The sequence below is a fragment of the Lupinus angustifolius genome, chromosome LG06 (genome assembly GCF_001865875.1).
Source record: "Lupinus angustifolius cultivar Tanjil chromosome LG06, LupAngTanjil_v1.0, whole genome shotgun sequence".
In the NCBI taxonomy this organism is placed as follows: Eukaryota; Viridiplantae; Streptophyta; class Magnoliopsida; order Fabales; family Fabaceae; genus Lupinus; species Lupinus angustifolius.
This window is the reverse complement of record NC_032014.1, coordinates 22,584,523-22,653,682: the sequence shown is the minus strand read 5'-3', so window position 1 is coordinate 22,653,682 and position 69,160 is coordinate 22,584,523. Positions and strand designations below refer to the sequence as shown.

The 69,160-nt window shown below is 31.0% G+C and overlaps 6 protein-coding genes across 9 annotated transcripts; 3 read left to right on the top strand and 3 right to left on the bottom strand.

Annotated features, from left to right (window-relative positions):
* On the top strand, positions 3,619-11,994 carry LOC109350237 (actin-related protein 2/3 complex subunit 2A-like). Of its 3 annotated transcripts, XR_002108093.1 has the most exons (11): positions 3,619-3,738; positions 3,810-3,876; positions 4,244-4,451; positions 6,384-6,553; positions 8,524-8,601; positions 8,775-8,907; positions 8,991-9,082; positions 10,510-10,569; positions 11,343-11,417; positions 11,523-11,792; positions 11,910-11,994. XR_002108093.1 is itself a non-coding variant. In XM_019591419.1 (10 exons), exons 1-10 carry the CDS (start codon positions 3,677-3,679, stop codon positions 11,556-11,558), a joined length of 978 nt encoding a protein of 325 aa, XP_019446964.1. In that variant the 5' UTR covers positions 3,619-3,676; the 3' UTR covers positions 11,559-11,994. The 3 variants fall into 3 exon arrangements, 2 of the variants coding, with proteins under 2 accessions (XP_019446964.1, XP_019446962.1); XM_019591419.1 differs by having other exon boundaries at positions 10,513-10,569; positions 11,523-11,994; XM_019591417.1 differs by having other exon boundaries at positions 11,523-11,994.
* LOC109350236 (transcription factor GTE1-like) lies at positions 14,382-25,503 on the bottom strand. 2 transcript variants are annotated; one of them, XR_002108092.1, is made up of 9 exons: positions 25,298-25,503; positions 22,053-22,268; positions 18,443-18,520; positions 17,431-17,658; positions 17,196-17,294; positions 17,018-17,076; positions 15,204-15,354; positions 14,692-15,059; positions 14,382-14,622 (listed from the first exon to the last, which is right to left on the bottom strand). XR_002108092.1 is itself a non-coding variant. In XM_019591416.1 (8 exons), the coding sequence occupies exons 1-8, from the start codon at positions 25,370-25,372 to the stop codon at positions 14,874-14,876; spliced, it is 1,092 nt and encodes a 363-aa protein (XP_019446961.1). In that variant the 5' UTR covers positions 25,373-25,503; the 3' UTR covers positions 14,382-14,873. The 2 variants fall into 2 exon arrangements, 1 of the variants encoding a protein (XP_019446961.1); XM_019591416.1 differs by having other exon boundaries at positions 14,382-15,059.
* On the top strand, positions 31,510-32,385 carry LOC109350918. Its single transcript, XM_019592226.1, has one exon. It carries the CDS (start codon positions 31,532-31,534, stop codon positions 32,363-32,365), a length of 834 nt encoding a protein of 277 aa, XP_019447771.1. The 5' UTR covers positions 31,510-31,531; the 3' UTR covers positions 32,366-32,385.
* Positions 36,401-37,487, bottom strand: LOC109350899 (defensin Ec-AMP-D2-like). Its single transcript, XM_019592210.1, has 3 exons — positions 37,362-37,487; positions 36,915-36,920; positions 36,401-36,644 (listed from the first exon to the last, which is right to left on the bottom strand). The coding sequence occupies exons 1-3, from the start codon at positions 37,423-37,425 to the stop codon at positions 36,478-36,480; spliced, it is 237 nt and encodes a 78-aa protein (XP_019447755.1). The 5' UTR covers positions 37,426-37,487; the 3' UTR covers positions 36,401-36,477.
* LOC109350234 (defensin Ec-AMP-D2-like) lies at positions 42,392-43,667 on the bottom strand. Its single transcript, XM_019591415.1, has 2 exons — positions 43,527-43,667; positions 42,392-42,790 (listed from the first exon to the last, which is right to left on the bottom strand). Exons 1-2 carry the CDS (start codon positions 43,588-43,590, stop codon positions 42,618-42,620), a joined length of 237 nt encoding a protein of 78 aa, XP_019446960.1. The 5' UTR covers positions 43,591-43,667; the 3' UTR covers positions 42,392-42,617.
* Positions 55,192-62,516, top strand: LOC109350233 (plant UBX domain-containing protein 7). Its single transcript, XM_019591414.1, has 10 exons — positions 55,192-55,418; positions 56,134-56,261; positions 56,352-56,465; positions 57,222-57,417; positions 59,042-59,119; positions 59,205-59,273; positions 61,122-61,265; positions 61,420-61,516; positions 61,744-62,015; positions 62,180-62,516. Exons 1-10 carry the CDS (start codon positions 55,326-55,328, stop codon positions 62,342-62,344), a joined length of 1,356 nt encoding a protein of 451 aa, XP_019446959.1. The 5' UTR covers positions 55,192-55,325; the 3' UTR covers positions 62,345-62,516.

The following is a 69,160-nucleotide window of genomic DNA, read 5'->3' as shown; positions in this document are numbered from 1 at the left end:
TATATATATATATATATATATATATATTATCGTAATCCCAAGGTAGATTCTTTTCTTATATTTTTATGTCCTTCTATTCTGATTGTTGATTTATTTAATTATTGAATAACTCACATACAAGCCTCATTACTTCCTTAAAAAAAGAAGTAAAAAACAATGTTGTCAATCTCATCACTCTAATCATCAATAATCTACCAATGGATGTTGGTTCAAGTGGTACAGGTTTAATTCCCCTTAAATAAGATCTCAAGTTCGAGTCTTGTGGATGGAAAAAATATTCGCTGGGAGAGTTAGCCCTACATACATGTGAATGTTTCCAGCTCGGACATGATTACCTCTAATGCGATGATACATTTTGGGAAACAAAAAAAAAGAAATCTTCAATAATCTAAAAAGTCATTAAGTTAATCTCAAATTAGGACTCTTATGCCCTCATCTCTATAAATCACAAAGAAGGACCAACTTAATGTCACTTCATTGTTTAACAACTAAATAATATTTTTTAACTAATAAAACATTGGTATAGTGATGTAAAGTCCTACTGGATTCACAGATAGATAAAAAAGTTAAAAACTCAATTCCTGATAATGACACTTATTGGGAGGGGTAACCACACACTTCGAAAAAAAAATTATTTCTTTATACTTAGAATAAAGATATACAATTACACCATAAAAATAAATAACATTTTTTTGAGATGATTATAATGAAGATTGTATTTTTTTTTAAACAAACAATGTTTGTTTTGTATCCTTGTAAAACAAAAATAACAACTCTTATATTTATCTCCACTCTTAAACTAAATGTTCAAGATAGAAGAAGCCCATTTACTTAGTTCAAATCAACTTGTAAGTTGTTGATCTAGTGGTGTAAGGTCTTATTAGATCCTCAAGGTCGATGATTCAATTCCTATGAGCGATATTTGTTGGAAGAGATAATCACAAACCCCGAAAAATATTTGTAAGCCACACTTGGAACCTTGATTATTAACATGTAGAGAATGTTACTCACGTCGTCCAAAAAATTTGGGATTTAAAACTATTATTTTATAGTTTATATCTAAATTCCTTCTGTTTAACAAATGTTAAGCCCACTAAAAATGAGTATTAGAGAGATATATTCAAAGATCTTGAACTACTCTAAGAGTCTATTTATGAGTTGATTATTGAAGAACAGTAAAAGGAAAGAAAATGTTTCGAAGTTATAAAATATATTTGTGAGATAACTCTTAAGTTTTTCTTTACATTTTATCTCATCTTAAAACTAACTCGTAAGCAAATTTCAAAGGAATGAATATAATAGTTACTATTATGATTAATAAATATATTAACTATCATAAATGATTTAGTTTTTAAATCATATAGTGAATTAGGATATGTCTATGTACTTTACCAAATCAATGATAATGAATATATCCACATTCTTTCATAATCAGTTTTGTAAAAACCAGTTCATGCTAGCTGGTTTAATCGTTGAACTTGTCAAACACTAGTACGATATAATAATTATATCAGTTGTGTAATCATATCGGTTAAAACTGATCATATCGACTAGTTTTCAATTGAACCGACCAACCAATTTTTATTTAAAATAATTTTTTTAATGAAAATAATTTTTTATTGATTTTCAACACTGATATATTATATATATCTAACTTCGCCAATATGCGATTTAATTAACGGACCATTGATTCAACCGCTATTCCAATATCAAATCCAGTATGATGATCAATACGGTATTAATAACACTTCTCTTATTTTAGAAACACCCACTTTAGAAGTCCTCTATATTCTTCATTTGGAGAGAATAGTAGATGACACAAATTCCACAATGGTTTTGTAAATTGACAAGTCAAAGCCCAATACCACTACAAAATAAACAAAGCTATGGTTTAAAACTAACCATTTCAAAACAAATAAAGGTGAAGAAAAATGTGGATCTACCGATAATGCAGGAGATTTTTATACTATCATTGTATTATTTATTATTAAATTTTACATATAAGTATCACAAATGAATGATGAATAATGTAATAACTGTATATAAATCTTTATATTAATAATACATGAATATCACAATCATAAGCTGTCTTAGTTTACTTATTAATCAAAATTTGTTAACCTCAAAGTCCCTCTCTTCAATATCTAAAGTGTAGAGATAAATCTTTCAACCATCAAGATAACAAATACTTTATAGTCAGGATTTAATAGTATACATCGAGAATGTAACTGTTTTTATACTGTTACTCATCATCTTTATATGTTAAGTATTATTGACTCTCACACAAAAATAATATAAATTAATGATAGATAATGTATTCGTAAAAATCTTTATATGGAATGTACATATATCAAACTCTTATAGATAACCATATCCTTCTATTATTGCCACAAACATCTCTTTTTAAGCCTGAAATTTAACATGACTAAGGAGTTATATTCTTATTATATTTAGAGTGGAATATATATCTACGTGTAAAAAATTATATGTAATTATTTTACCATATACAATTTATTTATATTAATTTTTTGAAAATAGGCTAGAGATGATGCAGTATATATAAAAATCTTATATTGTTAGTGTGTACATTTTTCTCTCTTATATTTAACCTACAACAATATTTAGAATAATCTCTCAAATTTTTGCGAGTACCAAATTGTTTCATACAAATTTGAAAAACTCAAAATGATATAAACAATATCAAATGTGAATCGAAATAGTTATTTTAGCATTTTTTATTCTCCCTAATGGAGAATATTTTAACTCAAATTTGCAATTAACAATTTAGATTTTTTAAGAGTGCAATATGGTTAGTGTAAAAATTTATACATAGTCATTGTATCATCCTCCATTGATTTGTGTTGTTTTTTCGATGAGAATCGATAATTATTAAACATAGTGGTAGAAGATGTACTTAAATTGTATGCTTACATTTTTCCCTCTATTTTGTATAAATGTAATATCCATGGATCGAAAATATAAATATTTATATACAATTAATGTATTATTCATCATTCATTTACTATGTGATATAATGATAATATTGATGTAAAGAACTCTTAGATATTTTTTTCTTTTTTATATGGAAAATGATGAATCATTCAAAATTTCAAATAATTATAAGAAAAAGATATATACCATAAGGTGGAAGACTTTTTTACTATCCTCCATCATTTGTTTTCAATCACCATTGTCTCTTAAAGTCAATAATATTATTAATACCGTACTGGTCATCAATTTGGTTAGAGTATTTATATAATCATATAGTGGTTCTACCGGTGGTTGACTAATTAAACCACATACTGGCGAAATTAGATATACATATATATAATATATATATATATATATTAACATTAATGTTGAAAAATTAATAAAAAACCAATATTTTTTATTTGTATTAAAAAATTAATTTTAAATAAAAACCGGTCGATTGGTACGGTTCAATTGAAAACCAACTAATTGACTCATTTTGACCGATATGATTACATGAGCAGTATAATAATTGTACCATATTGGTATTAGGATCGATTCACCGGTTTACCGTTGAATTGTCTTAATAATAATACTGCTTGAAGTAGTAATCCAAATAATCAGAAAATAAGAGAGAATAAAGTAATATTAGAGTTGATCCAATGTTATTGGATTCGATTTGATTCAAATTGATCAATTTGGATCTATGATACTGTTGGAGTCTCATTCAAGGTTTCTCCTTCAGACCTTGTTCAATCGCCTTCAAAAGTACGCACTTTCTACTCTCTCACTCTCTTAATTACTTTGATTATTTTAACTATAAATATTTTCTATTTCAGTCTTCAAAAATGTGTTGAATTGGATCATAACTGGGTTGAGTTTGATGATGTTCGATATCATCTTCAGGTAACTACATAAACACATTAATTCTTCAACTATTTTTCAATTTCTTTGGTGTCTCACTTGTTAAGGCTTGGTTGTTATTGTTGTTACTCGTTAAATTTAGCACCTGATATATGAGACTAAATGTTGGACGATAAAATCTTAATAAAAGAATAAACTTTATGTAGCAGAGATGAGAATGTTATGTTAGATGAGTGGACATACTCGATAAAACCATAGAGTATTGTGACGTCGTTCTATCCATGTAGCCGACCCCACCTAGTGAGATTAAGGTTTAGTTATTATTGTTGTATAGTTTTTGCTAGATATTATAAGTCGGATTTTAACAATTTCCCGTTCCTGATTTTTGACCAAGCAAAAATAATTGTAGGTTTCAATGAAGAATCCTCATATTTTGTTGCTATCAGTCTCATTGCCTACACCCTCTTCAGAAACTATTTTCGTCCGAGGACTTCCCTTTGGAGCTATAGAAGCAATAAAAGCGGCGTATGGTGTTCTTGTACAAATTCTTGATCCTCCTAGGGATGGCTTTAACCTTACATTGAAAATTAATCTGGCAAAGCTTCCTGCAAATCAAGGTAGGGTGAGGTTATGCATAGGTTTTCATCATAAACTTTTCATATGATGATTGATACTTTTAGGATTTTATTATAGTTAACATTGTTTCAAAATTTTAATTGCTATTCCCTTATCTGTTTAATTCTTTCCTCTTAAGCAGATTTTTGTTAGTTGCTGTGTTTTCTATGCATTAAAAGAAATAAATTTTCATTAGTACAGTAAACTCTTTCATTTTTTTAGGTTTTGAGGAACTCGGATTTATTATTGATATTATGTTATATAAAAGGGTGGTTCAGTACACGAGACTCTCACTTAGTGGGGGGTCTGGGGAGGGTAGACGTACACAGCCTTACCCCAACAAGCAGAGTTGTTATTTCTAGGATTTGAACCCCTTGGTCACTAAGCACCAATCTAACCCTTGCGTTCTGGCTCGCCCTCTATTATCTGAGTCTTTAATGTGCTGTTTCATTTCATCTTAATGTTATTGATGCAAGTTTGTGTTTCAAAGGAAGACAATGGTTATAAACTCTATAAAATTGTCTTTTTGATCAATGCCAAAGCTATCTTAGCTCAATCCTCACAACAATATGTTAGCTTTGCTCCATTTCTGATTTGTCTGTTTTTTTATTACCCACATTCCCCTATGGAAGATACCTTATCCTTCCTTATCCCTTCTACTTTTCTTCATTTTAATGAGTTTATTCCTTTATCAACTCCCCCTTTCAATCCTATACTTACCGTATAGCTTTCCAAGAGAAGTAGTTTTGATTTCTAATAAGTTATTATAAATTTATAATTGATAATCCTGAAAGTTCTGCAGTGCCTCATTTCTTTGTACCTTGATCTAATGATCCATAAAAATGTAATTACATTATAACAATGGTATCTTCCTTGTTGGCAAAACATTTTTTGGTTTGGAGGAGTATTACCCACCTACCCCAGATTATACCTGCTTTGGCTGATAATTATAATGATATGTTAAGTGGGTTTGGGTTTGATTAATTTTTACTCTAGATTTTCAGCTAAAAACTCTGAACCTTTTTTATTATAACCTTTTGTGAATACAAAAGATAATCCAAATACACAAATACCCTGTATAAAAAAGTAATTGAATCTCTTGCATTGATACGGGTATATCTTGTACAAATAATGAATTTTCAAAAATATTAGTCAATATATTGGATTGCTTATAGTTTAGGGTGGCCTTTGTCATGTGGAGGTTGGTTCACTAACTCTAGCAGCTGTTCCTATTTTTCTCATTTTCTCTGTTATCTTTTCTCTGTGATTGGTTCCTGCACATTTTCTGGGTGGTAGTTATGTCATTCTTTTCTGGTTTAAAGAAGAATTTCCTTTGTTGTAAGGAGTTGATCTCCAATTTTCAAGTTCCACAGTATCCCATCTTTTTAGTTCCCATCATTAACCTTTTGGGAAAGGTGGTCATTGACATGGTTTCAGAGTCTCCATGAACAATTGGTTGGGAGTTTGTTCGTTGTTGGGTTCATTCATCTAAATAAAAGTTGAATTTCAGCACAAGGTTGGGTGGTTTTTTGCATTTTCAACCCTTAAGCCCAAACTAGGTCAGTGTTATAAGGGATTAATTCTTCCACAAGCTCCCAAAGTTTCCTTTTATACAGCATACAGATGCAGTTTAGTTTTAAGTTTGTCATGTACCTCATGCTTAAATAAATTGCGTAGATATATTTTGTTATATTTTAGTGTGGCTGAGTAAAAGAGTAATGCATATTTTTAATCCTTTTGCTTTAGTTTTTATAATAATCTTTCTAAATGTAATTTCTTTTCCCAATGTCAGTCAAAATAACTTTTAATCACTATGCTTATTTCTAGTCCACCTTGAAATTATTGTTGTATGAAAAAATATTAGGAATTTGTAGATTCAATTATTTGGCTGTTGATGTTGTTCTTTAACAGTTGGTGACATTCATCTTGTGCAGAGCAAAAACATGCTTTTTTGGTTAAAGTTGCATCTGTAAGAGAGGTTGTCCTTGGTGCACCATTAAGAGTAGTTTTAAAGAATCTTGCTTCAAGAACTGTAGCTAGGGACATGGATCCACTTGTTGCCCTTGTTCATCGGCCGAAGGAGTCTTTCTTTCTTGTTCCTCAGGTGTGATAGTAGATGGAACTGTTACTTGAGCCTTTTATCGTTGCTTAGATTATTTCATTTACTTTTTTTCCTACATTAAGCAGAAGTTTTGAGAACAATATAATACTATATGCAGAATTAAGTTTTAGCTTAAATTTTATTCCCTGTCAGTTTTTTCGAATACAATATAATGGAGTTTTGTAGAAATGAGAAGATATCATGCATAAACATTGGTCTTCCGTGTTGCATGATAAAATGTCTGAGCTCATAAGCATTTCTTTGTTTTCATAGGAGGTTATACAGAGAATGGGTTCCATGCAGCTTTTTTTCTTGGATTTTGTTTTTGTTTTTGTTTTTTGTGTTGCATATATCTATGTTTTATGGAGGATATCTGTGGAGACCTTTGCAAGGGAGATAGTCAGGCTACATGGATTTCCCAAAACAGTTGTAAGTGTAAGGGATCTGGTATTTGTTAGCAATTTTTGGAAGAAGCTCTTCAAGCTTCGAGGTACTCAGTTTAAAATGACGCAAATGAGCACACAACCTATCATCCACAAACTGATGGTCAAACAAAAGTGGTAAATAGTTGTTTGGAGACGGTGTCTGAAATGCTTCATTGTGAATCAACCGCAAACTTGGTTACCATGGTTGTATTGGGCAGAGTATTGTTATAATACCAATTTCCACCAATCCACTAGTACCGCCCCTTTTGAAGTGGTTTATGGAAGGAAGCCCCCTCTTTTGTTAAGGTTTTTAAAAGGGGACACCCAAGTAGAGGCATTGGAGAGAGAATTACTTGACAAAGATGAAGCCGTTCGACAGTTGAAATAAAAGTTGCTTAGTGTTAAGGGTCCATTTCAAAACAATTGGCAATAGGAGGAGTAGTCTAACAAATACTTAAACCTGCCTAGAAGAATGAGGTAGGTGATGTGAGACTTACTTCCAACACCCCCTCCACAAAAGCTTGTTGAACACTTGGACTAGGCAATGTATTATCTTTGACCCATGACAAAAGGAGAGAAGTTGGGCTTTGTCTCTGATACTATGTTACATTTCCATCTCAAAACCAATTGGCAATAAGAGGAGTAGCCCAATGAGTATTTAAACCATACCTAGAAGAATGAGATAAGCGATATGAGACTTACTTCCCAACATTAGAGCCCAAGGAAGAATGAAACTTCAGTTGGGTTTAAAGAGACAAGAGAAGAGTTCTGAAATATGAGTGGGTTTTTCTAAAGAGCAAACCCCCTCGGCAGAGTTCTGTGGTTAATAGGATAAATCCCAAGCTGTCAGCAAGGTTCTGTGGACTTTTCTAGGTGATTGCTCGAGTTGGAGCACTAGCTTACAAACTCAAATTGCCTGAATCATCCAGGATTCATCAGTTATTTCATGTGTCACTCCTTAAAAAGGCTGTAGGAGAGTATGAGGTGGATGAGATGCTACCTGAAGGGCTGGAACTAGATCAAGGTGAAGCGTTTGAACCTGACACATTGTTGGTTGCCAGACAAATTACCAAAAATGGTGAATCCATTGACGAAGTACTCATTCAGTGGAAGGGACAAACTGCTGATGATGCCAATTAGGTGAATCCATTGACGAAGTACTCGTTTCAACTCATATACCAGCTGAGTCATGGGCCTAAGCGATGAGGTGGAGGGTGAATTTTGTTATATAGGCAATGAGTGTGTGCGTGAGGGGCATCTTTTGGAATAGGGTCGTTTTGTATGATGGCTTGGAAGTAATAGCTTTCTAGAAGGAGTTCAATTCTGTGGACAGTAGAATCTCATTGTACCTTGTTGTTTGTTTTGCTTGTTAACTCATATAAATGCAGTGTTCTTTTTTCTTTATCTAATTGCTATAATCTGGACTGTTTAATACTAGTCTGCATCACTCAACTCATATGATGTTTGCATTGTTTAAATTGGTCCATATTAGTTATTTAATTGGGAAGCATCTCTTCGGATTTGATGTTAAACAGTTTCTTGTGACAGGCTAATAAAGTCACTGTGGTGTATCCTATGAGATTCAACGACTCAATAGACATTGTCCTTGCAACTTCATTCTTGCAGGTATAGTTTCTTAGGTAATGCTTATCTCATAAGGGTCACTGGGATGTAAGAGATTAGGGAGAGAGAGATAGAGGAACATTTACTTTTCATCTTGAGAACCATTCTTATGTGGTGTTTTGCACCTTTATTGGGTGGTTTGATGGTTTCAATTTTCAAGGTTTATTATGATTTAGGAATTTGTCGAAGCCAGACGTACAACTGGACTTAATAATAGCCCTCCTTGTTCATGGTCTTATACTCCTCCACCGGAACTCAAAGGAGTTTCTGCTGATGCATTATCCGCAAATGCAGGATTTGTAACATTTGGTTAGTGTCTGGAGAAGTGTCTCAAAATTTTTGTCATTTCCTTTTGCTAGTATTACTTCAATGTAATATGTTCAACTCTGCAGTTATCTTCCCTCGTCATGTCGAAGGACAGAAACTGGACCGAACGGTGTGGAATCTATCAACTTTTCATGCATATGTTAGCTATCATGTTAAGGTGGGGGTCTTTGAACCATATTCTTTTTAGTTGCATAACATGACATTACTTTCACGTGTTTGGTATTATTGATGACACATGCATATGCAGAGCTCAATGGCATGATAAAACTAAATCTATCTCTGAATTTTGGGTTTCGTCTTAATCTCCATATGATTAATTTCATTGTGTAGCTTATGAGCTTAATTCCTTTAGTTAGTGTAATTTTATATATCTTTGCTCTAGAAGTTCTTAATATGTTTCAAAATTTGTAGCTCTACTAAGTTTATTTTATGATTTCTTAACAAAGAATATGTCTAGACTTTTAATGGCTATCCAAGAAGGACTTGATTAATGTTTTTCGACCTTACCAGTTTGGTTTCTTAAAAATTGAAAAACCCAAAATGGTCCCCAAAAATTTCAAATGTGGATCAAATTATTCATTTTTAGCGTGTTTTACAAACCTGGTAATGACTAATATGACCCACGTTTAAAATTTTTGGAGACCATTTTGGGTATTTCAATTTTTTAGGGACCAAACTGGTAAATGCTTGAAATGCGGTAGGGTTTGGCATGAATTTGGAAATTGAAGTGACTTTTGAGGTCATTATTTTCTAAATCAAATTATAGGAAAATATGGATAGCATATTAAGTTAAAAGTAGCTTTAGCCATAAACTATGATAGGGGTTCTTACATTTATTTATTTATATTTGCTATAACACCATGCTTTGTCTAGTTTTAGATCAGATTCTCTTGTATATAACGATAACTTCCAAAAAATGAAATATTACTCAATCTCTCCTATATAACGGTAACTTCCAAACAGTGAAATCTTACTCCATTTCACTTTATCCCCTCTATCCAAACATAGCATTGATGGCTTTCCCTACAATTTTTCTTGGTGAGCCTTGACACTTCAGTAAGGTTGCTTTCTTTTGACGTAGTCACTTGTGGGCATACATCTACCTTTTCCAGATTCCACCAGGTAGGAGCCGTAGTGCCCCAAAATTTTCTTAGTCTTCCTCTAACTTAACGATTATAGTCCATTTAATCTAATCTTTTATCCGAAGCTTATAATGATCTTCTCTACACATGGTCAAACCACCTAAAAGTGTAAAGAATTAAATCTCCAGACAAGTTTAGAACTTTTTTATTTTATGGTCTGTGTCAAATGCGCATAAATTTGTAGGTATGTATAGCCAGTTTTAAATATCTTTGTACAAATAAATCTATAGATGCTAGCCATGGACCAAACTGTTGTTGCCTGCTTTGGGAATTTTGAATTTGAGTACATATTTGGGGTTGAGTTAGGTGAGTGGAGTTAATTAATATATATTGTAATAATTTATAATGAAGTTGTGTTAGAGCACTTTCAAAAAAATGTTGTGTTAGAACAGATGGAAGGAGGAGTAATGTTTAACCCAATTTAGATTATGCATATTTGTAACAGTGCTCAGAAGGATTTATGCATACACGAATGCGGCGTCGAGTGGAGTCATTGATTCAGGTAATGAACAATTTTTGCTTGCTTGTTCAAATAAATCTTCATGGTAGCTCATGCTGATGAATTTTTTGGGTACTTTACCTTCTTTTGACTTTTCAGTTCAATATGCTTGATTATAAAATGTAAAATAGCAGATATGCTAATGATATGGTTACTTGGGTATGCTGTATTGAAAATATTTTATCAGTAGATGTTCACTTTCTTCCTTTTATATGCTGTCCTAATACTGGTTTGAGTAAATACCCATATCAGCTCCTCATGTTTTTCGACCTTACCAGTTTGGTCTCTCAAAAATTGAAAAACCCAAAATGGTCCCCAAAAATTTCAAATGTGGGTCAAATTATTTATTTTTAGCATATTTTACAATACCCGGTAATGACTAATTTGACCCACATTTAGAATTTTTGGAGACCATTTTGGGTATTTCAATTTTTGAGGGACCAAACTGGTAAGATCGAAAAACACGAGGGATTGAAATGCGTATTTACTCTATTGGTTTTTTGTTGTAGCAAAATAATGCACATGCTTAGGAAGACTGAATTGGTTGCCTAGACCCCACCTAAATCCCAAACAAGTTAAACAATAAACATAACCCATTGAAGAATTTGTATTGTAGATGTGAACATGTTTTGGGCATTGGCTTATGATGAATGAAGTGCTCATTTTTTATCAGTTGCTTTTATTTGTCTGACTCAAGTGCATGAGTGGCCATTTTCCCTTTCCATTTTTTTACTTGCAAAGTTTAATTTTGTAAGAGAAATCCATACATTTTGTAGGCGCTGGATCGTGCCAAACCAGATGTTGAGAATGCAAAGAAAACAACATCACAGAACAGATCCTTCAAACGACTGGTATGTTATGTGCATGCTTAATGAGTGTTGTGAGGTATTTTAACAAGTATTGTTTTTATTGCTGTTTTATAAAAATACTTCTGAAATGTTTGTACTGGATTATAGAGCCTCAAGGATTCAAGAGTGGATTCATTTTCTTAAAAGGAAGCTTGGTGAGGAAGTAAAGTTTTTCTGCTTCTTTTGGACAATACAATAGCCAACCAAGGAATTGCTGGTGCAGATTGTTCCAGTTGCTTGTAACTTGAAGATATGATTCTCTTTTGAACTCTACTGACTGAGTATTGAAGAAACCGTTGGCCTATTTTCGCACACCGCTCCAAGTTCTGTAATTTATTCATGGAAACTAGGATACAAGATAAGCGACTATTTATTAGGGTACTTCGCCTTCATTCTCTCTTTCTTTCCTTTTTCTGGATACAATAAGTAGTTTTCCTTTTATTGTGTAGTACATTTATGCAAGCTTAAACTTACTAATGAGTTGACATGGTTTAGCCTTTGACTTTAAGGGTTTTAAACCAGCAAGATCATGTAGCATGCTTTTGTGGGTTGCAGTTCAAATTCATTGTGTTTACTCGTAGACACGGATGAGTCTTTTTTTTTTATCGGCAATTGTTAATATGTTAGTATTATATTGTGGGTCCATCTTCAACCTCTTTTATCCTAACCACCAAACTACCTTATGACTCCCACGGACGAGTCTTTTAATGACATAATTCTTGCTCTAGTTGATTCTGTTTTCAGAACTAAACTTAGTTTTGACTAGATCTGAAAAGATATGCAATACTTGTATTGCCTTGGTAAAACTAGAATATTTTTGAATGCTAACAATTACTTGGTTGGAGCTACAAGATCTCAAAAATTGAGGAACTTACACCATATATATCTGTATTAATAGTCCAACTGAAAACTAGCTTGTGCTCCTAGAATTCAATGAAATGATTATACCCTTGCCCAGTGTTTTAAATTGTGGTCGTGATTGCGGTAACGATTGTGGTTATTGCGATTGCGGTTAATGCGGCCGTTGCGGTGTGAATTATTTTATGATCAAAACAATATTTTTGAATTTGATGTGGTTGCTATGCGGCCCTATGCGGCTACATCATTGTGATTCGGAGTCACACTGCAATTGTGGTATGATGCGGTTGTGGCTACCATTTAAATCACTGCCTTGCCTCTTCATGTGTGAAGTAGAAATGATGTTAGGTAGGGTTGGTTGTAGCTCCAAGATAAACATAGCTCCATAGTGTAAACATTGTATATCCTTGGGCCACATGATTCCATTAGGAGGTGCAGTCCAGCCACCTTATGTTCAGATTGCACTGAGGCAGAATTCCTATGACTGTTATTCACTTTTTCACAGGCTTGTGTTGTTGAAGAAGGCATCCTTCTGTTACTTTTTCGATAGTTACATGGTACACGATACTAGTACATATAGTGATTCACTTGAGTACGTGGAGTGTGGTATGCGATACAGTGAATTCGGTATGCGATACGGTGAACTCGGTATGCGATGCGTAGGGTAAATGAGAGAATTATATGAATTTGGTGCTGCAGATTTAGCAACAACTAGGTTGCTGCTGCCCTGGGTATTTTTTGAAGATCACTTCCAGCTAGAGGGATCCTCCAAAATCCTAGTTAATGTATTGCAGGATTGTTTTGTTTTCAGTCTTAAGAAATAAGAATTTTCAATGATTAAATATGTTGTTTTAGATGTGTTTTATTTTTAATTGAATAAAATAAAAAAATAATGAATTGATTGTAAAAAAATTGAATTCAGTAAATTTGAACTTTCTAATTAAGCTTTTTCGTATTAAAATTGATTAATTGGTTTATCTTTTACACGTTTTCATTTAAAATTTTAAAAATTCAAGAAGCAAATATAATCTAATTCAATAATATGTTTATCTTTTTTTAAGGATGAGTAATTTAGGTGAGTTGGGTCCAATGACTTACTAGGTTTAAGATAGGTCACATTTGCTGTCCGATAAAATTGTATTACTCAATATGGCATTGTTAAAATTTTAATTTAAATATTTTTTTTAACCAATTACATATAGTGATATATAGATTGACACACTTTATGTGACAGCAGATATGCTCCCATGAGATACTTGCAAATTACTCGGTAATGATGTCTTTTTGTTGATATGATTTCACAACCTTACATACTATGACCCAATTTCCTATCAATTAGACCACTTTTCATATATTTATCCTTCTTACTTATTTAAATTTTCAAACATATAATTTATATGTTTATTTTGATCATACATAAAAATTACAAAGTCTTACCAAAATATTATTTTTTTCATCAAAAAATTATTTTATTTTCCTTTGATCAATCAAAAAGTTTTGATCATACTCACATACAAAGTCTTACCTATCTTTTGTTAATTCATCCCCAATCTCCATTATCCCACACTATTACCCAATCTTTAAGATAAGTATCACCATTTATACAACTATTACTTGTTTCTTAAGAACAAAAACTCAACTTCTACACTATACTCACAAAGGTGTAAAAGTGTAGAAATGTTCCAAGGAGATTCTTGATTCATTTCTACATTATACTATAAAAGTTGGGAAAAAACTCAATTTCACAAGTATAGTCTAAAAGTGCATACCTTCTGAAGTGTTAAGTGTAGTGTAGAAGTGCTCCCAAGAAATTCCTGACTCTATTCTACATTATATTATAAAAGTTGGCAAAATCTTAAAACAAAAAAAACATATAATCATATAAAAAGCATGCTTTCATAATCATATCCAACATGATAAACATATAATTTTAGCAGAGCCCTATTTCCATGGATGAAAAATGATGGCAATGTTATCATCATAATGTTGTGTCAATTATATGACTCATCATGAAAAATGGTAATTTCTTAAGCTTATGTTCATTATCACTATCCAAATGGCAATCTTTAAATAAAGAAGAAAAAAATGACAATTCCACAAGACACACACAAATGAACAATCAAGCATACAAGATAAGTTCATATTCCATTTCAACTCTCATAGAGACAAATATAGAAATCATCCTCCAGTTGGTAATGTATGATATGTTCTTTTCCTATGTTTTTGCACATTTAAGCAATGGGTTTCTCAAGATGTGCATTTTCTTTACCAGAATTTTCTTATTTACAGCTATAGATGCCTCAATTCTTCTGAGAATTCAGAGAATTGCAAGACAAAACAGAAGTTGAGGCTGTTTAAAAGCATTACTTAGCAATAACAGAAGTTGCTTTTCATGCTTCCAAAAGCTGACTTCCTACACAGAAAGTTTAAGGCACCAAAGCCTAATTTATGGACCCTAAGGACTTGTTTGGCTTCATATTAACAATATATAGCAACTTAAGAAGGTACAGAATATTACTACTGCTTTGTCCAACTCTGAATGTCTTGAGCAACTTTGGCTCATTCAGACTAAATTAGTGCCTTATATGCTGTACTGGTGTCTCACAGAGTAGACAGTTTCCGAGTCCGTTTTGCATTTGTCTTGGCAATAGAATCACAAATTTGTCTCCTCCGTTTGGAATTATTTGTCTTGTCATCGGTGTTATCGTTACGGTCCCCAGCACTAGTTCCTTGAACTTCGAGAGCATCTTTTACAAAGACCCTTAACTTCCATAGTGTATAGTCGCTCTGTATATATTAGATGAAAACGGTGTGTGTGGCGACAAACATGTTAAAACGAATAAACTGCTTAAATAGAATAGGATTGAGAAACACTGACAATAATAGATGATAGTGATAATTAGTTAGCAATATATCAAAAACATAACAGACCTGAGCATCAATATCCAGGTCCACTTCTTCCGAAGCAAATTTGAAACTTGGGTTATTTTCGGCTACTATCTCCAATGCCTTGGTGAGGTTTTCAGGAGACAATTTGGTGAGAGCTGCCCCAAGTATTTTCTTATCTAGAGTAGACATTTTCCTACGGTATAAATACTTGTCAGCTTAGCCAATGCAAAATATGAATAATGAACAAAAATATCAGCATGACCAAATAAATAACAGAATCAGCGTAAAACAAGTCATGCATATGGAGGCAGCCGACTGTTGAAGTACGAAGCAGATAATTTTCAGATCAAATAATGCAATCTGTACATTTCCTTGTGCTTCTAGGTTCTAAACAGTAGCATTCCACCAATTTCAAATCCCCACCCAAGAAAAGAGATCACTGGGTCGGGGGGATATAACACTCCAACCAACAAATACAGGGCTCGAGTCAATTATAATGAAATATTAGATTGCTGTTTGGGCTATATCTGTTACTATTCATAGTACAGTACTCAATTTCTGTTCAAAACAACCAATGACTGCTAGGAGTAGTTGAGGCAGAATTTTATGCTCTGGCCCTTTGATCATGTTAAGGAATATGGATTTGAGGTCCACAAATAATTGAACTTTAGTATTGATTTACCAAAGAAAGTGTTCTATGACAATATGGCAATCATAGGGATAGTAAAGAATCCCATTCATCATGGTTGCAAAGTTGCTATTTTGTTAACCACGGCCTTATCCAGAATTAATTTTGAAGAATTGAACAACAATTTCGAAACGATCGACATATGCTCCCCCACTTGAGGGGGTGCTGTTAGTCACGTGGGAATCTCCATTTGATTAACATGTTCCAATTTTGCATGTGTTTTAATATGCATCTTTGTTTTAAGTTTGATTAGAAATGATAACTAATCAAACCTAAATAGTTTCCTTCTTTGTTCTGTTTGTCAGTTTCTAAATTGTTTTTTGTAAGAGAACCGTTGGTGATTGGGGAGGAGTCTAGATGGGTTTCAACCCAGAAATAGAGGTTTGAGAGAAGAAAGAGTTAACCACAGCCAATGGCTGGTTCTTCAGACTTAACAAACCAGGCACAAATAGAACTTTTCTTGATAATTCTGAATTTTATATTCAAATAAAACTTTTCCTAATTCTCTCTAGTCTTTCAAGTTTTTTCCCTCCCTACTTTTAGCAAGCAAGCCTGTAAGTACTTCTTTCTCCATTTTGGAGCCTAAGGATTGGCATTGGTATAACCCATCAAATGCTCTAGCTCTCACCTTGATTCTCATCTTGCAAAAAATTGGACTTCCAATTCAGCAATGGATTCTTTATCAAAACATTGGTTTCTCTTCTTTCCTATAAATATAAACCGTTCACTTTTCCCAGTGATAACTTGGGCACATTCAATCTTACTACTAATAAACCAAGCACGTTCGGCAGCAAGACCATAAAATGCTATAATGGGCGACATGACAGGGGTTTTCATTCCCTATATTTCTAATTGAATAAACTTCCAACAGATGTTAAATATATATCATATAAATAAATACAGCCAACTAGCGGAAAAGTAAGTTAATGCTGAGAAAGGGGGACCTTTTCATCAAATCTTACATGGGGGGCTAGTGAATTATCACAAAATTAAGCACCTTCAGAATTTAATATCAATCCTAACATGACAAGTGTCAAGAATACAATGAACTTAAACCTCATAGCCATGGGGATAAGAAATGAAAGACATGGACAGGTATAATGAAAATTTTCCACTGTAATTTGACCTCAGTGACAAGGACCAAGAGATGAATGATTTTTTCACGAACCTGAATTTCTGAATGACCGTTTCTTTGAGATTCTTTAAATGTATATCAACCTCAGAAAGCTGAAATGACAGGTAGTTGACAGCATGAACAATCTGATATACTCATAAGTTCTATGTCACACACCAAATAAATAATTTTAATTGCATTGAAAAGCACAATCTAGCAAACAATAACCAACCTCGGAGCTTAAATCTCTAGCCATATTCTCATAAGTGGTTGCCTGAGCAAGCAGTGTGTCTAGTTGTGCCTGTGACTCTTCCTCTAGTTGTCTCTTTTCCTAACATAATCAAATATATAAATAATATATCACATAGGGTGACCAAACTCACAGCTACCACTAAAAGTACAACCTCAGAAATAACATAAAGTTTCATATTCCAAAATAAAGGAAACTATTTTTAAGAGCAATTTACCTCATCAACAACTTTAGGTAAAAGTTGCAACCATTTCTCCTCAAATTTTTCCAGCAAGGTCTTTGCCATAACATGAACATCATGTTTTTCATCATCATTGTATTTCATTGCATTCTTAAATATCAACCTTACATCAGCATATATCTCTCGGACATTCTTATATCCAGTGCCATCCTTAGCATCCATTTTACTTTTTATCGTATTGAAATCCATGGGCTTATCAATAACCTAGTGGCAGAAACCAAAAGCTCAATAGAATCAACAACAAAACAGTAAAACAATAGCTCAAGTAAAAAGGAACAAGTGACACCAGTTGCAGACTAAACAACCAATATATAAACCTCTCCGTGACAGAGCGGGTTCAAGCATATACGGTTAGGTGTGAAAAGAATAGTAGTGACAGTGTTGGTTTTGTAACTTGTTCTGAAGAATGAATAAATCCTGGTGGTGTTTGTCAAGGATTGGAAGTAACTCACCGTCGCTGCGAGAGAACAAGGATAAACTCCTTGTGCAATTTCTCTTCACTTGGTTTTTTACATTCGATTTTATTATAGTATCCTATTCAGTCTAAGGTAGGTGAGCCTCGACACAATGGTAATGTTGTTTGCCTTGTGACCTAGAGGTCATAGGTTCAAATTCTGGAAACAGCCTCTCCACTTACGAGGGAAAGGCTGCGTATATCTGCCCTCTCCATACCCCACTAGGTGAGAGCCTTGTGTGCTGGGACACCCTTTTTTATCCTGTTCAGTCTAATCGGGTTAAAAACTGAATCTTAAATGAGTTTTTCCTTTGATATTGTGCCTAAAACTTTCTAACAATTAAAGCTTTAATTGATTTTTTATAACCTGCCAAAAAAGTCTTAACAAACACAATTTAACCCCCTTCTTGAGTTTCACCTGTTTATTTCATAAATGGTTTTACATAAAACAAAAGATTTAGAATGTCAATTACACATAACAGATAACTGTGATCAAAACCATGAGAAACACTTTAAAATGAAAAATGGCATTACCTCATAATAGTCATGAAGCCCAAGACCTTTTACATCTACAGGGTCCATAAAGGGGCAAGCCCATTTGTGCCGAGTAATCTGAGAAGCAACAAACATGGGACTATTGATTTTTCACAAGAAACTTGGTATAGTCAATTCAAAATGTTCAACAGAATATGGGGAAAATGTCTTTTATTTAAACAACATAAGAGAAAACTAGCTCTCAACAATTTATGGTTGACAGCTAAAAACAACAACAACCAAGCCTCATCCCACCAAATGAGGTTAGCTACATGGATCACGAAATGAAAAATTAGACACTGTAGACACATGGAAAGTAACTTAAAAAAAAAACTACAATACACCAAAACGTTGAATAACTTATTTATACAAATAAAAATAAAATGAAAAGCAAATTATAAAGATAAGTAATTAAAAATAACTACCACACAAGATGCTAGTACCCACTCAGACTTGTGGTATTAACCATCGAAGATGAGCATTGTGAGGGTGTTAATCTCTAGCTCAATTTGGTTGGGAGTTGCACCAGAGTCAGTAACCCATGAATCATCAGAAACAATACTGAAAGCATTTAAGAGTTGAATCATCTAATTCATTAAAGATTCCGTCTTCTTTCAGGACAAGAGCTTAGGATGGATGACTGGTGTTGGATGGGTCCATTCGCCTCTATCAACTTTATGCATCTTCTCATATTTGTTCAGTCCTTGATTCTCATCTCACCATCAATGCTCAATAGGGTCATCAGTCATGCCAAGTTGCAGAAGTACCAAGCCTCTTACTTATATAGCTTACCTTGTAAGATGTGTCAACTTGGAAGACTGAGTCGTAGTTCATTTCCTGATAGTGTGTTGTTGAGCTACATCTCTTTTGCTCTAGTTCATTTTGATGTTTGGGGTCCGAGTCATACTATGCCAGCTTTAGGATCTAAATATCGTTTACCTTTATTGATGACTATCCATACTGTAGTTGGTTAGTTTTAATGCAGAACCTATCTGAGTTGTTTTCAAAAATTATATAATCAAAATTAAAATCCAATACGCTGTCCCAAATTCGAATTTTCCATAGTGACAATGCCCCTGAATACTTGTCTCAGCCTTTAAAATTTTACGGCTTCTGATGGTGCTCTTCACCAAACTGGGCCACTCCCCCATTTTCTACTAGTAATTTTTTTTTCAAAAAGGGGTCGAAATAAAATGTTGTCAATTTACTCTCTTTTTTTACTTAATGGGCCAAGCCGAAGTCTACTGGGAATCCTGGGTTGAATTCTAGAATTTAGCCATGCAGCTGGCAGTGGAAGCTAAGGAACCTCTGGAAACTCTTCTGAACTGTTTCCAAAATGAAATAAAATGTTTTCAATTTACTCTTTTTTTACTTAATGGGCCAAGTTGAAGTCTACAAGGAATCATGGGGTGATTTCAACAATTTAGCCATGCAGCTGGCTGTGGAAGGTAAGGAACCTGAACCTCTGGCAACTCTTCTGAAATATTTCCAAGACGAGTTTTAAAGTTGGGCTTTGGAGGCTGTTTCATATTCTAACATTGAGGACAGAGTTGAATTTCAGGGGGTGGTATTGTTAGAATACCGTGGGGAAAGGGGAAAAGAGTTTTAAAGTTTAATACAGTTGAGACAATTAAGAAGATTATGGTTTGTCTGAAAGGGAACCCTTTTAGAAGGTGAAACCCTTGGAGGGGAGGGAGTTTTCCTTGTTCTGTTAAGCTTCTATTCAATAAAGTTTGTTCTTCTCTTTCTCAATCTCTCAGATCTGTTCTTCAGTTCGTAACAGCCGGAGAACAAGTGCCAAAAGTAATATTGAGAAAATCAAGGGAGTCCATGCAAGGAAACTACCTATTACTAAGGTCTATATAAGGAAAGGGCACAGAGAATCTGGGCCTTTTAATGAAACAGATTGGTAGTAAGACAATCAAGGGAACTGAAATATTAGTAACAGATTGGTAGTAAGACAATCAAGGGAACTGAAATATTAGTAACAGATTGGTAGTAAGACAATCAAGGGAACTGAAATATTAGTAACAGATTGGTAGTAAGACAATCAAGGGAACTGAAATATTAGTAACAGATTGGTAGTAAGACAATCAAGGGAACTGAAATATTAGTAACAGATTGGTAGTAAGACAATCAAGGGAACTGAAATATTAGTAACAGATTGGTAGTAAGACAATCAAGGGAACTGAAATATTAGTAACAGATTGGTAGTAAGACAATCAAGGGAACTGAAATATTAGTAACAGATTGGCAGGAGCCAATAGAGGGAAATCAGGAGGAGGAGTTGACCTGTATGGATGTTAAAAGGAGGAGGAGTAAAAACAGAGGGGGGAATAAGTAGAGAACGGTTAAGGGGGAGTGCAGCCCCTTCAGGGTCTCTTGGACACCCATTGTTATTTATTTTTAATTTTCATCTTGTTCATTGTAAATCTACTACATTGATACTTGTAGCTTGCTGGTATTAGTGCTATAAGAGGAATAATACAGTAGATTTACCCAAACTAAGTATATAGATTCAGTTTCTGTCAAACCGGTATCAAGCTCCCAATCATGGGATAGGAGCCATCAATGCATATGAGGATGGAAGCACAGACTGAGATGATTGAACGGGGACTTGAATGATTGATGGAAGAACAGGAAACAATATTGAAGAAGAGAGAGGAAGCACAACGAGTTTTTGCATTTGGCCACTACAATCTGAGAATTGAAGTTTTTTTAAATAGTTGACTTAGAGGGTTTTAGGTAAATTAGAAAGAAAAGAGACAATAGATACTCAGAGTAATGTGATAGCGATATTACTAATATGATGAAAAAGTGATACAACAGACAAATCCACTGGCCCTATTTACACTAACGGTAAACCCCTAGTCATAATTAAATAAGGAAACAAATTATGAAATGTAAATAGGACACAAATCCCAACAGATTGTCTACGGTAGTATGATTCTCTATTATAAGATGCAATAAAAGATGAGAATAAAGTATCTCCTCATAACAGAAAATAAGTTATCTCTTACAACTACTACAATCATGACATGTGTCCTATTTTTTTAGTGTTTTGAAATATTTTTTGGTAAAAAATGGTTAAATAGAACACATGTCATGATTGTAGTGGTTGGAGGAGATAACTTATCTCCTCTTATGAGGAGATACTTTATTCTCATAAAAGATATTATAATATAACTTTCTGATACTCTAGCATAAAAAATGAAGCAGTCATAGTTTTTATAAGAGAAAGCAAGTGACCTTAAACTGGAAGGAAAGAAGAAGAAACCACCAAATGACAAGTAAAGGTAGTATTAATAACCAAAAATAACTTTGTTATCTCATATCTGTAAAAATAACTACATAAACCCTAGAGAATAAAACACTATCAAATTACTGTTTGGCAGTTAATGAACATGAATGAAGAAACATTTTCTAAGAGACTACTATCGAATGCTCAGTTCAATTCAGAAGTTTAGCTAAAATGAAATCCAAAAATATTAAGACCCGGGAAAAAGGCAAATTTGTAAAGAAGGTGCATGGTCATGTAATTCCATCTTAATCCGACAACAGACAAATCATATTATGTCATAAAAAACATTTACTAAGTATTTGCACTTGCCTGACGTAATATTGTGGAAAACTGGCGTATGAGCTCTTGCATTCTCTTTGCAGCAGCAGTTTCTGTACATGATGCATCTTGCAGGGGCTTCTTAGTGCCAATAAGATTCTTCTCCCGACCCTTCTCTTTTACAGCTGAGCCACCTTTGGAATTATTAACTTGAACATTACCGGTGGATCGGTAGAACTGTTCAACTTCAATCACTTGCTTCTCAAGCTGCACATGGCAATATGGCACTAGTAGATTATTTTTCAACTCAGAAGTTCACAGTTCAAAACATATAAACACCAACAAGCCCACACAAATAAGGAATGGCAGCAAATTTGCACTTCACACCAAATATTTAAAAACGTAACATGCTCGTTGTCGCTCACCAGCTAATTAGTAACATAAAAAGTACAATGGCACCAACTTCTTCACAAACTACAGTAGGAACGAGGGAATTAGGGTTCTAGGGCTAGAAAGCACTTCAGATGTGAAAAATATATTATGACAGATGAATGCAAAGTCTTGCGGGTTATTAATACAAGGCTGACTGATTGTTACTAAGCCAAGTTAAAATAATACAAACCCCATCTACTAACCCACTATAGAAGGTCACATACTACTATACTAGTCATTGGATACTAAATTTGATAAAAACAGTAACCACATTAACATATAACAGAAAGGGAAACAAGAAAAAACTCATAAAAAGAAAACAACTATTAGAATAATTATGCCTAGCCCCATCCCATAAGGTAGTTCCTAAGGGAGGGCTGTTCAAGTTTATTATAAATGGCTCATCCCTCATGTATGTAATCAATGGTAGGGACTTCAATACTTAACACACATCATTACAGCCAAGACTGGACATTAGTGTGAAGTTTGTAGGACAAGACATCTTTAGGTGCCCCCACAATTTGGCAGACTCTGATATCAACTTGAATGAAAAGGAATGGATAATATTGTTTCCAAACAATTATCCCTTTACAAGGATTAATATCATACATCCTAATGAAAAACAATTGTTAACTTAAAAATAAGGTAAGAAATAGTCAATCCTAATAAAAGTACAATCTAAAATAATAACAACAGTCAAGCCTTAGCCCCAATAGGTGGTGTTGGCTAACGGTACAATCTGCAATAATTACATGATATTAAAATTTTAATTAACACATTCCAACATGAACAGTGCTCCTGCCTCAAAGGTTGGGTGTACAACAGGTAGGTTATTGGGATTCAGAGGTGTGGTAATTCAGTAATCAGAGGAATGTGTAGAGGTTGAGGTATAGATAATTTTGGTGTCAAACATTGTGACTGAAGTGTGGTTGAAGGTGCTGTTTGGAATGTTCTAGTATCGGCAAGAGGTTAGAGCAGGGTGAGGAGCACTGGAATGGAATGGAGGAGCAGCACGATGGCTGGAATAGGATGGAACAACAGTGACGATGGCGCAGGATAAAGAGGCAGCTTCATGAAGGCAGGCTGGATGGCAGAGGAAAGAACAGCCACAATGAACGTGGGCTGCTTCTGTGAAAACACCTAGGGTTGATTACAGTAGCTTAGTCTCCGAGGTCTAGAGTTCTTATACCAGCTTGAACAAAATAGTGTACAAGGTTTCATTATAATATAGACCTAGCATAATAACTATTAATCTAAAATAGAGCAAAATCTACAGCAAGTCAGCAACTAAGGGTCCGCTTGGGAGTTGACTTTTGGGGGACAAGGGAAGGCTTCACAGTCATCTCACAAGTGTATTTCATGGCTCTAAAGCCTTCCCTTTCCCTTCCTCCCCCTCCAAAACCCAACTCGAAATGGCCATTTTTCTGGAAAACACCACAGATACGGTAACACCTCCATTTCTGGACAAATCTAGACTGCATTCCAATGTAGTTAATTGTGGAACATTGCACAAAAAGGCAACCCTAAAAAACACTAGCAGCATTATGGATCACAACGCAGTTACTACAGAAAAGATAGCAACCACAATCCATAAATTTCAAACATAATTAATAGTCATACGAGTTTAAGTACTTCATGTCATTATCAGATAAACAAGGAAAATTTCAATACTCAACATTTATGACATATATTGATAAATCAATTATATTTGTTAAACTCAGTGTGTTATAAGAAAAAAACTTAAACTTACCAATACCAAAAGTCTAACATGCATGACTAAAGAAAGAAGAAAGACTGTTATTACCAAAAAAGACAGTGAAAGACATTGATGTCAATTACCAAATTACTAAACGGAAAACAACAGTGATCTCGTTTCTTTTTTGGACAAGTTGTATATTTAGAAGATTAACACAGAAAAGAAAAGGGTTCACATAGAGGCTATGAAAACAGATAAAGAAACTGCTGTATGATGAACCACTTTTCCTCAAAGTTAGATACTCGATCACAGAATATTGTACTAGATAATCCTACATAGTCACGTGGTTCCCTTGTTTACCCTAAATTTCACATACCGCGTAAAAAAGTATCAGATTCGTCATAAAGAGAGTCTTTTAATAATAATATAAGAACTAACGAATCGCATAGAACCAGGTACCATGTACCATTTAACTATGTAATCATGCATACCAGACAAAGTTAGTCGATTTCCTAAAAATGTTACTTTTTAAAAATAAAATAAAAATTGTAACGGTCATGAGGTAGCTTATAAGCTAGTCAAATAGCTTATTTGACAAAAAATAATCTATTTGGTTGTGTTTGGCAAGGGAGCTTATTTAATAAGTTACTAGCTTATAAGCCTATATTTGATAATCTATTTCAAACAACTTATAAGCTATCAGCTTATTTCATTTAACACCTGTCAACTAGCTTATCCACTAATCTTACCACATAGTTTCGATTCAATCAACTAACTTATCGGTTCATCTTACCACATAGTTGTCATTCAATCAACTAACTTATCGACTAATCTTACCATGTAGTTGTGATTCAATCAACTAACTTATCGGTTCATCTTACCACATAGTTGTGATTCAATCAGCTAGCTTATAAGCACTCAATTTTCTAGCTTATAAGCACTCAATTTTCAGCTTGTAGCTTATAAGCTTTCAACTAGCTCCAAACCTAATTAATTTCTGCACTTTTCCCTCATAATGATGGAATAATCAGAGTAATTATTTCTAATTAATGAAGGTTTTTTAACCCTAAAATAAACCTGATGAACATTGTAATGAATGAAAAGTGAAATTAATCATGAAGCATGAAAGAAACAAGAGAAAATTCCATAAAAAAATGAAAAAAGTGACCTTATCAACGGTGGAGAGAACTTGATGAAGAGAATTCCTAAAACCTTCTAAATCATCAACGTTTTGATCGTCCATAAGAGAAAATCGAAAACGAAATTAAGCAAAGGATCTTCACCAAAATTCGGAGTTGTGTTTCAATTTTCGTCTCTATTCATCTCTCTGCTATGTTTCACCTATCAACAACTTTTTCATCTAACACACCCCAGTCACTACTCACTGTTTTTATAAACAATGTATCTTTCGTAACTGATCCAACAAATGTCGATTACAGGAATTGAAACAATATTTAAATATGTTTATTAGAGCACCAACAACACAATTGTAATAAAAAAACTGTTTTTAGCGAACGAAATAATCACTCACCACTGGAAGTGAGTCATTCTTGTTCGGTAAATTAAGTAAGCAAAAGTTGTTAAAGTTACGAGTGAATGAAAAAAATAAATTATTATGAGATAGAAATGTAAATGTAAGTATGATTATGGGGTACAGATAAAAACAAAACAGAGTTGCATCGTTTGAAGTGATTTTGATTTGAGTTGCTTAAGTTGTTGGAAAATGTAAACAAATATAAAATAATCAGTGAGAATCATTTAAGAACAAAAAAGGGTTGCACCATTGTGGATGCTTTTAATAGGCACTACTATACTGGAGTACATCTGTTGTCTCACAATGTGTCACTCAATATGTGTCAATGACTATGATCGGTTGAAAAAATGTGTTTAAATTAGAATTTTAATAATTAATTATTATTTTTGACTAATGATAAGCAGCGGCACATGGAGTGATACATTGTTTGTAGACAGTAGATATCTACCCCTACTATACTATTAGATTTTCATTTTAAGTTTTTAGTTCACCCAACAATTTCATCTTAATTATACTTATCATTTATTTAAAATATTGTATTTTATATAAATTAAGGATGATTTTTTTGTAAGGGTAAGGAATAATGGTAATTTGTATACTTTGACTTAATCTCATTAAGTGTAATTATATTTTACTCAAATATAAATTGACATTGTAATTATTATTTTATAAAATTCATGTATATGATTAAATATGTGTTCAAATGTTAGTTGAGCATTCTATATAATTAAAATATACCTTAAGGCACATTTAAAAAGTGAAATCAAGATATTATATTATCTACTTTCTAGAGAGGTTGTCATGAAATATATTAGTTTTTTATTAATATGATGAGAAATATTCTTCTTTAACACAAAAGAAGAGTTAAAATTATTTTAGTATATTTTAACACAAACAATTTTTTTATGAAATAATTTAATTTGTTGTTTTCAAATTTAGGGTAACATTGACTCAAATCACTCGAGTTTTTATTTCAAAGTTATAATATGTCAATCCTTCACCTACATTAGTGCAAGTGGAAAATAAGCACATAAATGCATTTGAAGATGGAAGGTTGAAAAACATAAGTACATAAATGCCTTCATTGTCAACCCCACTTGCACTAATGCAAGGTTGAAAATTTATTGGGACCATTTTGACTATTCAAAATTTGAGGGACTAAATTGGTAAGGCTAAAAAACACAAGGGACGAAAATGAGTATTTATTCTTAAAAATATTTATGGAAAAACAAATTGGATGTAAGAATGAAGCAATAAGAACAAGTTGAGACCAATAAGATCTTGTTTATCAAAAAGTTAAAGGACTTAAATTGTCTAGCCTGAACAAAAAGTCGAGGGGCAACAATATCTAAGTCCTCCAACTTTTGTCTCTCGACTTTTTGAGCCATAATATTATCTTAAGATTCATCTCAAAAGTATTTAAATAAGTTCTCAACATATTAACCAAAAGTTATCAAAAAAATTTAAATAAGTTAAAAGAAGTATTTGAGCCATATCTAATTGATAATAAATTGTTTGGCATAGTTAAGTATCATACGTGTATCACTATAGGATATGGGTAGGACATTGAAAATTTTCAACTTTTTGGAATTTATGTGCTTCATTTACCTACTTAATTTGATTGTTTGCTCTTCAAAATATGAGTTTAGCTTTGATCCACTATGGTAGATAAAATGTTCACACTATCATAAAACCTTATGGTGACAAGTGAATCAAGAGTTTGTCATTTAAATAGTTGATTTCATAATCAAACAATTTTATTAATGTGATGGGATCTGAATATTGGAAGAAACATATATTATCTAAAATGAGTTTTGTCACATTTGAATTCAAAACTTTGTTCTTTGATGTTAGGTATTAGGGCCTAGGAACACATAGAAGGGGTTGAATAGGTGTAGCGGTTATCAATCGCTGCTTTTTGAACTAAAACCCAATTGCTGGAAACAGCTCAGTTAAACGATTAACAGCAAGGTTTAATCGATTAACTATTGCACATAACAGAATGATTAGACAGACAATTTACTCAGTAATTAAAACAGTATTGAACATATATAATACAGATATTTTTACACACAATTATTAAGCATATGACAGTAAACAAATATCCAGAATTTCAATTACATATTCAAATTATAACAGCACGAAACTTAAAGAAGATAAAGAGAGAAAGAACATTGCATAAAGAATTTTTATCCTGGTTCGTTTGCGGTCCACTGCAAACTACATCCAGGCCTCCCCTTCTGGTTCAGGGAGATTTTCTTTCTTCACAATATTGAAATATGGATACAAATACCAATTCAATTACAAGGACTTAGGACGCTCCTTTCTTGAAGTCTAGGACCTCTAAATCCTTGGTTTGACTCTACCTTTTGCTTGAGAAAACCTTTCTCGCAAAACAGCCTCAGCCAAGATTCTTGTCCTCAAATCAAGACCTCATAGCCTTGGTGAAGAACCTCAATCTTTATGGTGATCTCACACCAAGAGACAAATCCAGAATACACAAAAAAACACGTTAAACAACAAGGTATACTTAAGCACAATAATGCTTGGAATATGATAGGAAAAGGACTCGAAGATTAACCTTTTACTAACCACTTAAGCCATCAAGATTCAAATGAGTTAATCAAATATAGTATACAGATAATTTCTCTCTAACAATATCTAATGCATGAGCATGTGAGCAGGATAAGAATGAATACACAATTATGCAAAAATAGTAAGCATATGATAACAATCAAAACAACATAATTTCTCCCTTCTCACGTCTGCAATCTCTCTTGCAAAAATACAGTAAAACAAGTATGCAAAATGCTCTCTAAACAACCCTATACAATAGAATGCAATGTTATGGTTCTCTGAACGTTGCCTATTATTTATAGCATAGAGAATAGGCGGTTACATTCGTTGCAAAACAATTTAAACATTTAAATAGTTGAAATAGATTTCAGTTATAACAAATAACAGACTAGTTAATCGATTAAGACTATTCGTTAATTGATTAACGAGGCAACAGAATGACACAGAATACAGTTCAAACAGAAAACACACATTTAATAGAAATGCAGCTGAGTTAATCGATTAAGTTACCACATTAATCGATTAACTGGAACATTTATGCATATGTTTCAAAAGGTAAACTTCTCATATGTTATGCACAATATATATACATGTTCTACTAAGTATATTATGTCTAATATGCACATATAATATGTATGATAGATGTATGAACATACAATTAACTAGATGATATGTCTCATGAATATGATATGACAATTAAGATGGCTTAAGAGACTAGAACCTAGGTTCACCTAACCTATACTCACTTACTACGGCACACATCCCAGACTACTTAGATTAAAAACTCAAATTACGTCCTAGTCTAGATATGAACAAATGAGCATAATGCATGTTGGTTGTTGAGCCATCTTCAAGCTTTGATAGAACTTTGTCTTCATCAAAACATAGGCAAAGACATGCTAGTGCTATTTTTGACACTTTACACTTTTATTTGAGTTGTTTTTTCTTTCATAAAAATTTATGTTGAAACATATATCATACTTAGAGATAAATGTATTTATGCTTTTTGTACTATCATTTATGACTAAATTTTTAATGTGTTGTCAAAATTTTATTAGTTAATATCAATGATTTAAATCCTGAAAACAAGCTTGTGAGATAAATGGGTAAGGTTGTGTATATGTACACTCTCATAACTCAGTAGGTGGGAGACTCGTACATTGGACCATAATTTTTGTGATTAGCAGTGAATTAAGTGAGCGAGTCTCGACTCAATGGTAAGGTTGTTGCTTATTATTGGTCAATAAGTCATTGATTCAAATCCTGAAAACAAGCTTGTGAGGTAATCTAGTAAGGTTGTATATATTTACACTCTCCGGATTTCATTAGGTGTGAGCCTTGTAAATCGAAATGCCTTTTTTGTTTTATAAATGGGTCTTATAAAGTTATATGAGGTGATTCCAAGTTAAAACTTCTAATTCTGTCCCAAAATAAATGTCTATGCAAAAGCCACTGACACAATGGTGGGCTCGTCTTCTGTGGAGAGTCCAATAGTGGAAAATAAGGAGAAGGAAAAAATCTAGATTTTAGAATTTTTTATTAAAAAAACATAAAAATAAGTTCATTAAAAATAAGTTTTCGACACGTGTCATAATCTCATCAAGTAATGATCTTTTTAGGAGATAATTTAAAGAAAAAACTTGTATGAAGACATATGTAATACGTCATATCTGGAAACAAATACATTTTATGGTTTTTAATGCTATTATTTAAGATTAAATTTAATTAAAATATTAATATGTTGTTGAGATCTTATTGGTTATCTCTATATAGTTTCGTATCCATACAGTTCTTCCTCGAATTTAAATTCCTATTCCTCTTGTGGTTGCAAGTTCCTAAACTGCCTAAGATAATTTGATATTTTAATTCTCTTTTGTTTAGGTAGCTACCATGACTATTGCCATTTGAACTATTATGATAGGAACTGTCAATGTTTTTTTATTGAGTTTAAAATTTATGCAATTACAGTACAAAGTATTTTATACTGTTAGCACATCATCCACCATTAATTTATAATACTTTTGTTTGAAAGTCAATTATAACTAACATATAATTGGTGATGATTTGCTGATAGTATAAAAAATACTTACACTATCAATATATACATATTAAATTATTTTTTATATGTGTATTTGTCTCTCCAAATCTATATCCTCTCTGAGACCAGAAGGTCAGGTACTTGATGAAAATAATGACATATGTCTTTAAAAAAATTAATTGTCTAAATTTTAAACTATTTTTAAATAATAAAAAATTATAAATTATAAACCCAATACTTTATCTCACATTCCACTACAGATCAGTATTGGAGAGCATTTCATCACCTTCAAACAAATGATACTATTATAAATCAAATATTTGATTTTTTGGTATATGGGGATCTAATAATGTTTTACATCAATAGACATAGACATAATTTATTTTAGTCGAACTGACTCTCATATTTTTTTTTAACATCTTAATTTTAATAAATTGTATTTTTGATAAACCAAACATATTTCCAAAAATATTGTATATGAAACAAATAAGGCAATAAAATATCAAAATAAAACTAACACGGATATTACATTGATAAGCATAAACTCCACCCACAGAGTAAAGGTACTCATGAAATTAAGAATAAAGATTTAGCTAATTTATATAATGATTTTTTTAACACCACCATATTTTATTCTTTAAAACACTTGTTAATTGTTAATTTTCTCTCTCTCATCCTTACACATCACAGGCAAAAAAAGGGGGCACCGAGTAATATAATATCAATATATTATTTATTATTTATTTTTAATTATCGTTAACTCTTCAAAAAATGTAATATAAATTAATCAGATGATATAATAAATATCTGTAAATCTTTACACTGATAATATATAGATATTTTATACATTCTAAAATAATTATAAGTTATGGTTGGCCATGAAGTGATTTATATGGCCACATTTAATGTCGACCTAGTGATTTATACAAGTCGTGCATACAACTTGCCCATACTTTATGATAAAAATCAAATTTTTCTTATCTATAAAGTATATAATAATATATATTAGGGAAAGTATATGGTCATCATAATCAAAATGTGGATGAACATGCTACCATGATGCACATTATTATACATTATATAATTTTCAATATCCCTTATAAATAGTAGCTAAAGTAGCATAAACATTTTCACATGGCATTTGCAAGTCCAAATTCTTGTATTGAAATCCTTATCATAAAAAGCATAGCTTACAAAAATTAGATAAAATAAGCACAAATATGAAATTGCAAATATAGGTGAAGTTGATAACAATGATGGAGGAACCCAAAATCTCAATCAAGCAAAAAGAAAAGCAGATTATAGCTTATCCAGAATCACTAAAAGGATCTTCTATTAGTCAAAGATTCTTTGATACTCCAAACACAAAGTTCCTAAGTCTTAGTCTTCCAAATTCAGCCAACTCTTCACCACATAGAGCTAGTAACTTGACTAGCAAGCAACATGAAAATCGGTTAATGAGGAGCAAGTCATGTCGTGAAGGTCGGGCTCGTGCGCCATCAGATGAATTCTATCTTTGGTCATCCAACATGAGCCACACAAACTTCTCTGGAACTCGAGCTATCGATGAAAACCATGAGGATATCAATGACCTGCGAACACGAGCCGAAAAAGGATTTAAATGCAGCGCTCTTTGCCTGTTTCTACCGGGCTTTGGTAAAACAAAGATGGTTAAATCAAGAAAGGATGGATCGGAAATAATCGAAGGTGTGATATCTAGGACAGTTTCTATGGAAAAATTTGAATGTGCTTCTTGGGCTTCTTCAGCATTATTCCATGAGATTGAAGTTGGAGATTCCATGAACTCACCCTTCTATGATCTACCAATGGAATTGATCAAATTCAGTGCTAATGATGTAAATACACCGATTAAATCAGCTTTTGTATTTGAGAAAGACCTTAAAGGGGTTTTGAAGAATAGTTCCACTGGAGGGAGTGTTCCAAAATCTGAAGGTTCGCCTCGCCATGTTCGATTTTCGATATCATCTTCTACATCTCATAATGCTTCTCCAACATCATGCATTACACATAATGCAAGAAAAACAAGAGAGAATTTTAATGCCTTCTTAGAAGCTCAAAGTGCATGAAAATGATGGAGAAGAAAATGCTACAACACATAATGTTTTGCATGGGTACATGTTAGATTAATTTGTAAGGGAAAAAAGTGGAAAACTTCTTTTTTTTTTGTTCTAGAAGGAATGATTGCTCAAATTCTTAATGACATTCATAAACTATATTCAATTATGTAATTTTGAGAATGGTTTACTTAATATTCACTCAATTTTGGGCTGAAAGAGAAGAAAAACATCCACATGTAAGTAATGACGGTCTAACATTTTTTATATTATCATTGCATCATTTATCATTCATTTTTAATCATCAATGACTTTTAAATAACAATAATACAAATGAATGATGAATGATATACTGAATATATATAAATACATAATACAAGCATATATATTTATACACCAATTTACAAAAGAAACCTCAAAATCCTTACACTTTTAAACCAAACCAATGTTACACACATATTTTAATCAAGTCCATCATATACATCATATCAAAAGCCTAATTATTAAAAAAAATAGAGCATTAAGAGAGTACCATAAAGTGGCAATAATAATAATAATTCATATTAGTATTTCATACCTAGGTTGATTTTTAGTGTGGAAATGAAATCCAAAATTCAGAATTTTTTTTATCCAAAGATGCAACACCTACATAATTATCACAAATCCAAGTTGCCAAAAGATACAAATAATTGACTTTTTGACAATTACAAAAAAAAAAACATGATCAACACTCTAGGTCAGTATGCCACAAGGGACACAACAAATTAACAAGACAATAACACACTATATTCAAAATCCTAAAGGGGAATGTGAATTAATAGACATTTTGAAGTGCTAATATCTTCCAATGCTGACTATAATGTAAATCCATCGTAGGAATATGGTCAAGATTTCTGACCAAGAAAATAATCAAGTGATTGAAAAAATTCAATCACATTAGGATCAAGATTATGATCTATCACATTGTTATCAAATCAAATTATCAAGTTAGAGTCATTAACATTTACCTTCCAGCTTAAGGGGTATTGGAAAACAAAGCTACCATGGAAACAATACAACATCAATAATAGTTAATTGATTAAGTGTATAGTTAATCGATTAACTGGGTAAGTGTTAATCGATTAACTAATTAGAAAATCAAGTGAAACATTGACTGAACAATTTTTGTAATTGACATGTTTTACACATTTAACACATGTTGAAATTATTTTACAACATGTGTTTATTAGTTTGTTAGTTAGGTAAGTTTGTTAAGTTCTTACTTATTCATATACTATAAATAAAACTATTTTATGTCTGGATCAATAATGAGAAATATTCATAATATATATCTGTAAGCTTTCCCAATATACATATGCTTTGTTCTTTAATTTATCAAACACGATAACAAACAGGTTAAACAACAGACTATATTCTACTAAAAATAAATATAAGAATGACAAAAATAAGATAATAAAAATATTTATCAAATACTATTTAATTCTTGGCAACTACTAAAAGATTCATATCCTAATTGTCTTTGCCTAATATATCTTATTGTTCTTTAAAGAAAACAACTTAATATGTAATTTGACTTGATGATATTTGGATTACATAATAATCTTAATTATTAAGTTTTGATTTTCATGTTGAATTTGAAAAATATGTAATGTTAAATTGTTTTGTTAGGTTTTGATTGTTATGTGTAATTGAAGAAAAATGTGATAATGACATAAGATTATATTTTTTAAATTTTATGTAATTTTTATTATTTTTTAGTTTTATAGCGGGTGACCCGGAAGCCCGCCCTTCCTGTATTTAGGATGAACATAACATAATTTTTTTATATCTCCTTCGTAAACGTATATGTTTATGTCCATCCTAACTTAGACACAACCAGAATGAGAAGGACAACCCGAAACTATGAAATTTACTAAATAAAATCACCAAATAAAAAGAAAAAGGGTTTAAATATATCAAATATAATATCTTAGTTCCATATATTTGAACAAAAATACAAGTAGAAGAAGAAAAAAATCTCCAATTCAACCTCTAAAAGATACACAATGAAATTTAAATATGATTTTATTATTAATCTTTCCTCATTGAATGATACATAATAAAAAAAGAGACCACGAAGTATATGATACCTTTTCTTTTCTAGCATAACATTAATTCACGTATGGTTGAATTTTATTCTCAGCTTTAGAATGTAAAAATCAAAGAGGGTTTGTCACAGTTTCTATCAATTTTTAGACATAAAATCATTTGATCGAAATATATAAATAATATATAGTTTGATTTGGTTTAGTTGATTTATATTAAAAAATTCGACTCAAAGTATGAAGTTTATATAAAAAAACATGTTTATTTTTAAAACAATAAGTTAATATGTTTTTAAGGTATCAACTCCACATAAAAATCAATAAGTTTACTTATAATAGTATGAATTAATTATATACACACAAACATTTAAATGAACATTAATAATATTTATTTGAACTGGAAAAAAACCACAGCAAAAATATAAATAATATGAAAAATAAAATATCAGGAGAATAACATCAATAACACATCAACAAAATAATAAGTAATAACATTTTTTTTAAAATATGAAAATTTTACATTTTCTATTATCAATTATATATGGAGTTAGTACTTGTTCGGTTTGAATCGGTATAGCTTATGAAATTGGAACCAATAACTAAACTAGAATGATGTCTTTTATAATGATCAGTTAAACGAATGAGGATTACATGTCCTAAAATGAGTATGTTTCCATGTCTCTAGTCAATAAGATTTCTCTAAGTAATGCAAATATCTTATTTTATGTTTTTAGAATTTTTTTTAATAAAGTGTCACTTTTTCATTGGTATGGTATAGGAAAATGAGACAGGAATTGGGACAGGTGATCTCTGTCCCAGTTGAACACAATCTAATCAATTTCAGTTTTTTGAATTGATTTTCAGTTTTTTTTTTCAATTGGTCTAGATCTGAACACTGCTCAAAATACATCTTTAATAATTAAAAAGATTTTTAGATACAATTTATTATCAGAATCCATCACTTGTCACCATAATTATATAGACTTATTTTTCTCATTATTCAACTTCATTATAACAGTGGGTAGAGTTAGCACTTGGTGGATAGCTATATTAAGTATTACGATCAATGAAACTCAAACCGGATGTCAAATCGGAAAAGTTCTCGTATTAGGTTTAACCGGTTAAATCGTTTGGTCTGATCGGATGATTTTATACATAATTAATACTTTTTATCTATAGATATATAATTATATATAAATGTAAAATTTTATATAATTAATAATCATAGATAATTACATTGAAATAACGTCTCTTTATCTTTTTTTAGACTGAAGTGAAATAAAAGATTAGAGTAGAGTTCAATTTTTTTTAATTTTTAAGTGAACCGTTCGGTTTAATTCCGGTGTTAATCCAGTTTAATCGAGTTTAACACGGTCAGACCGGAATTTATCCGGTTCAAAGCGGTCCAACCCTCACTTGGTTAATACGGTATACCAAAGCCATTTTCAAGTTTGGTCAGCGGTCAAACCAGTCGGACCGTCCAGTACAGTACAGTTCTCACAACACTAATTACGATAAAGGCATCCTCCTACATAACATTTTTTAGGATTTTGTAATATTAATATTTTGATCATAATATTTGATTTAAGATTATAAAGGCTGAGATCCATCTTGTTAAGGCTGTTATATAATATTATATAAATTTTTAAATAAAATATTTATAACAAATATAAGAGTGAACCTTAGCATGACAATAAGATTGTTTGCTTTGTATATAGAGATTATAAATTAAAAATAGAAAAAATAGTTTCTTCTCTTACAAGTAAGATTACATATTTCTATTTTTCCAAATACCACTAAATAGAAGTATCATAATTAAGTTGTATTTTTATTTGAAATACATGTGATACATAAATTAAGATCACAATAACATTAACTTCAAACATAAAATAGAAACATGACAACATAATAATCCACAACCACAATAGCTAGAATGGTTAACAAACATTATTCTCAAACACAAAATCTATAACCATGACATAAGTGAGAATATGATGGATCCATCATCTTTATCACAAATATCATAAAATCGAGCAATCTTTAGCAATGTTTGGTACAGAAGCATCTACGGCGAAAGCCGCGACAATGGCCTCCGGTGAAGCCCTCATTGTGGCAAACAGAACCGCAATTCGTTTTACTCACACATGGTCCCTTAAAGCGGTGACTCTGAGACTCACACTTCCTTGCTTCAACCACCATTGTTGGCCCTGCTCAATTGCAAAAACAAACCATACACAACACAAACACATCATGAAAATTAAACCAAGTAGATGGTATGGGCTAGATAAAGACATATAGTAGTATCCATAGTTATATGGTTTAATCATTTAGTCTATGTATTACATATTGTTTTAAATCGTATATCGTATCACACATGATACGAACATAATACTGAAGTTGTGATAACCATATTACAATAATACGACTACATCAAGTCACAAGACAATCATATCAATGATATATGGGTTGTGTTAGACATATTTCTGTTGTGTCAAACTACATTACGTCACATCGAATTCAAAATCATATTAGAACGGATTTGAGTCACATACCAAATTTGGGATATATCGGACTATATAAACTTACATTGTATTCAAAACTATTTTTTTAATATCACAAAAATTCACATCACAATCCACAACTTGGCATCACAATTATCACATTTGTTACTACAATTTAAAATATTAGTATTACATATTAAGGTTTATTGGTACCACATACCAACTCCATATAAAATAAATGTTTTAATAATAATATAAAAAAGTAACGAATCACATAAAACTAGATATCCCAAACTAGAACGAATATCGAGTGAACCATGTAACTATGTTAACATCTTATTTAACAAAAACCAAACTTTTGAATTATGAACTATATAAGAAACAAAAGAAAATGATGGGTATTAAACATTAAGAAACTCTCACCATTGGCCACAAGAAGCAAAAGAAAGAAGAAAATGATGGAACCAAAAGGAGCATAACGAGCCATAACTAAGATTGGTACTTAGCAAAAAGGTTTAGAAGAGAGTGAAGAAGTTGGGAGTATTTGGTGCACTATGCATAGAGAGCTAGTGAGTCTTATATAGTACAATAAAGTAAATGAGGTCCCTATTAATTAACTTAAACTAAATCAACCCAAATCAAGTTATTTGATATGATTTGGTTACTTTGGAATAGAGACATGTTGTCGTAAATCATCAGTACTAACAAGGTGTTGGTCTAGTTGTGTAAGGCACCATATATAGATCATCGGGATGACCAAAAGGTAAATGATTTGATTCTTGTGAGCGATACTTATTGGGATGAGAAGATACCTTATAAATTCATACAATATTAGTATATATATTTTCTCTTAATCAAATCAAATCAAGTTATTTAATATGATTTGGTTACTTTGTAGTAGTTGTACAGAAGGAATGATCTATCAAGATAAAAGTGACAACTAAAGTTGAGTGTAATGCTGGCACGTGAGTACCCTTTGTTGCTTTCATTCACATGTGCTGACCCACCCATTTAAAGCTTTATCTAAATTCCTTCATTTCTTGAATAGCATTATCAAATTTTTTTTAGTGGTGTAAAATTTTATTAGATTATTAAGTATTATATATTAAATTAAAAGTTAAATATTTAATTTTTAATAGCGATACTTATTGGTTGGAAGTGGTAATATAACATGTTGCGTCCCAATTTTTGACTATGCAACCTTTTGGGAATTGCCTGTATGTTTTTTTGCGGTTAAAACATATAACACTCTACTTAAGCCTAAATTGAATAAAATGGTCTTTTGGAAAAGAGTTTTTTAGTTCGAGAGTCAGGAGAAAAGTATTAACACCTTGTCTCCTCGTAATAAAATGGTATCTTAGCTAATTGCATGTATTAAATATCCTTGATTTATTTAAATTAAATTGTTTAAACAAAATATTTATTTATTTTGTTTTTATGTCGGACAATAATTAATTTTGCTTCTATATATCCATAAATGTTTTAGGGAATCAAGAATGCCTAGGTCTAAAAAAGGAACTAGGATCTTCTGTCCCAAAATCTTCTCATCTCCATGTTTCAAGCCAATCATATCTCACCAAATCACATAAAAATACTATGTTATATTTTTTTTAATTTTCTTTTCAAGTATGTGTCAAACTTCCATTGGATTGTGACACAATGAGACACAAAAAAGTGGGACAGTTGATCCTCATTCCTAAAAAAGTGATCTTGATTAATAAAAAAATCAGTTGAGTTGTATTTATCTCTCTTTAGAACTTCGAACAACACAAATACACCCATCTAAATTAAAGCCACCATTGTTGCTGGCTAAGAATCATTCATAACTCGATCTCATAAAAACATATTCATCATCTTCACCCATTACACAAATCACCATTCTTTTCATCAAAGAACCTTTTCTTGCCACCATGGATTATTCTCCTTACAACTTCCAACAACAACACCCTAAAATCCTATCAACAATCTCACACACATTACTACTTGTGTTGAGTTCAATATCCTTTAACCAAAACCGTAATCTAAAACCAACCAGCCAGAGATTCATGTCAATATCTTATGAACCTATCGTTCACACATAACACATTCTAAATCATAGTCACCTGATACGTGGTTCTCTTTGGTACGGGTGCGAGTACGTAGTATGTGGTATGATACCATGTCAAATACTGGTACACTAGGAGTATGTTTAGTAGAGTTTTTATAGCTCTCTACATAGTCTTTTCTAGTGTTGCTTCTCGTAAGTTTGAATAAATACCATAAGAGAAATACAAGACATTATCAATTATTCTTCTTTTCTTTTACTTAAACTGTATGTAAAAATTCAGTCCGTTCCTTAAAAAGAACCAATTCGCAAAAGAACCATGAATTGGTAACCAATTCACAGTTCGCTATCGTAATGAAAGAATCGTCTTTCAATGTTATGTTAATGAGTTTCCTGATCTCTAAGTACCATACCATAATGATGAGGTTGGTGCCTTATAGCCTCTCTTTGGTATAGGAGAATTAGAAGGGGGAGAAAATGGTGAGAGAGAGATTGAAGAGAAAATGAGAATTTATCTTGTTTGGTTGAGAAGAGAGAATAAAAAGCACGTGGGACCTACACAAAAATCTTTCTCTCCTCCTTTGGTGAGAAAATGAGAGGAGATGGAAATTTTGACATAAATGCCCTCCAATTTTTTTTTAATATACTTCTTAGTTTTAAATACTATTAATATAAATCATTATCTTTTAAATATAAAAATATCAATTAAAAATGTCAATTGAATTTATAATAAAATATATCATTTAAAATTTTAGTTTTTATTTTTAGTTAACAATAAAATAACATTTATCTCTCTCATTTCTTTATTTTAGGGATATTTTTGTCATTTGAATCATAACATCACCTCTCTCTTCTCATTTTCTATCCAACCAAACAAAAGAGAAAGAAAAGAAAATATTTCTTTCTATTCATTTTCTCTCATTTTTTCTCTTACACCAATCATTACTAAAATCTTACAAAGCAATAGAATTGTTTTAGTGTTGTGTTTTGGTTTTCATTGTATGGGCTCACGTGGATTTAGCAGATTGTGATACTACGAACTATATTAGTTAGTTGGGAATATAAAACAGTCCAAGGTTATGTTAGTTGATAATAACGGCACATAAAAAAAACTCTCTTAATTCATTGTTGAAATATATTGTATCATGTAAATAATAGTGTATGTGAATATGAGAGATTATATTGTTGGGTTGGTTTTATGAAATTTTTATAATAAGGTCATGGTTCGAGTCGTCTCTAACTTCTCTAAAAATGGGAAGCATGTCTACAATCAAGACCGTCTCTAAGCTATTAATTAATTCCATATAAAAATAATTCAAAACTATCTTATCACTTAATATATCATAAAAAATTTATTGTAAGATCATGGTTCGAGTCGTCTCTAACATCTCTAAAAATGAAAAGAGGGTCTAAGTCTAACACCATCTCTAAACTATTAGTTTCATTGAATTAAAATAATTATATATTATAAATATTTTAAAACCAATAAAAGTTAATTCCACCAAATCTATCAATACTTTCAAATCGAGAAAAAAAAAGCAAACAAATCAACTAATTATTTTTAAATCAGAACTACGTAGTCTTGATTTCTCTATTGCACATAGAGATACGTAGGAGCAAGATCAACTCTTAGTAGACACAAATATAAAAAATAAAAATATTTTGTTTTAATAATCAAATTTTAAATAAATAAAATTTTAAGAGTATAACAATCCATGTTATTAGCGAGGGTACCATTTTAATACGGACAAATGAGATGCTAATATCTTTCCTGGTCTGTAATCGATTCCCAAGCTCAGAACTCAAGTTCAAAAGACCAAATTATCCTAATTATTGAACTTATTAGAGAGTTTTATATATTTTAGCCGCAAAAATGAAAGTAAAAAACTTCAAAATTATTTAGAATTTTATTTCATAACTTATATCTCAACTTCAAAACCTAACTCAAATATAAATCTTTATTTGCTTTTGGTTGGACAAAAAGATAAGGTGTCCTTTTCAACTTCAGTGAGTCAATTTAGCTTGAACAGATTTCATTTCACAGACACTGGCCCATACATCTGTACCCATGAGTTAAAATTTTCTCTTTAAAAAAATAAAATAAAATATAATTTTTAATGATACATTTATCCTTTTAGTTATAATAAAATTATACTTTTAATATTAAAAACAAAGGTAGAAACAAGTATTTATCTCTCCATTAATAAAGAGAATAGTAATTCATGAACAATATGTTTTCTTTTCTCACAATACATTATATTTCACATTCACATATGGCTGGATTTATTCCCATCTTTAGAATTTAAAAATTAGGAGTGTAGGGTCATTTTGAATTAGATTTTAGAGGAAATGTGATTTGATTTGAAGACATAAATAACATATAGTTTAGTCTAGTTTGATTAATTTATATTAAAAAATTTAATCCAAAGTGTTAAATTTATAATAAGTTTAGTATGTTTTTAAAATATCAAATTTACATTAAGTTTATTGATATATTCCTAGTATCAAGTGTGATAGATACAAACATATAATTGAAAGTTAACAATATATATTTGAACTAAAAATAAAAACGACAACAAAAATAAAAACAATATAAAAAATAAAACATCAAGAAAGCAAAGTAAAAATAAAATAATCTTCATATTTATGTAAATGTAATTAATACTGGTTTGTTCTAGTTTCTAAAATTGAAACCAAAATCGATTTAAACTTATCTGTTTTTTTTAATCAGCCCAACACAATCATAACAATTTTTGTATTTTATGGTTTTACTTTTTGAACTAGTTTTCAGCTTCTTTCTTGGATCGGTCTAGATCTAAATACCTTAATAAAAATCGATACAAAAATCAGTCTTTAATAATTAGAAGGGTTGTTAGATACATTTATTAACAAAATCTATCACTTCTCACCATAATTATACATGACTTATTTTTCTCATCATTCAAATATCATTGCTGCATATTTTTTTCTTCATTATAAGATTGTTTGCTCTATGTTATAGATGTTAAGAAATCCAAACAAAAAAAACAGTCTTTTCAATTGCGAGTATATTTCTATTCTTCCTTAATACCACTACGTGAAAGCCTTTTTATTGAATTGTTTTTTTATTTGAAATACATGTGATGTGTAAAAAGAAAGTAGAAAACAATTATTAGAGCACTAATCAAGATTCTCAAAAATAAATGACCAAGTCATAAAACTCTACTTAACACTCAAATGGTGTCATAGATATAACTAAATCTTAAAGTAAGACTTTACCTAAGACTAAAGATAAGGGTGCATTCATGGTTTGACACAAGATTTTGTTGAATGACAAAAAATTTTTTTTACTCATTTTCATTATCTTTATCCAAGGAAAGTTATTTTTTATATTGAACATGACTAGTACAAGTAAAGGTTATGATAAGGTAAAGATCAATATGAACAAAAAATTAAGATCACAATAACTTTAACTTTAATCCATATGATCATAAGATCTAACAAAAACATAAAATAGAAATATGACAACATAAACCCACAACCACAATAGCTAGAATGGTTAACAAACATTATTCTTAAACACAAAGTCCATAACATAAGTGAGAAGATGATGGATCCATCATCTTTACCACAAATATCATAAAATCAAGTAATCCTTAGCAATGTTTGGTACAAAAGCATCTACGGCGGAAGCCACGACAGTTGCCTCCAGTGAAACCCTCATTATGGCAAACAGAACCACAGTTTGTGTCACTCAGACATGGTCCCTTGAAGCGATGGCTCTGAGACTCACATGTCCTTGCTTCAACCATCATTGTTGGCCCCATTTCTGCTCGATAAATTCTCAAAATAAACCATAACACAAATGAGTAAGTATACAACACAAACACATGATAAAAAATAAACCAAGTGAATGGTATGGGCTAGATAAAGAGATATAAATATTATTGATGGCTATATGGTTTTCTCATTTAGTCTACATATTACATATTGTTTTAAATTGTAGATTATATCACATGATGTGACAATATTGTGTTTGCAATAATCACCACAACCGCATTAAAATAGTACAGCTACATCGGATCATAGCACAATCACATCGAACCACGTCTGAGCTACCTTGGATCTCATTTGGACTATGTTAGACTATATTAGGTCACATCGAATTAAAAAACCACATCATAACGCATTTGAGTCACATTAGTCCAAATTTGAGCCATTTCGAACAACATAAACTAACATTGAAGATAAAAATATTTTTTTAATCATACAAAAATTCACAACGTGCACCACAATGGCCGCATTTGTTACCACAATTTAAAATGTTGGTATTACATATTAAGCTTATAGTTCCACATACCAACTCTATATAAAATAAATGTTTTAATAATAATATAAAAAAGTAACAAATCACATAAAAACTAGATATCCCAAACTAGAACGAATATGGGGTGAACCATATAACTATGTCAACATCTTATTTAACAAAAACCAAACTTTAGAATTATGAGTTGTTTAAGAAACAAAAGAAAATGATGGGCTATTAAACATTAAGAAACTCTCACCATTGGCCACAAGAAGCAAAAGAAAGAAGAAAATGATGGAACCAAAAGGAGCATAACGAGCCATAACTAAGATTAGGACTTGGCAAAGGTTTAGAAGAGAGTGAAGAAGTTGGGAGTATTTGGTGCACTATGCACATAGAGTTGGTGAGTCTTATATAGCACAATAAAGTAAATGAGGTCCCTATTAATTAAATTAAATAAAATCAACCCAAATCAAGTTATTTGATATGATCTTATTACTTTCGAATAGAGATACGTTATCTCAAACCATTTCTCATATAAGATGACTAAAATGTTAAGAGTTCGATTCACGTGAGCGACATTTGTTGGGAGATGGGCAGTCACACAACTTAAAAAGTGAGGAAATATCATTGGTAGGACACAAAAACCATATCTCACAACTATCTTGCAGCAATAAAAACATGTATATTAATTTAAAATTTTAAATACTCACTATTTTTTGTTTTATTATCGTTAACTCGAGATAAAATTTGAAGATAGTTTAGGATAATAAGTTTTTTTCAGCAGAGAATGAACGGTCTAGAAAGATAAAAGGACCACTAAAGTTGAGTGTAATGGTGGCACAGGAATACCCTTTGGTGCTTTCATGTGTTCTTTTTTTGACAAAACATGGTGTCGTGTTGCACCTTTTGTGTTTGTCCACATTTGCATGCCCACGTTTTCTTTCACATATGCTGACCCACCCATTTGTTACAACACTGCGTTTTCCTTCGATGTTGATTTAGTGATATAAAATCTTATTATATTGTCAAATACTATATATTATGTTAAATATTTAAGTTTTAAGAGTAACACTTATCAAAACGGGTAGTAGAAGAGTTCCTTATTCATAGGATAAAGATATAAATTTGCTTTATAAAAAATATCCTCATGTGCATTTAATTTGTAGTATGAGAGTTCAGTCCTAGATAAATATTGATATGTGTCTCATAAAAAATGTAGCAGTCAGAATTTTAAATTAGTTTTTAGTAAATATTCATTTTAGTCTTTTATATTTTTTGACCTTACCAATTTAGATTTAGTCCTTCAAACAAGAAAAGATTTAAAATGGTCTCAAAAATTTCAAATGTGAGGCAAATTAGTCATTTTTGGGTCAAATTAGTCTCTACCATGTGTTGTAAAACATGCTAAAAATAACTAATTTGACCTACATTTGAAATTTTTGAGGACCATTCTAGGTCTTTTCTTTTTTATTGACTAAACTGGTAACGTCAAAAAATATGAGAGACTAAAATTGATATTTACTCTTATTTTTTTAGATAAAATAAATTTATAAATTATCAAATTCATATCTGTTTGAATATTACACTCTACAGAATTGAAAATGATTTTATCCTATAGTATAAATGTTGTTGGTGATATTTATTTGTGTCTCTGGAGGAGAAATAAAGAGAGAAAGAAGGGTTTCAGATCTGGAATGAGATATTTCTACAAGTTGAAGACCACTTTTTAATTCTAAAGGAAATAATCATTTCAGATTTTCATATTTTACTAGTTTGCTCCTTCAATAATTGAAAAAGATCAAAATTATCCATATAAATTTTATTTTAAATGTGAGTCAAATTAGTTTTTTTAACAAGTTTTATAACATTTAATAGAGACTAATGTGGCCTAAAAATAACTAATTTAATCCATATTTAAAAAATTTAAGGACCATTTGAAATTTTCAATTTGTGAAAAACTAAACAGGTAAGATTAAAAATATGATGGATTAAAATGGATATTTAATCTTTCTTAAATTCATATGGATACTTCTCTAAATAGTAAGTTTATGTGGAAATGTGATGTGTATATATATTTAATGTTCCTTGCCGACACAACACATATATTAATAATGAGGTTGCCATCGTGTGAAGAGTGATTTGATAATGAGAATATAATGTATGTATTGAAAGTGTAAGAGATTTTACACTTTTATTGTATATCTATTATTCGTTTTTAATCATCATTGATTTTTAAATAAAAATAATATAAATGAATTGTAAAAGATATATTTACTGTGTATAAATCTTTACACTGTCATAAATATTGATAATTTAATCTTCTTGTGGATGAAAAAATGTTAGCACAAAATAATCTTTAGATATGCATCCTAAAATGATTGTTTATTTTAGATGAAGAGTTAGTTCTAGTACAATACACATGCAAAAACGTATTATTAATTTAATATTCTTATATTATTTAATAAATATAATTGTCTAAATGACTTATATTCAAGTGAAACAACGTCAGATTATGTGAGAGAAGTATAGTCATGTTCTGAAAGTATCGTACCCAAGATTTGATAGAGATATAGGTGTAACACGAGCCACATTGGGCTTCGATGTATGGTATGTAACACGAGTGTTAAATAACATAAATGCATAATGTAGTTGGAGCATTGATTTGGATGTAAAGTGTAACACATACCACACAATATATGCAATGTGAGACATGTATATTCGATTTGACAGAAAGTGTGACATGGTGATTTATTGACATTGATGTAAGGTGTGTGTAACTTCCAAAATTTTATAAGTGTTTTTTACTTATAAATTCTTCATTATATTAAATACAAGATTTTAAACTTGAATTTATCCAACATCGGAGAAGATAATCTCATTTAAGATGTGAAGTATAATATCTTAAGGTATACTCATAGTATTATCATGGTAAATGATATTAATTACCAATAGATCCACAAAAGTACAAGAGCGCTGGTTAACTTCGATGTAAGATATAACAGACATTATTGACATCAACTCGATAATATTTGACATTGGAGGGACAATACCATTCTCTATTATGGCATTCATTTAAAGCCCTCAATAATTTCAACGTGCTGTTGATATAATAATCAGCAACATGTTTGGCTTGAAGGGTTATCTATAAATTAAATGAAAAGGACAAAGGAAGACATGATAAATGCTATCCTAAAAATCAATATTTAGAAATGTAGCTAACCTCTTTTTTAAATAAAAAAATGAATAAATATTCATAGATGAAGAAAAATATATTAAAATCCAATTTAGCTTTAAAAAATTTTAATTTCCAATTCATGATTTACCAGAATAAAGCATGCAGAGTGATAACCAAGCTTGTAAGTATGGGTGAGCAGGACCCGACCCTACCCGCTCATCCGGCACGATATGATCATGATTGAGTTCAAATAGGGTCAAGTCTAGGGTTGGGTTCTGGTTCAAAAAATAGATCCAATCAATATTTAGGTCGGGTAGGGACCAAACATGACTCGACCCGTCCTGTCCCACGGTCACTCACTCATCATATTTGTATGTGTTTCTACTCAAATGTGTAGGGAGTAATGATAGTCTTTTGGTGGAAAATATCATTTATTCTTTAATTTTTCCATAATATCTACATGATTAATAATATATATATATACAAATATCATTTTATATGTCAAACTAAATATTCATAATAATAAATAATATCGAGAAGTTTTTGTCTAAAATAAATATGCATTATATTTAATTGGGTCTAGGATCGGGTCAGGTTTAAAGACTGACCCGATCGCTATTTAGGGCCGGGTTAGCTTCAGATATAGGACCAGATCCGGGTTCAAAAAAATGACTCAACCAATATTTAGGGTCGGGTTAGCTTCATATAGGGTCAGATCCAGGTTCAAAAAAATGACTCAACCAGTATTTAGGGCCGGGTAAAGACAAGTCTTAATCCATCACAATCTGACCCATACTCACCCTTACTTGCAAGGTAGAGGTTATAACAAGAACTTAGGACCAAACATGTCCATCTAAAGATATGTTTCACATGAAACAAAAGCCCAAATGACATCCAATTAATAACTTAGAGCATCTTTCCCACAAGAAAAATGGAACCTCACAAATTGAGAAAGTGGTTCACAACCAAAAGCATTAGTTACATAGGACTTGGCAAAGGTTTAGAAGAGAGTGAAGAAGTTGGGAGTATTTGGTGCACTATGCACATAGAGTTGGTGAGTCTTATATAGCACAATAAAGTAAATGAGGTCCCTATTAATTAAATTAAATAAAATCAACCCAAATCAAGTTATTTGATATGATCTTATTACTTTCGAATAGAGATACGTTATCTCAAACCATTTCTCATATAAGATGACTAAAATGTTAAGAGTTCGATTCACGTGAGCGACATTTGTTGGGAGATGGGCAGTCACACAACTTAAAAAGTGAGGAAATATCATTGGTAGGACACAAAAACCATATCTCACAACTATCTTGCAGCAATAAAAACATGTATATTAATTTAAAATTTTAAATACTCACTATTTTTTGTTTTATTATCGTTAACTCGAGATAAAATTTGAAGATAGTTTAGGATAATAAGTTTTTTTCAGCAGAGAATGAACGGTCTAGAAAGATAAAAGGACCACTAAAGTTGAGTGTAATGGTGGCACAGGAATACCCTTTGGTGCTTTCATGTGTTCTTTTTTTGACAAAACATGGTGTCGTGTTGCACCTTTTGTGTTTGTCCACATTTGCATGCCCACGTTTTCTTTCACATATGCTGACCCACCCATTTGTTACAACACTGCGTTTTCCTTCGATGTTGATTTAGTGATATAAAATCTTATTATATTGTCAAATACTATATATTATGTTAAATATTTAAGTTTTAAGAGTAACACTTATCAAAACGGGTAGTAGAAGAGTTCCTTATTCATAGGATAAAGATATAAATTTGCTTTATAAAAAATATCCTCATGTGCATTTAATTTGTAGTATGAGAGTTCAGTCCTAGATAAATATTGATATGTGTCTCATAAAAAATGTAGCAGTCAGAATTTTAAATTAGTTTTTAGTAAATATTCATTTTAGTCTTTTATATTTTTTGACCTTACCAATTTAGATTTAGTCCTTCAAACAAGAAAAGATTTAAAATGGTCTCAAAAATTTCAAATGTGAGGCAAATTAGTCATTTTTGGGTCAAATTAGTCTCTACCATGTGTTGTAAAACATGCTAAAAATAACTAATTTGACCTACATTTGAAATTTTTGAGGACCATTCTAGGTCTTTTCTTTTTTATTGACTAAACTGGTAACGTCAAAAAATATGAGAGACTAAAATTGATATTTACTCTTATTTTTTTAGATAAAATAAATTTATAAATTATCAAATTCATATCTGTTTGAATATTACACTCTACAGAATTGAAAATGATTTTATCCTATAGTATAAATGTTGTTGGTGATATTTATTTGTGTCTCTGGAGGAGAAATAAAGAGAGAAAGAAGGGTTTCAGATCTGGAATGAGATATTTCTACAAGTTGAAGACCACTTTTTAATTCTAAAGGAAATAATCATTTCAGATTTTCATATTTTACTAGTTTGCTCCTTCAATAATTGAAAAAGATCAAAATTATCCATATAAATTTTATTTTAAATGTGAGTCAAATTAGTTTTTTTAACAAGTTTTATAACATTTAATAGAGACTAATGTGGCCTAAAAATAACTAATTTAATCCATATTTAAAAAATTTAAGGACCATTTGAAATTTTCAATTTGTGAAAAACTAAACAGGTAAGATTAAAAATATGATGGATTAAAATGGATATTTAATCTTTCTTAAATTCATATGGATACTTCTCTAAATAGTAAGTTTATGTGGAAATGTGATGTGTATATATATTTAATGTTCCTTGCCGACACAACACATATATTAATAATGAGGTTGCCATCGTGTGAAGAGTGATTTGATAATGAGAATATAATGTATGTATTGAAAGTGTAAGAGATTTTACACTTTTATTGTATATCTATTATTCGTTTTTAATCATCATTGATTTTTAAATAAAAATAATATAAATGAATTGTAAAAGATATATTTACTGTGTATAAATCTTTACACTGTCATAAATATTGATAATTTAATCTTCTTGTGGATGAAAAAATGTTAGCACAAAATAATCTTTAGATATGCATCCTAAAATGATTGTTTATTTTAGATGAAGAGTTAGTTCTAGTACAATACACATGCAAAAACGTATTATTAATTTAATATTCTTATATTATTTAATAAATATAATTGTCTAAATGACTTATATTCAAGTGAAACAACGTCAGATTATGTGAGAGAAGTATAGTCATGTTCTGAAAGTATCGTACCCAAGATTTGATAGAGATATAGGTGTAACACGAGCCACATTGGGCTTCGATGTATGGTATGTAACACGAGTGTTAAATAACATAAATGCATAATGTAGTTGGAGCATTGATTTGGATGTAAAGTGTAACACATACCACACAATATATGCAATGTGAGACATGTATATTCGATTTGACAGAAAGTGTGACATGGTGATTTATTGACATTGATGTAAGGTGTGTGTAACTTCCAAAATTTTATAAGTGTTTTTTACTTATAAATTCTTCATTATATTAAATACAAGATTTTAAACTTGAATTTATCCAACATCGGAGAAGATAATCTCATTTAAGATGTGAAGTATAATATCTTAAGGTATACTCATAGTATTATCATGGTAAATGATATTAATTACCAATAGATCCACAAAAGTACAAGAGCGCTGGTTAACTTCGATGTAAGATATAACAGACATTATTGACATCAACTCGATAATATTTGACATTGGAGGGACAATACCATTCTCTATTATGGCATTCATTTAAAGCCCTCAATAATTTCAACGTGCTGTTGATATAATAATCAGCAACATGTTTGGCTTGAAGGGTTATCTATAAATTAAATGAAAAGGACAAAGGAAGACATGATAAATGCTATCCTAAAAATCAATATTTAGAAATGTAGCTAACCTCTTTTTTAAATAAAAAAATGAATAAATATTCATAGATGAAGAAAAATATATTAAAATCCAATTTAGCTTTAAAAAATTTTAATTTCCAATTCATGATTTACCAGAATAAAGCATGCAGAGTGATAACCAAGCTTGTAAGTATGGGTGAGCAGGACCCGACCCTACCCGCTCATCCGGCACGATATGATCATGATTGAGTTCAAATAGGGTCAAGTCTAGGGTTGGGTTCTGGTTCAAAAAATAGATCCAATCAATATTTAGGTCGGGTAGGGACCAAACATGACTCGACCCGTCCTGTCCCACGGTCACTCACTCATCATATTTGTATGTGTTTCTACTCAAATGTGTAGGGAGTAATGATAGTCTTTTGGTGGAAAATATCATTTATTCTTTAATTTTTCCATAATATCTACATGATTAATAATATATATATATACAAATATCATTTTATATGTCAAACTAAATATTCATAATAATAAATAATATCGAGAAGTTTTTGTCTAAAATAAATATGCATTATATTTAATTGGGTCTAGGATCGGGTCAGGTTTAAAGACTGACCCGATCGCTATTTAGGGCCGGGTTAGCTTCAGATATAGGACCAGATCCGGGTTCAAAAAAATGACTCAACCAATATTTAGGGTCGGGTTAGCTTCATATAGGGTCAGATCCAGGTTCAAAAAAATGACTCAACCAGTATTTAGGGCCGGGTAAAGACAAGTCTTAATCCATCACAATCTGACCCATACTCACCCTTACTTGCAAGGTAGAGGTTATAACAAGAACTTAGGACCAAACATGTCCATCTAAAGATATGTTTCACATGAAACAAAAGCCCAAATGACATCCAATTAATAACTTAGAGCATCTTTCCCACAAGAAAAATGGAACCTCACAAATTGAGAAAGTGGTTCACAACCAAAAGCATTAGTTACATAGTTTTCTCTTTTAGTTTACATATTGTATAAGAATTTCTAGAACTATATACCACATATTAGATTCCTAACAAATAAAGTTTTGTAATAATAGCTTAAGAACTAAAAAAATACATAAAATTGGATATCTCTTTTAAAATAAGATGAAACATTTCGTTAATGAAAACCTAATTCTATCACAAAAAACAATTGTATTGAATTCGAGTCAAAGGATCACACACCCAAATATCAATATAAGAATCACTTGTAACATAATGGTCTATGTACAAATCTTATTGTTGGTCATTCAAGTACATAACTCCTATGCCAAATGTAAACACTTAGTTCATATTCATGACTAGTAGCACATAATCATAGATTTCGGGACCATACTTGTTGTCCCATTTTGTGTACCATTCCATATATCATCAATTCTAATTGGTTGAAAAAAATTATTTAAGTTAAAATTATAATTATTAAATATTTTTCTGACCAATCACATCACCTAACACATAGAGTGACACAAAACTGTGAGACAGTAGATATAATCCCATCAATTCCTACATGTTAGTCTCAATGCATTATAATAGTCCCCATTAACTACAATATTCTACTAAAGATATTTATGAATAATGTCTAGTATTACCTAATAGGATATCAAAATTAAGTCATTACACATTATTTTATTATGAAGGGATACTTTCTCCTATTTGCTTAATTAAATAATTAACATAAATACAATGACATATTGATTATTAAGAGTGACAAATAGATGAATTTAGATTTGGATGGATGAAAAATCATTCATCAATCCATATAAATTCATTTAAACTATATTTTAAGTTATTCAATTCATCTATATCCAAACTTAATGGATGAATTTCAATCTATCCAATCCATAACTCTATTTTCGTGGATTTAGATGGATGAATATCCATTTGACTTTTTATTGGAATTAAAAATACTATTGAAGAAAAATATTATCTAAAAACTATTATCTCAACAAAACATTTTTTAAAATTATTTTTTTAAAAGTGATTTTTTGAACTTTTAATTTTTCTTTTGCAATATTCTACGTATAAAGTTTTTAACAAATACTTATAGGGTGTAATATCTAAACATTGTTAGTGTAAAGATTAAAACATAATCACCACATCATTCATTTGAATTATTTTTTTAAAGAGTCAATGATAATTAATATAAATGGTGGATGATGTTACAAAGTATAAAACTCATACAATGTCGATACATATATTTTTCTCTCATAATTATATATGGTAATATACAAGAATAAACTTTTAATATTAACTACGTACACATGTCTTATAATTGATACCAATTTAATGAAATATTAAAAGTGATAGTGAGAATCATGTATGAATTTGCTTGAATTTAATTTTCTTAAATATTAAATGAAATTAAAAAGCAAAGAACATCATTTTAAATTTTTATTTTTTGATGAATTGAGTATTCATCGAAATAGATATATTCATTGGATATAATGGATAAATTTGAATTTATCTATTATCAATACTATTCATTAGATTATATCCATTAGCTATGATGAACGAATTTAGATAATTTTAATTTAAATGAATTTAGATGGATTATAAATTATGGATAATTTTATCACCTCACCGTCAATAATATTATAAACATTGTATGAAGTTCAAGCTATAAAGGAAAGTGTGATTACCTCTACGTACTCTCCACTAAATTTGTCTTTAGAAGAAACTCTTAAGCATACATGAGAAAGGTCTGAAAGGAGTTAAAAACAAGGTTGTTTCTATTTTTCGTGGTAGCTAAGTCACAATACCCAAAAAAATAATATATAAACTGCATTACACATAAACTAAATCAGAGCCAAAATTTTAAGAGTTTAAAATCTATGTACTATTAGTGTAAAGTTTTTTAAATTATTAATAATGGTTAACATATAAATTATTAATGATTTAGTGAAAATGTAAAAAAGACTTACTATTAGTGTATGCATATTAAATCCAAATTTTAAACATTTATAATTTTTTATGTGTTATGCTCATGACAATATCCTCAATTTAATTATCATTGGCAATTTGGGTCATGTTCATGGGGCTCGCCCGTCCACCTACACGTTTGGGTAGTCAGGACATAAAAAATGTGTCTATCTACCCTAAAATGCTCGTTCAACATGTCATTTTCGCTCATAGATATTTCAAACGGGTAGGCAGGGTGGCCCACGGACATCAATGAATACTACAATAAGAAATTTGATGGGCCAAATATGACAAGAGTAATTCACGTTCTCACTACTTGAGTACAATATAACAAATTTCCAAAATATAATATCTTACCAATTAACTGAATGTCCGGTTTATGCAAAATAATGCGTTATGTTTTGTGTTTTGAATCTTATTGTCACATTTTGCATCCATGTATTCTCAAGTATGATAGCATGAACATTGTAATATTTTAGCAGTGAAATAAAAAATAAGAGACAATATATAATATATTGTAATGTTCCATGTATTAGGTTATTTTTTGTTTTTTTTAATTTAGGGCGACCCGCAAGCCCACCCTATCCATGTTTATAGCGGGCAAGACATGATATTTCATACCCTATTTAAAAACGAACATGTCATGCCCGCCCTAATTTTGGTGGGCATTATATGAATATGAACATGGTGACCTTGATTCCCAATAGTACTTGTAATATGTGTTACAAGTAATATTTTACTAATTAATAATCACCCACCATGGTGTAATTTGTTGTTCTCCCTATTTTGTCCTCACTATTTTCTAATTTTTACCAAAAAAATCATATATAACCTAATATTCCTCTCCACCTAATATATGTTCATATTATTTGGTTAACTATTTTTTATTCTTACCTTATGACTATCAGTTTTTAATGTAGAACAATTTTAAAAATTGGACATTACACCAATCCAATAAATTCAATTGTATATTATAAATATTTAACACAAAATATTATATTTGACATTTATAACATACAAACTACACATGAACGATAGGAAAGCGGGTTGGCAGACACGATAGTGGCTGTCAACACACTAGTTTATATAAAAAAATTTGGATGATGATTTTGTAATATAATATATATATCTATACCATATACAAAGACAAAACATTGTGTAATCATTATGATGCAATTTTTATTTTCTTATTGCCCTTAATTTTTTTTAATTTCTACAAAAACCATATAATTATAGGTAATCACCATAAAAAGTGAATTGCAAGTTGAAAGTATATCTCTCACCTTAAAATTACACATTCTAATAAAAAGAAAAATTTATAATTTAAAGTATATCCAATAAAAAATTAAATATAAAATATACTAAATACAAAAAACATACTCAATCATACATAAATATATAAAAATTGAATATTTAGTTGCATAAAATAAAATATTGATTGGCACAAAATGTGTAATTAATTTCTTGACAAACACTCATATAATATATTAAATTAATCTGTTGTTGTTATGATAGGAAGTTCTCACTTACTTGACCTAATTTAGTTTTATTCTATTATGCCCTTAATAAAATTATTTCTAACTTACATCTTACTACTTCCAAATTAAATAAAAAGTTAAGCATTGATTGTACTTGCATCCTATTTGTCTAACTAATTTAGGATGGCAAAGATATTAATTGCAAAAATAAACTAACTTTTAAAATCACATTCAATTAAAGCAATTACCCATCACCTATTATATATCTAAAACCATCTCTATTTATCACTAATAATATTTTTATCCCATCTAAATTTGTATATAATCTTAATACTAAGACATTGATTCAGTAGTATAAGATTCACTCAATTTTCAATAGTCAAAAGTTGGATTCCTTATCAAAAAAGATGAGAGATCTAAAACAAATCGAGCTAACCGCCCTATCAAATATTTTAATTTAATAAAATATAATGATTTATTTTTTCTAATACTCAAATAAAAATAGATCAAACTGAATCTTCCTAATATTTTTCATTGGAACCCTAATCCCTATAAAATCACTTCACTTCTTTGCTTTCCTTTTCAGATTCAGAATTTGCTACGAATCAATTTCAAATTCAAATTCAATTGGAAGAAATGTTATCTGCAAATGACCAACAGAGTATGGTCTCTTCCTTCCTCGAAGTTGCACAGGGTCAAACCGCTCAAACTGCAAGACAGTTCCTCCAGGTTCTTCATCAAAAAAATTACTCTTTTAGTTGATTAGGGTCATAAGGGTACTCAAATCTATAATGGGTATGATTTATTTTGTCGGGAAGAAAAATTATAGGCGAAACGGTTAGGTAGGATTTAGATGTCAATGATTTGTCCATAGATATGATTTACGATACGACATTGATGATGTCGTTTGATCCAGGTAGCTGACATGTCTAGTTGGTAAAGGATTGGTTGTTGTTATTGTATATGATGATTCACGGGTTTAAAACCCGTTAACAGCCTATCCACTTGCAAGATAAGGCTGCATACATCTACCATCGGGAGCCTTGTGTACTGGGCTGCACCTATTTTAGCTGACCCCACATAATGGGTTATTGCTTTTGTTGTTTTTATAGTAAAAAAGGAACATTTTTATAATGGGTAGTGATTCGATTTTTTTTCGCGCTGGGGATTGAATGTGGATGTAATGTATTATGAAGTGGTGGGCTCTAGGATCTGTTTGGTTGGTACGCCCTTAAAAAAAATTGGGTGAGAATTCAGGGATGCATTCTGTATGAAAAATTTATCCTCGAAATTTTTAAGGGTGTACTGAATGTTCTGTTAGAGATGAGAAGTGAACGGGAAGTACTAATAGAAATCCATAATTCGATTCTTTCATGTCTAAATTTGCAGTGCTTAAATTGTTGTTGTATAGAGATCTATAACGTGTTCCGGTAAATGGTAACAGGCAACAAGCTGGCAACTTGAGGAAGCTCTTCAGCTGTTCTTGATAGGCAATGAAGCAGGGGCAGTGCTGTCATCATCACACACTCCGCCTCTAGAAAATGTTGATTCCTTTACTGATCAACCGGCAAGGTATGTGGGCGACAAACTATGGCTTTGATGTTCTAAGACTATAATGTGTTATTGGTTGTGTGTAAACTTCTGCATTGGTTGTTGTTTTAGTGAACCTACGAAGAATACTACAAATGAAAGTAGCAGCCGCAATGATGGAGAAGAAGTGCGCCCTCCCTTACCTGTTATAAGGGAAGCTCTTTATGATGATGCAATGCTGTATGGGTATGTTTTCCTTTTCCTTATTTCTTCGATTGCCTTCAAAAGTGAGCATTTCTATTCTAACGCAGATGCTGTATTCAGTGTTTTTACCTTCTTTAACTTACATGTTGATGAAATCCATTAGGTCTTTTAGCATAGGCCTATCTTGAGATCACTTTAGTTCAAGTTACCCTGACGTCATTTTAGTGCAACTTACATCATTTTAGTGCAAGTTCAATGATTTATCTTTGTAGAACGAAATTCATTACTTTTAGCATTTCTTTAATTGCACTTTGTGTTGATTCATTTGGTCTCTGATTTTGGGGTTACTTCATTCCTATGCACATTTAGTGTTTTTCTCATTCTTTCTGATACAAATTCATGTATAAGCACCATCTTAATTGATTTTTTTTTTGAAGACTTAGAGGCTTAAACTTATTATGATTATTAATATTAATTATGAATGTGTATCTATTTACTTTGGATTTAAATGTTTGATTATGGACTTCAATATCAATTATGAATGAGTCTATAATCTTGTGTGTTTTACTATTTTTTGAATATTTAAATGTGTCGAATATAAATTACTTACATTATACTACTTTTCCCTATGCTGTAGCGGTCATCCCGCTGCCCGCTATAGCATTTTTGGGTTGGGTGCTATCTGGGATTGGTTACCTTTAATGTCTATTCTTTTGTTGTGTCCTGATATGCAACTTCAATGTGTTTTTTCCCTTGTGAAACCATTTATTATATTTGTATCTTGTTATGTTTTTGCAGAGCATCTAGGACTGGATATAATTCACAAGACCCAAGCTCTTTAATTGCATTTCGTAACTTTGATGAGGAAAGGAGACGTGCAGGGGTTTGGGAGTCCGAACAAGGTTCTGTCTCTACGGCAGAGAGCTCTCGGGATAATCTTGCTTCACTTTATCGCCCTCCATTTCATCTGATGTTCAGTGGTTCTTTTGATCAGGTAAATGCGGTTCTTAGTTTGAAATTCGAATTTTGTAAACTCATGCATTGGGCCGCCCATTTTTATTCATTGGTCATAATTTATAAAATATAATGCACACCTTAAATTTTATTCTAGTTTGCGATAACCCTATTGAGTTCACATGCTTAGTCTTTGAGTTTTCCCTGAACAGAGAATCAAACCTTAAATTATATTAAAACTTGACATTATTTAGCTTCTAGATTTCATTGGCATCCTGTGATTAACACTTTTTTTATATATACTATAGAAATATCATATATGTGGTGTTGATATAAGGATTCTGGGGATAAATTTAGAATTTCATCATTTGAGATGGCTATTACCCTTTTTTTTGTTTTTTTTGGATTTACCTCACTTTTGTATAAATGGGTTTTCAAAATAAATATATAAAAATAAGCTTATATTAAAAGGCACTTGTAGCATTCTATAAAAAAAGAATTTGTTGTAGTATGCTCTGTTTTCATCTTAAAATAATGTAAGCATGGGTTGAAGTCATTGTACACACATTAAATTATGATCGTACTTCCTAGTTCCTACTACCCCGTAAAGCAAAATTCCGTGCTAATCTAAAGTCGGGGCATTTGTCATTCTACTAATTTTCAGTGAAGTATAATGTGTTATATTTTTGTGTTCATCACAACATCAGTTATCATTCTCTATTTGTTATAAGTTGCTAATCTTCCTGTGGAGTCATCCACATTTTGTGCTTTCTAGAAAGTTGAAAAGGAACATAATAGTCAGAAACCGAATGTTAGATAATGTTTGTACAGAAAAACTAGGGTTCATTACTTTGTAGTTTGTACATGGTTTTTTTCATTCACTATAAGCAATTAAGACGCATGCTGTGACTCCCTTAATATCCTTATTAGTACTATCAATAATTAGCAAGTTGGTTGTGGTGTCGAGGATCATAAAAAAGGGCAACCGATTCTAGTTCTACCTGCCATGTGTAAATCGTGTTGCAAGATGATTCTTGGAGAGGAGTTTCGGGAACTGAATATCTAACGGTAACTAATATAAATGAAGGGTAAAAAAAATTAACTTTTGAAAAATTTCTCTTCCTCTCCTCACCTCTAACGTCAACGAAGATGTTGAGGAGTCCTTTTGTCATATGGAGATAGATCCACTGGCCGGTGATATCAGTTTCGAGACCTATTGTTGGAGAATTGACACTAGAAACTGCTGCACGGTCTGCTTCCGCCTCTGTTTGCAGCACCTGCCTCATGGAAGTGTGTGCACTCTCTGGTTTTACACGCATCTGTTGACCATTCCATTTGTAGATATTGCATAGCACTCTTGGCAAAATTGTGCAGTTGATAGATAAGAATCTTATCTAGTAGTATGAGAGTTCTATCACGACACTGGTTCGTATTGTGCATATTGAAATTAGTTCTTAAATTTCCATTTCTATTTTATCTGTGTTTTTTAGTGAGTTGTTGTCTAATTCTCATTTTGAAGCACAACATTCATTTCTTATCTATATCTTATAGAATTTGCTTGCATACATTTTATAGCACTCTAGATCGGTTATACAATTATTTTCAAACCATGAAGCGTGTTACTGATAAGCAGTTGTAGCTAAGGTTTTGGACTTTGAATGTAGGCAAAGGGTGCTGCTTCTATTGCGGACAAATGGCTGTTGGTGAACATACAATCTACAAAGGAATTCAGCTCACATATGGTATATATATTTTTGGCACCACATTTACATATTTCTTGATTGTTTCGTCATTATCATTACCGGTATCCATGTTTGCTTTGTGAAGCTTAATCGGGATACATGGGCCAATGAAGCTGTTTCTCAGACCATCAGTACGAACTTTATATTCTGGCAGGTCAGTTTGTTGCTCCTTGGACTTTATACTACGGCTCGTAGCATAAGCTTTAGTATGCTTTGTTATTCAATTTTTATAAAAGAAGAAATTCATTACGAGACTAAAATCAAAGAAAAAAATAAATATCAAGTTATTAACCAAACATAGCTGCGCAATTCCTCAACAATTATCGAGAAAGGAAACTGAAAGGAATTGGATCAAAGATTGGGAAGGAATTGGGGAAACTTCTCCACAGTCTACACCTGGATCAATGGGGAACCCAGGCTTGAAAAGAGAATGACTAAATGCAACAGAATCATCTTCAGGAATGAGAGCCTGACCTCTCCCTCCAAAACCATCGTAACCGAATGCCCCAATCTCTCTCCTCCCCTCTTATATTCTTTCGTCTTTCTGACCTATCGGTTAGAGATATATCTAACTATATCGTTAACTAGGTGATGTATCTACAGTATCAATTAATTGTAACTACTCTAATTAATATAGCCTGGTCCAACTGATTTACTGGGCCCTTCCTTTTTTTCTTCTTACATATACTTTCCTAGCAATGGAGGATTTCGCCAATAATACGATGTTGAACAGCTAGGGCAGTAACAGGTTGCACCTTTAATTCCATGGACATCATATTTTGTAAGGAGTGACATGTTGAGCACTTGCTTTCTACAAAAGGGAAAGATGGAACACTTGGTGGATGTGACAGTGGAGGAGAACTGAAGTTGATACCACTTGTCCTATCTATTGCATGATCCGGAAGGGACCATAAAAATGTGGCCTGAAGTTTGCATTAAGTTTCTTGGCCAAAGACTCGAGTGTCTATATGGTTGCAGCTTAAGATATACCCAGTCTCCAATCCGATAGATAATTCACCTTCCGACAGTGTGCCAGCCTGAATTCCCATCTGATCTTGAACCGTAAGTAGGTTAGTGTGGAGGTCAGCTAGCAAGGCATCCCTTTCAGCCATCATCTGACCAACCTCCTCCGCTGCTGAGGGGACAGTTATGCCCTTGAGAAGGAGTTGGGGGGGTTGTCTCGACCATATAATTCCTCGAGAGTAGTGAGTTGTGTGAAGTTGTTGTGCTGGTATCAAACCATAATTTTGCCCAACTTAACCATCTAGGCCATTGCTTGGGTTTGCTTCATATTAAACAACAAAAATTGATATCCGAACACCTGTTTACCACTATGGTTTGGCCATTGGACTGGGGATGGTATGCATAAGTGAACTTGAGCTTGGTACCAGCCATCCGAATCAACTCAGTTCAGAAATGGATGAGGAAGATCTTGTCTTACAAGAGACATCAATCTTGAAATCCTCTTGTTAGTGTGAAAGAACCGAGAGTGACCCCCGATAGCAGAGTTATGAAACAGACAACTGCCTGGTTGAAATCCTATGAAAAACTAATCTGCCCTTGTACATCAACCGTGCTCTCTTTGCTTTAGGTTAAGAGTTCATGTTACTCTTTATTAATAATCTAATTTCTAAGTTCTGAAATTTCTCATGGGACATATGGTTCCGAGGATTTTTGTTGAGGATTTAGAAAGAGAGATGACTGTTGGTTCGACTTGGGTGTGCTACGATAGGTTTAAGAAGTGAAGTTTTTTGTTGGGAATTTTGCTTGCATACATATTTTCCTGCTTGGTAAATTGCTACTGCATTCACCCCGAGACCACTCTTCTAATTCCTCGGTTTTCAAATAAAGTGAGAGTTGCTGCAGGTCATTGCTGAGGCTTATTTTGTGTTTTTGTCGTAGTACTCATTGATTGTAACTTATGGTGGATTTGAAATTTTATTGTATAGTTTCTTTTATTATATGCAGTTTCCCGTTGTCAATTATTATTCTTTGCTTATAGGTATATGATGATACAACTGAAGGCAAAAAGGTTTGCACTTATTATAGACTGGAATCAATTCCTGTAGTGCTTATTCTTGATCCCATCACTGGCCAAAAGATGCGCTCCTGGTGTGGAATGGTTGAACCTGAAAGTTTATTGGAAGTATGTGATAACCTCTTACCTTACTATCATGGGAACTTTTACTAAGGAAAATCTGAAACATTGTTCATATTCTTAATTCTAAAATGTAAACCTTTAACTCGGTTAGTTTTTCTATACCGCCTTACTAATTTGAAGAGTCCTTTGTTTACTCTAGGGTCTACTAGCGTTCCTTGATGCAGGCCCTAAGGATCATCACGTTACCTTGTCTCACAAGCGTCCTAGAGCAAGTTCTAGCCCACCTAAAACTAAAGGTTTGTTTCTAGTTTCTATCCGTGTGCCGGATTGTTCAGTGTCAGGATGACTTGATGTTGTAGGTGTCTTTATTGTTATATTTACTTCTTCACTAACACTTTTATAGTTGTTTTGTTCGATGTCTATAATAATTTGATGGACCTTACCGATCACCCTTAATTCACTTCTTGTCATGTATTCTTTCATTATGCCTTGAGGATTGAAAATGCCGTCTTTTTTTCTTTAGATTTAAGCAAAGAGGAGGATGAGGAAGTTCAGAGGGCCCTGGCAATTTCTATGGAAGGAATGAATGAAGCAAGTGCAGTGGCCGGAGATGATAGTAAGGATACCGAAATTGTTGTTAGCGGGAAAGATGAACCAGCCTTGCCTAAGAGGCCAACATATCCAACCCTTCCTGAAGAACCTAAGGTTGAAAGAAATCTCCTATGCAGAGTTGGTGTCCGGCTTCCAGACGGACGTCGTGCTCAGCGTAACTTCTTACGTACTGACCCGATTCAGGTAAACACATGCCATACTCATATTCCGTGTAGGAATTGATTCAACAAACACAACAATGTTCTCATTGGTCTTTTGGTGATTTCATATGCCTAAAGGCTTCCCGATATTCGATTATTCATCGTGTTCGGATTTTTATGAACGACCTTTTGTTTCTCCTCTTGAAGCTGCTGTGGTCATTCATTTCTGCTCAAATAGGAGAAGAGGAGACAAAGGCATTCAGATTAACACAAGCAATTCCTGGAGCATCAAAAATTCTGGACCTTGAAAGTAATTCAACCTTTGAGGAATCAGGGCTTGCAAACTCTATGATCTCAGTGACTTGGGAATGAGGTTGGATTCATTTCTGGGTCATAATTTCAGAACCATTTTTTCTTCTTTTTTGGGTGATTCATATCTCTGTGATCCCATTTTTTCCATCAAGACTTGTGATGTTGGTTTATTCATTATCAAAGAACAAGTCTATACCAACGGGCGTTGGTTCAAGTGGTACATGCTTGATTCTCCTTAAGCAAGGTCTTGAGTTCGAGTCTTGTGGATGGAAAAAATGTCCGCTTGGAGAGTTAGCCCCACATACCTGTGGATGTTCCCGACTCAGACAGGATTGCCTCAAGTGTGAGGATACCTGTCAGAAACAAAAAAAACAAGTCTATGTATATGCTTATGAATCTGAATGATCGTTAAAAATTAAGTTAAAATATATGCTTCTATTTTATTACGTGGCAAAATCGGGAGCACATTTGTTGTCCCACATTTTATACTACTCCATGTACTATCACATCTGTTTGGTTGAAATTTTTTATTTAAGTTAAAATTGTTATTGTTAAATATTTTTCTAACCAATTATATTTCTTGGCATATGGAGTAACACAAAGGAGTGAGACAACATATATGTACATGGCAAAATGTTGATAATGGTAGGCCATTAGCTATGAGTTTGTTTTTAATCCGAGTATAATTGACTTGGAAGTTGAAAACAATTCTTAAAGACCTAATTTTCAAGTGTGTGGATTTGATGGTAAGAATAATAGTCTGTTTATGTTAATGAGTTGAGTTTTTTAAGGGAAATGAAAAGAAATTGAAGACTTTGGAGTCATCTTGTATTATATTCCATTGTTTTCAAGTCTTTCCTTCGGTTATCCTTCAAAAACTTATTCGCATTTAGGCTTTAAAGAAACTTTTTTGGATGATGTATCTAGATTGTTGGGGAGTTCAGATTATAGTGCATTTTAAATAAATTAATGGCTAATATATCTTTATTTACATATTTTATTAGAAGTGTGAAATTGTGTATTTTTTATATTATTTGGTATTATTTTTTACTCAAATTAGTTATATTTGTGCTTAATTTATTCAATTTGATTATAGCAGATATGCATTTAATTTTCAATTTTTATAATTAATAGTTTATTTTAGGCTATATTTAATTGAGGAAATAAAGTAGAAGAAAAGTGACCTGAAGGAAAGAAAAACAGTAAAAAAATGTATGCGTTGTTGGTGTACGAGCTTTATAGGATATATTATTGATTATTCACTATTCATGTTTAATCATTATTAACTCTTCAAAAAAGTAATGCAAATAAAATGTTAGAAATTCAAACTAGAGTTGTCCTAGCAAAATTATGATACAACATTTGTTTACCCTTTTGGCCACGAAGATTTTTGGATATAATATTCCTAACATATGGAACTTCAACATGAATATCGGATCAATAAAATTAACAAAAAATATTTCGCTGAGTGACCCAATACTTATTGAGTGAGAATGAGACAGTACTTTTGGGTGACCATTTTTGCTAAGCAAGTTTTCATTGAGCAAGAATCCAAAAATGTGAGAACTTTTGTAAGTGAAAAGACAAAAAAGATATAATTTCAAACCGTAACTTCCCCCTTTCTCCATTTTCGATTTCTTATGGTTAGGATCGTAGTTTTAGAATTGTTACTTATTCGAGAATCAGACTTGAAGATTGAAGGCGTTGCAAATTTCTCTTCTATTTATTATATGTACTTTATTTGATTTCTTATGTGCAACAATCGTTTCCGCTGTATCAATAATAACATTAATATTATCTTCCATGATTGTAACAATTAGCTAGTAAAAAAATTTAACAATGAAAAAATAAGAATGATACCATAACCAACATCTAGAGGGTAAGCAGCAGGAGAATAACCTTGCAAAGGATAATATATAACAAAAGGAAATTAATATTCAATAAAAGAATAAACACCGTGTAAATAGCATCATAGAATAAAGTATCACCTTATATCATGATATAATTTATTTCCATAGATCCACATAGTGTTTGACATGTGTCTTTTTGGTAATGAAGTTCAGCCAATTTTGAATATGTCCCCGAGAGCGTTGAGCGGCTATCAAAATATTAGTAGAAAATAAGAATTACAAGCCCTATTACACTCATGGACCCAAGTATCCATGAGGGTTTCTATTTGATGCTTCTATCTAGCGCACAAAATAACAAGGGATCCAAGTTCAATATATGATATTGATAGTCTCCTCTATTTTATTACTAGACAATATAAGACTTCATATAATAACATATTAAGGTTTTGGTTCAAGACGTGATGTCTCACTTGTATCTTTCCACTTTTCCTATACCCTAGTAACAATGGAACTCCGCGGTGGTTGGAGCCTCCCCGGTCGCAGTCTGGTCCAATAAGTGATATTAGAACTGATTGTTCGGCTCAGACATGGTGGACATAAGTGGAGCTAACAAAGTATGTGGTACTCACACTTGAGGAAGAAATTGTTAAGTTTATTTATGTGTGAAGTTTCATATCGGATACAATAGGAGAAGTCAAAGAGTTTAGAAATGGAACTAATACTTTAAGATTTTAGTTTAAGACGTGATGTTTCATTTGTATCTTTCCACTTTTCCGGTACCCCAGTAACCATAAAACTCTCATATGGTTAGAGACTCTCCGGTCACAATCTAATCTAAAAGTTATGAACTTTTTTATCCTGGTCTGTATAGGTGATTGATAAATGGATTTATGATTTTTTTTAAATGAACTTTCATATTTTTTTTTACCTTCCTTTGATTATTTCATATTTTGTTTTTCTTATTGGGATGTTATTTAACCATTACCTTCTTATGGCCGAGACCTTGAAGTTCCCCGTGAAAGATATCAGAATTTGATAAATGAATTTTTGTGTACCTTTACCTATTAATTGTTGTTCTCAAATATTTTACACAATATTAATTTTACACAATGAATGCTATATATTTATCTTTCGGACTATGATTTATATGTAAACTAGCAAGTTACTCGTGCATTTGCACGGACCGTATTTTTTGCCGCATGGTTAAGAATGTACATATTACATGTCTATTCACATGATAAGAACATACATATTACATGTGCATTCATGTTGTTAAGAACAAACATGTGACTCGTACGTTTTAATGGTTAAAACACATATGTTATACATACATTCACATTCCTATTCCTAAGAATACACATATCATCCACACATTTGTAGGAGTAGGCTGCTAATTTTATTCTTTTAGACAAATGTAACTCTTTTATTATCACAATAAAATTAATTCTCAAAGATTTTACTCATTTAGACAACTCCCTGTTTTCTTTGTGATTTGAACAAATTCATAAATAAAAATAGAAAAAATATTAATATACATAGTTGTAATAATAATAATAAAAAAATATCATAAAATTGATATAATATTATTATTTTTAGCTCTATTCAGTAATTTTATTTTTAAGTCAAACAGAATATCAAAATATTTCCTTATGAATAGTAACATCATAGCTCATTTATTAGTAATATGATTGAATTATTACTATTTAAGTTTTAAAAATAATTAAATAATATTAATTGAGAATTATTTAAGATCTTTTTATATAATTAGTATTAAAAATGATTATTTTGAAATAAATTCATTGTCTATTATTTTTTAAGGGAAATAGAATATCAACAAATTTTCTTATTAATTGTAATATCATAACTCATTCATTCTATTAATAGTAACAATAGATTCCTTCTATTTAATCTTTAAAAAAATGATTAAATGATATTAATTAAGAATGTTTTAAGATCTACTATCTAAATTTACAATTATGACATATCCTATTTAGCATTTTAAAATTTAAAAAAATGATTAGATAATATTAATTGAGAATGTTTTAATAAGATTGAATTCCTACCATTTCAGTTTGAAAAATAATTAAATAATATTAATTGAAAATGTTTTAAGATGTTTTTAAATAATTAGTATTAAAAATGATTATTTTGAAATAAATTCATTGTCTATTATATTTTAAGCGAAATAAAATGTAATAAATTTCTTTATTAATTATAATATCATAACTCATTTTATTAATAGTAACAATAGATTCATCCTATCAACAAATTTCCTTATTAATTGTAATATCATAACTCATTCTATTTATAGTAACAGTAGATTCATCCTATCAACAAATTTCCTTATTAATTGTAATATCATAACTCATTCTATTAATACTAACAATAAATTTCTCCTATTTAAGTTTTAAAAAATAATTAAATAATATAAATTAAGAACATTTTAAGATCTACTATCTAAATATGTAATTACAACATACCCTATTTAGCATTTTACAATTTAAAAAATGATTAGATGATATTAATTCAGAATGTTTTAATAAGATTAAATTCTTATTATTTCAGTTTTAAAAATAATATTAATTGAAAATGTTTTAAGATCTTTTTAAATAATTAGTATTTAAAATGATTATTTTGAAATAAATTAATTGTCTATTATTTTTTAAGCAAAATAGAATATCAAAATATTTCCTTATTAATTATAATATCATAATTCATTCTATTAATACTAACAATAGATTCCTCTTATTTACGTTTTAAAAATGTTTAAATGATATTAATTGCGAATGTTTTTGATCTACTATTTAAATAAACAATTACTTACATATGTTATTTAGCGTTTTAAAATTTAAAAAATGATTAGATGATATTAATTAAATTTTTTTTAGTAAGATTGAATTCTTACTATTTAAGTTTTAAAAATAAATAAATAATATTAATAGAATTTTTTTTAAGATCTATTTAAATAATTAGTATTACAAATGATTATTTTGAATTAAATTCATTGTCTATTATTTTTTATGTGATGTAGAATATCAACATATTTTTTCCTTATTAATTGTAATACCATAACTCATTCTATTAATAGTAAAAATGGATTCCTCCTATTTAAGTATTAAAAAATGATTAAATAATATTAGTTGAGATTGTTTTAAGATCTACTATTTAAGTGTGCAATTACTACATATCCTATTTAGTGTTTTAAAATTTAAAAAGTGATTAGATGATAGTAATTAAGAATTTTTTATTAAGATTGAATTCCTACTATTTTAGTTTTAAAAATAATTGAATAATATTAATTGCAAACGTTTTAAGATCTTTGTTAAAAAATAATTAAATAATATTAATTGAGAACGTTTTAAGATCTACTATTTAAATGTACAATTAATACATATCCTATTTAGCGTTTTAAAATTTAAAAAATTATTAGATGATAGTAATTGAGAATGTTATAATAAGATTGAATTCCTACTATTTCAGTTTTAAAAATAATTAAATAATATTAATCGCAAACGTTTTAATTTTTTTTAATAATTGGTATTAAAAATCATTATTTTAAAATAAATTCATTGTCTTTTATTTTTTTAAGCGAGTTAGAATATCAATAGATTTCCTTATTAATTGTAATATCATTATTTGTAAAAAGAAGATCACAACTTCAACCATATATTTGTAACATCATTATTAGTCATTACAAATAAACAAATTAGACAAAATTAATAACGAAATAAGAGTACTGAAGCTTTGCATTAGACAAAATCGAATATACATAATATGAAAATTAAACAATTTGAAACTTACAAACAATATAGAAGAAAGTCATAACAAAAAATGACAAAAAATATCAATAAGAAGCTTAAGTTAAGGACATGGTGACATGTGTCAATAAGAAACTTTTTTTGTTATATAGATAATAGATAGATAGGTAGACAATAGATGATTTGAACATGCCTCAAAACGAATGTGATTCATACATGATAACAATCTACTATATTGAAAGAACAAACATATTTTTAACAATGATTATCAATATATTTTTATTTCATCTTATTAAACTATTACACAATATAATAATACATATCTTTAATAAGATGGATGGTTATGTTGTTTTAAACATGGCTCAAAATTAACCCATTACATACAAATGTATAAGTAATATGTGTTCCTAACAACACGGCAAAGAATTCCGTCACGCGAAAACACACATATTACTTAATAGTATAAATAGAGAATAAAATATCTCCTCATATCATGAGATAACTTTTCCATGCTAGTAAAAATATGACATTTATACTATTTTGTTTTGTTTTAGAAATAATTTTGTAGAAAATGATTAAATAAGACACATGTCATAATTTTAGTGGCTGGAGGAGATCACTTATATCCTTATACAAAGAGATACTTTATTCTCATATAAATATTGATCAGTTTTAAAGAGTCGAAGGAAAAGTAAAATAAAAACAAAGATTAATCCAAACCATATTGACATGTGAATAAAAGAAAATTTTTAAAAGCAAAAAATAATAAAAAGTAATAACGACATTAACATGTATTTGTTGGTTTGTTTGTTCAATATAATATTTATGCAGAATCAGTATAATTTTTTTATACATCATCCAAGATTCATTTATATTACTCATTTTGAAGAGTAGGATGATAGGACATGAATGATGTATAATATAGTGACCATATATAAAACTCATATATTGTAAATGCTTACATTTTTCTCTCTTGTTTTTCATAATTTTAATAAATTTTCAACATTTATAAGTAAGGCTGGAAACGAGCTGAACCAAGTCGAATCAGAGTTCAGCTCGAAACTCGACTCGATTTTGGTACAAGTTATTTTTTAACTCGAGTTTGACTCGGTTAAAGTTCGTGAACTGTTTGATTTTTGAATTGGCTCATTAACTTAAATAATTAATTCTTTTTAAAGAAATATTGTTTATCTATTACCTATATAATAAAAAAAACTCCTTCATGACATGTGTTCAATCTCTCAAGCCCTCATGACATGTGTCAACCT

Excerpts from the sequence above, each read along its gene's own strand:
- LOC109350237 (XM_019591417.1), top strand. The coding sequence starts at position 3,677 with ATGATACTGTTGGAGTCTCATTCAAGGTTTCTCCTTCAGACCTTGTTC. Across the intron at positions 8,908-8,990 it reads TGCAGGATTTGTAACATTTG|TTATCTTCCCTCGTCATGTC; the intron begins GTTAGTGTCTGG and ends TCAACTCTGCAG. Across the intron at positions 11,418-11,522 it reads ACAGATCCTTCAAACGACTG|AGCCTCAAGGATTCAAGAGT; the intron begins GTATGTTATGTG and ends ACTGGATTATAG.
- LOC109350236 (XM_019591416.1), bottom strand. The coding sequence starts at position 25,372 with ATGGACGATCAAAACGTTGATGATTTAGAAGGTTTTAGGAATTCTCTT. Across the intron at positions 17,077-17,195 it reads CTAGAGATTTAAGCTCCGAG|CTTTCTGAGGTTGATATACA; the intron begins GTTGGTTATTGT and ends CTGTCATTTCAG. Across the intron at positions 15,355-17,017 it reads ACGGTCATTCAGAAATTCAG|GAAAATGTCTACTCTAGATA; the intron begins GTTCGTGAAAAA and ends TTTATACCGTAG.
- LOC109350234 (XM_019591415.1), bottom strand. The coding sequence starts at position 43,590 with ATGGCTCGTTATGCTCCTTTTGGTTCCATCATTTTCTTCTTTCTTTTG. Across the intron at positions 42,791-43,526 it reads TTTGCTTCTTGTGGCCAATG|AAATGGGGCCAACAATGATG; the intron begins GTGAGAGTTTCT and ends TTTATCGAGCAG.
- LOC109350899 (XM_019592210.1), bottom strand. The coding sequence starts at position 37,425 with ATGGCTCGTTATGCTCCTTTTGGTTCCATCATTTTCTTCTTTCTTTTG.
- LOC109350233 (XM_019591414.1), top strand. The coding sequence starts at position 55,326 with ATGTTATCTGCAAATGACCAACAGAGTATGGTCTCTTCCTTCCTCGAA. Across the intron at positions 56,262-56,351 it reads TTTACTGATCAACCGGCAAG|TGAACCTACGAAGAATACTA; the intron begins GTATGTGGGCGA and ends TTGTTGTTTTAG. Across the intron at positions 59,274-61,121 it reads CGAACTTTATATTCTGGCAG|GTATATGATGATACAACTGA; the intron begins GTCAGTTTGTTG and ends CTTTGCTTATAG.
- LOC109350918 (XM_019592226.1), top strand. The coding sequence starts at position 31,532 with ATGATGGAGGAACCCAAAATCTCAATCAAGCAAAAAGAAAAGCAGATT.